This window comes from Rutilus rutilus (genome assembly GCF_951802725.1).
Source record: "Rutilus rutilus genome assembly, chromosome: 23".
NCBI lineage: Eukaryota > Metazoa > Chordata > Actinopteri > Cypriniformes > Leuciscidae > Rutilus > Rutilus rutilus.
In genome coordinates, this window is record NC_140233.1 from 26,460,803 (window position 1) to 26,532,891 (window position 72,089).

Below are 72,089 nucleotides of genomic sequence, written 5' to 3' on the forward strand. Positions count from 1 at the left end.
TTTCTCAGTGACGCCCACAACTCATAAAGATCGGGGCTTAGAGAAAATCCAGAGCTCCCCACTGGTATTTACGACATTGTGGTGGCGCTCAAGTGCGTTCAACTCGTAAATATGATCTATATGAGAACACTTAAACGCACCATTAGTCCACACTTCACAACAAAAATGCACGTCACATGACCATTCATGCACAAAGGGAATGCACGTACAAGTGTAAACCATTGCGGATTGTTCTTGCCTCTTGCATGTAGGCAGCTGCAGTATTATAAAATAGAGTTTAACTGCACAATGGCTGCTAAAGAGGACAACAAAATAAGCAAAGCTTGCAGTTCCGTCTCCATGTGATTGTTTGCACAGTCATCGAGGCTGGTCTGTTACACAGCCGTGGAGAGAGAGGGATCTGGTCTGTTATTGTCGTGCTCCAGTAGTGTAATGGTCATATAAATGGGGCTTGAGGAATCAGGGAAGGATACGCAATGATCCAGAAGACCTAATCAGGGAGCGAATGTGGACAGCCACGCCTTCGTTTTCAAAAGTCTCCGTTTTGGGCCGTCTACACTGAAACGCAACCCTGGAGTTTTCAAACTAAAACAGGGTCTGCAGTGTTTCCAAAAGTCTCAGGCCCCGTTTACACGAGAACGCTCGCGGAGTGAAAACGTAAAAATATTTTATCAGATGTACCTTTCGTTTAGATGGCGACAGCATTTTTGGGGCTTAAAAACGCAAAGTGAAACCACCCTCCAGAGTGGAAATCTTAAAAACGCTCCACCGTCGTGTTCCCGTCTAAAGGATAAAAACACGAAAGTCTAATAGACAGTGAAGGTTGTACGCAGGCGCGCGGACTTGGTGTTGTTGTGTGGCAGTGCTTCACATTGCCACCTAGCCGCCTGGAGTGCATACTACATCGAATTTCACACACTTTTGCGTCACCATATGCACGCAGATTTCCCCCCCATAACATTCGTCTAAACGCAGAATAAAAAGTGATAACACAACGGCACTTTTGTGTTTTCTCTTCAGATCATTTCTGTGTAAACATAGCCTCAGTTTTCAAGGGAAAGCTCTGGAGTAGAGTGGACGCCGGGCATAACCATAGCAAAGGTCATGCTTTGTAAAACGAAAAACACTCTAGTGTAAACAGGGCCTGAAACGCCTCACCACTGCAGAGTGGAGCCGAAGTGTCCAGTGGGTGAGATCGAGGAATCTAGGAGAAAAGTTTTCTTCTTTTTGATTCCTGACAGATTAAGACACAGGTGCTTCTCTGTGACCACCATCGCTGTCATCGAATGACCGATGGCTGCGGCGTCTGCTTGCTGGCCCGGAGCCGTTCAGCAACTGCCTCAGGTGACAATCTCTGCCCCGGTCCAAGTCCCTAAGCAGCTTGGCTTGGTTTGCCTGCAACACCGTCATGACCCGCTGCCACATACGCCTTACCTATGACCCGCGAGGTGGTAAGACCGGAGCCCTCAATGAGGATACCGCACTCTGTGAGGAAGAGCTGTCAGGCATCTCTTCCTCACGGGGCGTCTTCATGTAACAGATGTAGGCCAGTGAGAGTTGTGCATGTAAACCTCACTCCCCTGATCTCAAGAGGCGCTTTAGCCTACTTGTTAGAGTGCCGGCCTCCGATGCGGATGGGTTTGAGTACCACTTAGAGCGGGTGGAGGGGCTACAGTGGTGCCGTGACCCGGATGTGACCTCTGATCTCAAGAGGTGCTCTAGCGACAGTCTGGGGTCTTTAGCCTCCTTGTAAGAGCACCCACTTCCCATGCGGATGGGCCCGTGTTCGAGTCCCGCTTAGAGCGGGTGGTTTCACATTCACATACCCCTGCTCACATAATGCCTCCACATCTGTATGATTTGAATGTTTAAAAGGGAGAAACAGAACGGAAGGCTCACGGAGTGATCATAGCCGTGCGCGACCTCCCACTTCTCACAAGTCCGAGTCAAAGTCAACGTGAATGTGGCATGAGGCATTACATCATGCAACTCCCCACATGCGGGGCAGACAGAGGTCAGAGGTCAGTATTTTCACTATCATTGCCATGTGCTACAAACAAATGGGTTCTGAAGACAACAGACCTGATGCTGTGTAACCTGTGGTCCGTTCTTAGTATGTGGATTTCAAAATGACAGTGACAAGACAGATAATAAAAGAATAAGTACAATAAGTACAAAAAATATTTAAAAATGTGATATCACGGACTTCATGTTTAGAGAGCCTCAGACAGCGGCCACTCCCAGGCCGTTCCCATAGCGTCAACACCATGACGCAGCGTCAGAGGGAACAAGCTCCCAAAATGTGATGTGATGGTAAGATTGGTACATCTGTGTTTAGTGAATGGATCAAACACCTTGACAAAAAATAAGAACTGGAGACCAATCCAGACTAGAATGACCAAAAGAGTAAAAAAGAGAACTTTTCTAAAGATACAGGGATTTAAAAAATATTTGGTCACTTCTAAAAGTATAAAAGCCACTGTGTTGGATAACAAACGCTCATATTCAGAGCAGTGCTGGCCTGAACCCTGGCCCACGGGTCTCCAGCACTGAGTCCAGCGTGTGGAAGTGTTCCAGAGACATTCAGTGCCGTGAGTTTGGACACATCTGTTCATCTGACTCTTCTATAGGACACACATGTTAATGATAGCATTCACTGCACTATGAAACAGATACAAGCAAAAATAAGTAGGTACTAGCAGTAGATTTTAATAGTGGTATCTTCAGCACACTTCTGTGACTCGATGAATGCAGTGCCACACACACACACACACACACACACACACTGGAATGACACACTCTGATCAACAACCAAACTAAAGGAATGACTCGTCAGGTCCGCAGAAACGAAGTGCCTGCCAGACATTACAAGCACATGTTACATTCACTTCTATAAGATTACATACAAACATGAAGATGTCTATTTATTTTGTAATATTTGTTAATAAAATAAAGTGTTTGCCTTATGATTCTGTGCATTCTCTTTTATTCAAGTATAGATTTAAAGTATTCAAGTATAATTTGTTTTTTACTAGTGAAACTGAATAGTAAATAAAACATTGTGATATGATTCAATTTTTAATAAAGTAATTTTAGTTTTTTATTTTAAATTCTAAAATGCCCGTGCTCAATGAATGCACAAGTGATGACCTCTAGTGGACAAGATGGAGAAATGCCTAATGTTAAGATTTCATCAGCTTGGGTTTGTGAGGAACTGCAGGAGCTTCGGGAGTTGATGAATGAAATAGAAAAAATGTAAAATTAAAATAAATAATTGTATAATAAAATCAAATATACAGGCTTGTTTTAAAAAAAAAAAGTGTTTACCTGTCATGTGACGATTTACTGACATTTTGTGAGGTTATTTTAGTAGCCTATAGTATTTTTTTATTATTTTTAATTATATTTTATTTTTATATTTTGAGTTTTCATTTACATTTTTAGTAATTTAATGTGTTTTTACAGTTTTAGCACTTTAACCTAAACTTAATTTATTTAAGGTAGTTGACAAGGCAACATCTTTAATTTTCATTCAAAGTTTTGAATGTAATACTGATATTTTAAATTTTAGCTTTAGCTTTAGTCACCAGTAGAAACACTGATTAAAATATTAAAATGTCAGGGTGTGTGGACTGTATTAAATCTATTATATTATTGCATATACACTACTGGTCAAAAGTGTGGAATAGTTTGACTTTTTTTATGATATTGAAAGAAGTTTCTTCTGTAAATTATAAAAATTATTTAACAATCCCAACTTGCTCCTCAGTAACTTTACAGCTCAATTACAGTCATTTTCCCGATAATAATCAGAAACACTGAATCTGATGTGTGTCTTTCATAACTTGCTCAATCTGCGATTAAGAACGTCTCTGAACGCAGACGCTGGATCGTCCAGGTCGAAGCCGAGCTCAAACTCGGGCTTCTTCCCGAGGGCGAGAGCCGCGACGGTTACGGCCAGAGCCGCGGTGAGACCCCAGATCTGATGGATGTGTCCGGTGCGCGGGTCCGTGTACATGAAGCTGTGGGTCGGGCCGAAGACGCTGGGCACGGGATAGCAGGAGTGATCCGCCTCTTTAGTGAAGAACTCCAGGGGAAGAGTGAAGACCTCGCTGACCTCGTCTGCGTTGGGACGGGGTGTGAAGGAGCTCTCGATGAAAGCCACGACCGGAGTGATCAGAAGACCGGCCTGTGCAAAGGGATTGAGCCATTACAGTCCGCCACAAGTTATAATATTAATGATCATGTTAAACGTACAGAAATGAGAGCGAACCTTGTTTAGGATGGGGAAGAGTTTGCAGACGACCTGCACTGTGTGTAAAGGAAGGCCGATCTCCTCCTCAGCCTCTCTCAGAGCCGTGTGTGTTTCATCCGTGTCGCCGGACTCAGACTTTCCTCCGGGGAAACACACTTCTCCTGCGTGATGCTTGAGCTGAGGGAGCCGAGAGGACGCTTCGTCAAGAGCACTACCTCGTGTGCCAGAGAAGTGCACTTAAGGGGATACTTCACCCAAAACTGAAAACTCTGTCATCATTTACTAACCCTCGAGTTGTTCCGAGCCGGCAAGGCTGCTAAGGGGAAAAATTAGGACGGTTCTAAGGGGCCCATGCACTTTTGGGACCCACAGAGATCGATTTTATTAATGGACTGGGTGCGATAGGGGGCCCAACATCATATTCTTTCATAGGGCCCAAAATTGCTAGCGGCACCCCTGCAAACCGGTATGAGTTTCTTTCTTCTGCTGAACACAAAAGAAGAATGTTTGTTTCCAAACAGTTGATGGACCCATTGGCTTCCGTTGTATGGAAAAAATACTGTGGAAGTCAATGGGTCCATCAACTGTTTGGAAACAAACATTCTTCAAAATATCTTCTTTTGTATTCAGCAAATTTCATTATTAAATTCATACAGGTTTGGAACAACATGAGTAACTGATGACAGATTTTTTTTTTTTTTTTTTTTTTTTTTTTTTTTTTGGGTGAACTATCCCTTTTAAGAGGACCTCTTATGGAAATAATACACTATAAAAGAATATACTTAAAGGAATAGTTCACTTAAAAATGAGCGTGAGTAAACGATGACAGAATTTTCATTTTTAAGTGAACTATTAAGTGCGAACTGAATGTAATTAAACACTATCTGTTATGTTAATATTATAGTTTAAATTTACATTAAATGTAATTAACTGAACTTTAGAGTGCGACTGAAATACACGCAACTTCAAAATGACTTCTACTGTCTTTGAAATATGGTTAAAATGAACCGCTGAATGTACTGACAAGCAATTACGATAAACTATATAATTTAAGTTTCAATGTCATTTCTATTGAAACTTGCATGTCAAGTATTCAAATATATATAATTACACATTTTGAATGAAGCTTAAATTGTGTACATTTAAAATATATTAACATTAAAAGTATTATCAAGTAACAAATTAAAATCAATTACTTATTCATGTACTTTAGTTTGTTAGTCAAGACACTGAAATATTTATTTAAAACATATAATTAAAACAATGATTTAAAATGTAGGCTACTTAACTCGTAGGCTACATTTAATGTGACAATATTACAAAGTGCAGTTTTAAAAGTTATATTATCTATAAGTACAGTTTTTTTTTTTAATATACTTTTAAGATTTGAAGTAGGCTACACTACAAGCACACATCAATAGCCTACAAATAAGCGCACTTATTTTCATAAGAGTACAAGACATTCATTAATACGGTGTGAATATGTCATTGTGAGCACACAGTGCCGGTGTCTCTGAGATCATGAAGATCTTCTTACGTTGACGGATCGCACGGTCAGGAGCGCGTGCAGCTCTCCGTGTCTCAGCATCAGCGGGATCAGCACCGAAGCTTTAGGAAGAGCTGCCGGTAACCGGGAAAACGCGTCGCCACGGGCGTGTTTCTTCAGTGACGCGATCGCTTTCTCCTTGAGGTCCATCGCGGATTATGAGCACCGTCAGGACACTTTCACTTTACACTTCCGCTTATCTCAGCGTTTCCCATAATGCTCCTCTGGGCTCAGCTCTGGGTCAGTGTGTGAAAACGTTGCTGGATAACAGACAGAAATAGAACAGACAGTTAGATAGACTGTGCAAGAGTTAGACGAGTTAAACATTTACGTTGCCGTTGACACTAGTAAGGGCGGGGCTAAGCGGCTCTAAAGTCTTTTTTTATTTTATTTATTATTATTTTTTTATTGCAGACAGAACAAGTAACAAACATACTATAGCATATATTACAAAACAAAGAGTGACATTAATTGGTAGCAGGGGATCCAAAAATAATATCAAACACGTTTAAACACATTAATGACTTTTTGTTTTTTAACAATTTCAGTGAAGACATGAAACAATCAAATTCTAATTTAAACATCTTAAAAATTGGGGATGAATTTAAATATTTTAGTTTATGAATATAAAATTTTGCCAACAGTATAAATTAACAATGTATTCAAGACCTTTGTTAACTTTGTTTTCATAATACACAATAATATCCTTTAATGTAAAATAGTATTTAATCTTTGCTAAATTAAAGATAAATTCTGCCAATTCCTTCCAGAAATTTTGGATAATTTTGCATTTGAAAAACAAATGCGTCAACACCTCTTTCCCACTGTTACAAAAAGAGCATAAATATCAGAATTTGCAATTAATGATTTAACAGGGTAAATGGTATGCAAAATTTTAAAATGTATTTCTTTGGTTTTATTATTAATGCAATATTTAAAGGGGATTAACCAAGCATTCTTCCAATTAACCCTTTCATGCATGAATTATGATAACCTCAGTCAGTTTTTTTCCTATGTGTTTTTATTGCTCTTAAAAAATGAAAAACAAGAATTGATTTTTATTTTATTTTTTTACAAATTTTTCAAAGAGATCTTCAGATGTCCACTTGAGTGGACAGCATGCGGTTGGTTTAAACTGAAGATATACTGTATTAAATATAAGACAATAATCAAACAGATAAAGTATGTGAATTTAACAAACTAATCAATGCAATTATATCAAATAATGTGAAAACTATAAAATATATACAAAAAATATAAATGCAAAATATTGCAATGGCTTCATACAACTTCATACAAGTTGCACTTCGCGTATCTTTGATATCAGAACATGAGGACGTGATTCCATCAGAATTTTCTACAGTCTGTCAAGGTACAACTGTGGAAACCACTCAGATGCTCCCTCCAGTGCACCAGAGTATGGAGATTTACCCTTATTAGCTGATAATTCTGATTATGTTCAAGATGGACATGCACATTTCTATCATAGCCCTCCTCTGAGAAAACCTAGCGATACGTTTTTTCAATCTCATCTGAAATTATCAGTGTTGTAATGCATTACAAGTAACATGCATAACCCATTCAGATTACTTTTTTGATGTTACAAGTAAAGTAATGTTACAAGTAACATGCATTACCTAATCAGATTACTTTTTGATCTAACAAGTAATTAACTACAAGTAATGTGCATTACCTAATCAGATTATTTTTTGATGTAACGAGTAAAGAAACGCATTACAAGTACCATGCATTACGTAATCAGATTACTTTTTGATGTTATGAGTAAAAAAACGCATTACAATAACGCACATTACATAATCAGATTACTTTTTGATGTTATGAGAAAGGAAACGCATTACAAGTAACATGCATTATGTAATCAGATTACTTTTTGATGTTATGAGTAAAGAAACGCATTAAAAGTAACATGCATTACGTAATCAGATTACTTTTTGATGTTATTAGTAAAAAAACGCATTACAATAACATGCATTATAAAATCAGATTACTTTTTGATCTAACAAGTAATGCATTACAAGTGTCATACATTATGTAATCACATGACCTTTTTCGATGTCAATGAAAATTACAATCTAATAATACAAATACATTTATTTACAGTAGAAAAAGTCAATGCATATTAAGTTTTTAAGTTTTAAATTTCAAAAACAATATTCACATTATAATTATGAATTGTAGCTGAAATATAGCCACTGCATGCATGACGTCCACTACAGTGGACATGTGATTAATCAGAGTTTTCTCTCAATCTAAAATCAAAACTTGGAAAATTTTACTGTGATATGACTCATTAGATATTGCTTTATGCTGCAATATTTTTTTTTACCTACAAGAGTCTCCTAGGATAGAAGGAATGGGTGGATATTCTGGAGCAACTTGGCATTTCTGACTGACCCTTGGCCATCTTGGTTTGGAGGGGGAATAAATCGAAACACAAAGGCTTGCCACTTGGTTGCAATTTATAGGATGATGCACCAGGGTCCAATGAAGAGATTGATGTGCAACTTTGCCATAAAAACCCGTGCAAATTCAAGAAAATGCTTTTTTAATACCTGTCCACTGTAGTGACCACTATGCGTGAAAGGGTTAATATTATCAATAATAGACAGGGCCGTAATAAGACAGTGTGGTGCCCCTGGGCACTATACCTCACCCCGTGATGTTCTCACAAAAAAACTTTCGATCCCTGGAACATTTTGAATTGTAGCTAAACGTCTAGCGTCCTTGTCTTTCTTTAACTTTCTTTTTGCAAAACCACTCAATTGACGTCTGTCCATTTTGGATTTAGATTCATTTTCTGTAGCTGTTAAAAAAATGACACATTTGCGCATACTTGTGGACCAACTCAACTCTGACAGATTGGGGAGGGAGGAGTGATAGTGGTCATGTAATCTTTATTTATTTATAATTTATTAATTATATTTATTATATTTATGTATTATACTGATTAATTATTGTTAAATTAGTGTTCATAAACAAGTTATGTATGGTCTTTCAAGAATTTCAAGTTAATAATATAACAATTTACCAAAAATATTTTTAAGGCTTGTGAAAGAAAGTGTGTGAGTAGCAAATTTTCCAGGCTAAAATAACTTGCTGGTGGAATTTGGACAATTTAAGAGTGAGTTTAGGTAATATTAAAGTCACAAGTTAACAGAAATACTAGACCACCTATTTGATTAAAGATACTATGTGGGATACGGTTCCAGAGAGAGTTACCATTGATCAAACATCTTTTAAGCCAATTGACTTTAAAAGCTCTATTAACGTCTTCAAGTGCCTCCAGTCCCCCTTCCGCTTTCTTATTAGTAAGAACCCTTTTCTTAAGTCTTTGAGATTTGTTTTTCCAAACAAAAGAGTAAAACAAATTATTGATATCTTTACAATATAAGAGTCTTTAACATACAAAGATAAGGAGGGAAAGACAAATCGAGATAAGCCTTCTGCTTTAGATAACAGGACACGACCATAAACTGAAAGATCGCGTTGTAACCATCAGTTTAATAACGCTTTGGTCTTTTTTAATCTAGAGGAGAAGTTTAAACTTTGTCTTTCTAGGACATCCTTTCTTAACTATAATTCCTAGGTATTTAACAGAAGGTTTCACTGGAATGAAGCGGCTCTAAAGCCGTCTGTGACAGTGTAGAGGATTATTAATGTTACAGACCCTAGTCCTAGTGTTTATCCATGATGTTTTTCATGAAACATAAACGGTCAAAAAAATAAAGTACAACTTTAACTGTCTAGAACTGAGAATTACATTACAATTACAACATTGTCAGCTGCAAGTCAAACATTCAATCTAAATAAAATTGACTGAGATGTATAAACTTAAAGTCGGCATGAAACAGAGGTCGCACTACTCTTTTATTCCCTATTGTGTCGTATATCCCAGTGAAACGCTTCTGAAACAACAACAAAATAAGGCGGAGCTTGATTTTGTCCGTGGGGAATTGATTGGATTTATTTTTTTACAGCCATCCCAACTTTACCTCTACCCCTTCCAAGCTAAATTTTGAATTCCCAAGGATAGCATATGTTCTGCATCTACACGTAGGTATTTTAGAAAGAGGCCCCAGATCCTGTGGAATTGAAAGGGTTCATCTCTTAGTGCAGTGGAAAAGGCTTCATTAGGAATAAAGCCCTTAAAGGGACTGTGTGTAGGAATTTCTCCCATCTAGTGCTGAAATTGTATTTTGCATTCAAATGAATAATGCTCTCCAGCGCCTCGCTTTTTCAAATGCGCGTTGCATCTACGGTAGCCGTTATGTACCAAAAAGCTATGACAGGAAGTCTTATAATAGCACTTCGAGTTTTTCTTCGGGTGAACAGGTTTGTTATTTAAAACAAACTGAAACTTGAAACAACGAAAAAAAGAATGTTACAGTATGAATTACTGACTGTGAAAAACATTAACTATGGTAATTAGTAGTAATGTCTTCTTTACTCGTTATATTTTTTGAAGTACGTGCATTGTTAGATATCATCATCATCATCAGAGCCTTCTCTAACGTTACTTTACCCAGTAGCTGCTATTCATCAAAGAGCCTGTTTAACTTTTAACTATAAATGTTCTACTGTATATATAATAAAGTACACAACCAAGCAATGAAAAAATAAGCTTGTAATTAAGACCGTAACATTGACCTACCTGTCGAGAAGAAAGCAGGCAACTTCAGCGTCTCTTTTGAAAGCTTTCTCCTGCATTAGCTATCCCGACATAAACCCTTGTTTTTGTAATCTCCGGTCACGTTTCCTTTTACGGTCTATTTTGGACTTTTTCGACGACGAGGACTCATCCTGTGACTCATATGTATGTATGAATGAACGGTGTATAAATAACCGTGCAGTGCAGCCTTTTAAACTTGCCGGGGCCGTGACAAGCGCCTCTCTCTGCTCTGCTCCTCCGCTTCTGCTGACTTCAGTCACGTGACGCTGGCTCTGAACGAAACGCGTTGTGGAAACGCGTTGGCCTAGTACTTTTTGTCCCTCTCTGCTATTATAGTTTTTCAAGATGGCGGATCTACATGGAAGCCTCCGTCCCATGTATATAAAGATAATAAATTCTTCGTTTACGAGGATTAGTCTGATCATTGGCATAGGTATTTGTACACCATTGAGGGCATATTTATGAATAAAAATATTGATTTTAGATAATAAAATACCTAAAAAGCTACACATAGTCCCTTTAACAATATTTATCCACTGAGCCACTGATGGGGTTATGTTGGTTATCCATTCCAACAAAATACTTTTGTGGGCACAATGTAATAATATTTGCAAGAGATGATCACCCTTAAAACTATTAAAACTACTGTTTACAGGGAGTTCCTCTGTAATTCCCAGTAAACAGATCTTAGGCCCTAATTGTAAAGAACAGGAAAAGATTTTACCCACTAGAAAAAACCCCGCCCAGAATTGCTGAACCTTAGAACATCCCCAGCGGTGCATAAGGGTGAAGCGGTGAAGCAGTGCATAAGGGTGAAGCGGTGAAGCAGTGCATAAGGGTGAAGCGGTGAAGCAGTGCATAAGGGTGAAGCGGTGAAGCAGTGCATAAGGGTGAAGCGGTGAAGCAGTGCATAAGGGTGAAGCGGTGAAGCAGTGCATAAGGGTGAAGCGGTGAAGCAGTGCATAAGGGTGAAGCGGTGAAGCAGTGCATAAGGGTGAAGCGGTGAAGCAGTGCATAAGGGTGAAGCAGTGAAGCAGTGCATAAGGGTGAAGCGGTGAAGCAGTGCATAAGGGTGAAGCGGTGAAGCAGTGCATAAGGGTGAAGCGGTGAAGCAGTGCATAAGGGTGAAGCGGTGAAGCAGTGCATAAGGGTGAAGCGGTGAAGCAGTGCATAAGGGTGAAGCGGTGAAGCAGTGCATAAGGGTGAAGCGGTGAAGCAGTGCATAAGGGTGAAGCGGTGAAGCAGTGCATAAGGGTGAAGCGGTGAAGCAGTGCATAAGGGTGAAGCGGTGAAGCAGTGCATAAGGGTGAAGCGGTGAAGCAGTGCATAAGGGTGAAGCGGTGAAGCAGTGCATAAGGGTGAAGCGGTGAAGCAGTGCATAAGGGTGAAGCAGTGAAGCAGTGCATAAGGGTGAAGCGGTGAAGCAGTGCATAAGGGTGAAGCGGTGAAGCAGTGCATAAGGGTGAAGCGGTGAAGCAGTGCATAAGGGTGAAGCAGTGAAGCAGTGCATAAGGGTGAAGCGGTGAAGCAGTGCATAAGGGTGAAGCGGTGAAGCAGTGCATAAGGGTGAAGCGGTGAAGCAGTGCATAAGGGTGAAGCGGTGAAGCAGTGCATAAGGGTGAAGCGGTGAAGCAGTGCATAAGGGTGAAGCGGTGAAGCAGTGCATAAGGGTGAAGCGGTGAAGCAGTGCATAAGGGTGAAGCGGTGAAGCAGTGCATAAGGGTGAAGCGGTGAAGCAGTGCATAAGGGTGAAGCGGTGAAGCAGTGCATAAGGGTGAAGCGGTGAAGCAGTGCATAAGGGTGAAGCGGTGAAGCAGTGCATAAGGGTGAAGCAGTGAAGCAGTGCATAAGGGTGAAGCAGTGAAGCAGTGCATAAGGGTGAAGCGGTGAAGCAGTGCATAAGGGTGAAGCGGTGAAGCAGTGCATAAGGGTGAAGCAGTGAAGCAGTGCATAAGGGTGAAGCGGTGAAGCAGTGCATAAGGGTGAAGCGGTGAAGCAGTGCATAAGGGTGAAGCGGTGAAGCAGTGCATAAGGGTGAAGCGGTGAAGCAGTGCATAAGGGTGAAGCGGTGAAGCAGTGCATAAGGGTGAAGCGGTGAAGCAGTGCATAAGGGTGAAGCAGTGAAGCAGTGCATAAGGGTGAAGCGGTGAAGCAGTGCATAAGGGTGAAGCGGTGAAGCAGTGCATAAGGGTGAAGCGGTGAAGCAGTGCATAAGGGTGAAGCGGTGAAGCAGTGCATAAGGGTGAAGCAGTGAAGCAGTGCATAAGGGTGAAGCGGTGAAGCAGTGCATAAGGGTGAAGCGGTGAAGCAGTGCATAAGGGTGAAGCGGTGAAGCAGTGCATAAGGGTGAAGCAGTGAAGCAGTGCATAAGGGTGAAGCGGTGAAGCAGTGCATAAGGGTGAAGCGGTGAAGCAGTGCATAAGGGTGAAGCAGTGAAGCAGTGCATAAGGGTGAAGCAGTGAAGCAGTGCATAAGGGTGAAGCGGTGAAGCAGTGCATAAGGGTGAAGCGGTGAAGCAGTGCATAAGGGTGAAGCGGTGAAGCAGTGCATAAGGGTGAAGCGGTGAAGCAGTGCATAAGGGTGAAGCGGTGAAGCAGTGCATAAGGGTGAAGCGGTGAAGCAGTGCATAAGGGTGAAGCAGTGAAGCAGTGCATAAGGGTGAAGCGGTGAAGCAGTGCATAAGGGTGAAGCGGTGAAGCAGTGCATAAGGGTGAAGCGGTGAAGCAGTGCATAAGGGTGAAGCGGTGAAGCAGTGCATAAGGGTGAAGCGGTGAAGCAGTGCATAAGGGTTCCCTCTGCGATCTTGCATTTATTGCATAGGCGGGATAAATTGGGGTTCATTTTGTGGCTGTGAACCGGAGTAATATGTAATCTGTCCTGTATTTTAAACTGCATTTCCTAGGATGTATTGTCTGCTAAATAAGGTGTAACACATACCATTTCCCAAATCCGCTTTGTGTATTTCTACCCCAAGATCAGTTTTCCGTAGTCTCCTAACTTTATCTGAATTATCCTTGTTCGAACTTGTGAGAATATTATAAAAACGGCGAAGTACTGATCGAGAAGATGACAGTTTGTTAAAGCTACACTGTGTAACTTTTTAAGTTGATTCTTAGCAAAAACATTTTGTTCTATCAAAAGTATATGTGCTCATTCATGATATTTCATGTTTCGCTGTCTTTGGTTTAATTTATTTTTTAATTGTTCCAAATAAAGATTTCATTCATTCATTCATTCATTCATTCATATTACCACACGAGGGAAATCATTGTTGTGTCCATGAAGATGTGAAAAAATAGGCATAAATCTAGCTTACACATTTACCCAAATTATTATACGACTGTTTAACCGAAGCTAATTTGGGTGGGTTTCTCCATCCCCAATGTCACTTCTCTGTGTTTTACGGCCCTGACGAGAGCATCGGTCTCCTCGGCTGTGAACCACTCCTGGCAAATCCGCCGTTATAATAGCAATCCGTCATGGAACAAGCGCGCCTGCTCTTAAAGGGAATGTGAGATGACGCTCTGATTGGTTTATTTCACGTTACGCCCAAACCACACCTATGAGTAATGAAGCTACTACAGACCAACACATTTTAGATTTGCTTCGGGCGCAAGAGTCATTTATCCCGCCGGTATAATAGCAACAGCGCCCGAGATCCGCCCACATAGTTACTTGTGTTTCGTGCTTGATACTTGCGTTTCAGATCGTTAAAATAGGGCCCTTTATATCTGTTTCAAGTGTTTTGGATTCTGTCATTCATGTTGCGTCAGAATCATTATGTACACCTTATATACAGGTGCTGGTCATAAAATTAGAATATCGTCAAAAAGTTGATTTATTTCAGTAATTCCGTTAAAAAAGTGAAACTTGTATATTATATAAACTCATTACATGCAAAGTGAGATATCTCAAGCCTTTATTTGTTATAAGTTTGATGATTATGGCTTACAGCTTATGAAAACCACAAAATCAAAATCTCAGAAAATTAGAATATTACATGAAATCACACAGTAATTACACAGTGATACCATGGTCATTGAACCAGGTTTTGGTTATTTTGGCAGTGTGGGCCGGTGCAAATCCTGCTGGAAAATGAAGGAAGCATGAAGTGCTCTGGAAATGTCCTGGTAGACGGCTGCGTTGACTCTGGATTTAATAAAGCACAGTGGACCAAAGTCCTCTTTTCTGATGAGAGCAAATGTTGCATCTCATTTGGAAACCAAGGTCCCAGAGTCTGGAGGAAGAATGGAGAGGCACACAATCCAAGATGCTTGAAGTCCAGTGTGAAGTTTCCACAGTCTGTGTTGGTTTGGGGAGCCATGTCATCGGCTGGTGTTGGGCCACTGTGCTGTCCACTCAACGCAGCCGTCTACCAGGACATTTCCAGAGCACTTCATGCTTCCTTCAGCAGACAAGCTTTATGGAGATGCTGACTTCATTTTCCAGCAGGATTTGCACCGGCCCACACTGCCAAAAGAACCAAAACCTGGTTCAATGACCATGGTATCACAGTGTAATTACTGTGTGATTTCATGTAATATTCAAATTTTCTGAGATTTAGATTTTGTGGTTTTCACAAGCTGTAAGCCATAATCATCAAAATTATAACAAATAAAGGCTTGAGATATCTCACTTTGCATGTAATGAGTCTATATAATATACAAGTTTCACTGTTTTAACGGAATTACTGAAATAAATCAACTTTTTGATGATATTCTAATTTTATGACCAGCACCTGTAATATGGTAATCTTTACTGATATGTTTTAACATTGAAATAACAATTCATAACTGTATATTAATTATAAAGCAGCAATATTGTCAAATAGATTGAGTAATAACAATAATCATTTTATTGTATTGAAGTAATACTTATTGTATGTAAATGGTTGAGATTTTACATAGTTACAGTACAGTTAAATCATTTTTAAATTAAAGTACAGTAGGTATTGGGAATCAAAATTGTTTTGTAAAAACATTTGTTTCTAGTCTCTTGAAGGCCTTTCAGAGATGTTTTCCAGAGCACCTGTGGCCTAGCTGGGATTTTCCCACCTGTGAAGGGCTGAGCCACACGTCAGACTCAAAGTTAATCATCATCAGAAACTTCAGTGCACTGAAGCTGAATAGATCTCCGGTTTCATTTAGCTTATTGCCAGTCATATTTCAAATCTGAAATGTTACAGAATGGCATTTATTTTCTTTGGCTTCTGTTATTGTTTGGGTTGAGTAACAGTGGAGAGTTGAAAGACCCTCATCCAGAGCTTTCAGATCAGGAGCTTTTCTGGGGAGCGGATCAGTATGACTTTGCCATCATGCTGCGCGCCGGAGACCTCCAGTGCTTCTGGCACTTTGCTCACTATGGAGAGCGCTTCTACTTACACTTCATGGTAAGACATTGTTTTGCATTTAAATATTAGTGTGCACTTGAATCCTTCGAATGTTACAGCTCAGTGTGTGTGTGTTCAGGTCCAGCTGGTGACTGGTGTGGCCATTGACAGACATCTGTCTGTTATTGTAAATGCGCCGAGCGGCTTAATAGTCGGCAAAGCTGATGATGCAAGTGGTCAGATTAGCTTCAGTGTTGAGGAGACTGGTGAGTCTCATCTTCATATGTGTTTTAGTTCATCTGCTGCCTGTGTTATGAACAGAGAAATAATTTATTTTTCCAAAGTGGATTTCATATGGACCATGCAGGGAATTCCAGACACAAAATAATTAATAATTTAAAATTCATGTTGTTCCAAATGTGTATGTTGTTTTTTCCCCCCCATAAAATATTATACTAAATTAATTAACATTTGTACCATAATAAAAGTCACGCTTTTGAACATTAAAAATATAAAAGTTGAATAAATCAATCAATAAATCAATAATTATGTGTATCCGTGCAGGTTTTTATCAGATGTGCTTCAGCAATTTCCACAATCGCTTTGGGAGCATGCAGGTTTTCCTGAACTTTGGTGTGTATTACGAGGGACAAGGGAACATTGAGAAACAAAAGGAAGAAGAGAAGAAAAAGAAAGAAGAGGATATGAAACAAATAAACAGTACATTGTCCTTCATTGGGGTACAAACACATCCTTACTGTAATGTGATTTGCTTATATATATATATATATACACAGTGTTTTTCAATTTCTTGTTTTTCATTTCTATTTTAAAAACAATGTGAAATATGAAATAGATTTTGTTATTTTTTGACAGAAAAAAAATAGATTTCTTGTATTTCACATATATATTTTCCAAACCCAACTGAATAAAGCTTTGCACTGCATACAGGAGAGCAGCGTCAGACTGCAGAAGTTTGTCTTCCACATGTGGCGTCACTACAACTACGAGCGAATGAGACGAGGAGCTGATTTCTACCTGCTTCAGTCCAACTCCACTTATGTGAACAGCTGGTCTGCTGTCCAGAGTCTCGTCATCATCACTGCTGGATTCCTGCAGCTCCGCTTTCTCAAGAGGCTCTTCAACAGCAAACCAGCAGAGGGCGACAAACCCCGCTGTTAACAAACACTAAACCTGCCACTGTTCATCTCCAAACCAGCAGAGGGCGACAAACCCCGCTGTTAACAAACACTAAACCTGCCACTGTTCATCTCCAAACCAGCAGAGGGCGACAAACCCCGCTGTTAACAAACACTAAACCTGCCACTGTTCATCTCCAAACCAGCAGAGGGCGACAAACCCCACAGTTAAAAAACTCTAAACCTGCTACTGTTCATCTCCAAACCAGCAGAGGGCGACAAACCCCACAGTTAAAAAACTCTAAACCTGAAACTCTCCATTTATAACCTGCTTTTGAGGAATTATTTCAGTAATACAAGGGTGTTTCTTAAACATCAGAATTTTTTAATGAACAATTGGTTTATTTCCCCCTTTTTTGTTACAACAAGGTCCGATTTGCTTCTTTTTATATTATTTTTATGCAGATTGAATTATTTTACCCTTGTCCAAGAAAGAGACTTTAGAATATTAAAGTATATAATATTTCCATCACACCGAACAATTATAAGAAGACAACAGTGTCAGTGAAGATGCTCGAGATGAAATATGGGACATCTGATGAGTGAAGAAAATAAAGAAAAGTCAAAGTAAATATCAGAATATGAATGCACCATTTACAACTAAGCCGTGTGTAAAAGTATGAATATATATATTTTGTGTGTTTAGGATGCATTAAATATATACAGGAATTAGCCTTTGGCAAGACTAAGGAGTTGGCATTTTATTACAAAAAAATTATAAAAATGTAATTTTCATGACAGAATGCTATTAAACACAACAAAACATTTGAGATGTGATGGAAATGACACTGTGGTGATGACACTGATTTTGCTTCATCAGCAAAATGACATTATTGTTAATGTTGTATGAAAAGGAGATGAATGTCAGTAATGCTGTAGTCTTCTACAGAAACATTAGACTTTATTTGATGGTTTGTAACCCCAGTATATCTCCAGAAACTAGAGAAGTAGTGTATTCCAGTAACATGAAGCTCCTGTGAGGACGCTGAACATCTGCTGATGGAGCTGCTCTATTCTGAGAGGAACACAATCACCCTGATGATGCAGATATGAGTTTCACTGTCCGACACTTTATCCTCTGAAGTGAGTCAGAAGAGTTGGACTAATGGAGAGATGAGGTTTGTTCATATTCATCAAATTAGGGTGAGTGTAGTCTGAAACAATGACAAATTATGCAAATTAGACATAAATATGAACAATCCTTCAGTTAAATTGTTACAGATATTAAACAATTCCCATCCTAAACATAAATTAATAATAAACAATCATGTGAAATTCAATGGCACTTCCACACATATTATTGCATCTTTTGAGGGAATATTATGGTGCATACAGCAAAGTATGACACGCACACAGACATAGCTTGACTTGACTGCTCTAATGGCACTTTTTCCACTGCATGGTACAGTTCAGCTCGGCGCGGCACGGTTCGGCTCGCTTCGCTTTTCTACTGCGTGGTACGACTCGGCTCGGGACGGTTCACTTTAACTCGGTTTGCTTTTCCACTGCAGTTAGTACTGCTTCGAAGTGGGTGGGATTATAGACTGATCGTTATAGTTGCGCCGCTTCTACTGCCATGACATCAGTGTCAACGTGATTTTTATTTTATTTGTCCCTACACCGTTTGTAGGTCCGGTGGTAGCCGTGTGGTTAGCCGTTTTCATTCCGTGTCGCCCCATCCAGCTCTCGAGGAATGTCTGCACTTCGTCCACTGACCACGATTCAGCCATTTGTTTTTTTTTTAATGTTTTTTTTCTTTTTTTGAAGTTTTTTTTTCTTCAAGCAAGTCAAGCAAGTAGTTTAAAAAACAGGTGCTACAGCGGTGGCTGTTGTCTACTGGCTATTTAAATCTAGTGGGTTTGGTGTCTTGTGTCGCAAATAGAATGACACTGGAAGTGACGATTCTGTCTGACCAATCAGTGATCTGCAGTGTTTTCACGTCACATTTTAGTATCGGTACGGTACGCTTGATACCTCAACAGAGGTGGTACCATTTAAAGTGAGCCGTACCGTACCATGCAGTGGAAAAGCGCCACAAAGTGAGCCGAACCCAGCCGTACCATACCGTACCATGCAGTGGAAAAGCGTCCTAAGTATAATTGGAGAAACACTGAGGGGGGCGCCGCTCCCTTACAGGATATCACTGGCCTGCTGGTTTTCATTTTCTGTCGGAACAACAGGTGATGACGGTCCCTTAGCAGATGGGTAATTTGCTATCTTAGTAGGATCAGAAGTGAATACTACTGAAGCTGGTGTACTGTCACTAATTTAGTCAGTAACGTCAGTGACTTTGGGAAAATCTTTGAATGTATTGGCTCCACTAAGCAACTGATCAGTGTGTCCTCCAGGAAAGATTTCCAGCAGTTTTTTACTTTATACGACACTGGATACGTCTGGGCCTCCACAGCAGCCAGAACCATAGTTCTGCCATAGTTCTGGGCCAGCACTGGTGAGCCTGTCGAAAAGGTTCTGTCTTTGGCTTGCAGGTTCTGTCGCTGTACCTGATTATTTTGTTGTCGTAAAACAGTTCCTTGCTTCTAGCTTCTAGCACAACAAGAAGTTGTTGCATGAAGTTGTTGCATGAAGGCGTTGATGAACTGTGCTCTGCCCAAGCGAAGCTTTCAAAGCATGATTCATGGTCTGAACAAACCTTTCTGCTAACCCATTTGTTGCAGGATGGGAAGGCGCTGACGTGATATGTTGAACCCCGTTTGCTAGTAGAAATGTGGACATCTCATGAGATGTAAATTGGGGGCCATTGTCTGAGACAAACTGTACGGGTGGTCTAAATCTACTAAAGATTTCTCCCAGTTTCTCAATTGTCTTTTCAGCTGAGGTTGATTTCATGATAGCCACCTCAGGCCACTTACTGTGTGCATCCACAACAACCAACAGCATTTTATCCTCGACTGGGCCTGAAAATCAACAAGAGCGCGATGGCTTCTCAGGATATTCCCATGGGTGCAGTGTGCCAGTTGTGGCATAATGTAGATGTCCTTGCTTTTTGACTTAATTTGGCCATCTACTCCTGGCCACCAGATGTAACTCCTGGCAATCTCTTTCATGCGGATCATTCCAGCTGTTTCAGCACTGATATGCAGTGCCGGTGGAATAATCACTCTCCTTCCCCACAGCAAACAGCATGACTGCAGTGAAAGTTCATGATGCTGAGAGATATACGGTTTGAGCTCCAGGTCATAGAGTTTGCCTGTCATTGCCTGTCATGACGGTATCCATGACCTTAGACAGGACAGGGTCATTGCGCGTGCCCTTGCATACTTGCGCTGCTGTTACTGGGGTCCTTTCCACTTGACTGAAGTAGAAAATGTCAGCTACCGGTTTTACCCTGTCAGTCAGCGGCAATCTGGACAGACCGTCCACATTCCTGTGCAATTCCGACTTTCGGTACTTGATGTCATAGGTGTGAGCAGATAGTAACAAAGCCCACCTTTGCATCCAACTGGCAGTAAGAGAGGGAATGCCATGGTGTGGACCAAATATTGCAGTGAGTGGGAGATGATCTACGTGAACTTTCTTCTTAAAAAAATGTACTGAGAAAGCTTGCGCACTCCAAACACAATGCTCAACGCTTCTCGCTCAGTCTGAGCATAGTTTTCTTCAGCTTTACTCAGACTCCTGGAAGCAAATGCGATCGGACTCTCTTAAACTGATAAACTTTTTTTGACTAACTTTAGGCAGGATTCACATGAGTCTAGTGCTGCAGCTGTGGTGATTTACAACTCAATACTGTGTGTGTGTGTGTGTGTGTGTGTGTGTGTGTGTGTGTGTGTGATCTTTCAATCTGCTGTGTTTGCTGCAACATTCAATAAAGCTTCTCAACAAGTTCACTTTGTGTCTGACAACATCATTCAACTAACAGATGAAGATGCAGGTGCTTTTCAGAAGGTTGATGTAGCAGTAAATGTCAAATAAAGCTCTTGGGGTTTGAACATGGTCTCTGGAGACAGAGCTGCTCTATTCTGAGAGGATCACAATCACTCCACCCTGACAATGCAAATGGGGTTTTCAGTCTCACTCTCTGATTGGTTACATGATCTGGACTGGAACACTTTCACTTCTGCTTTAGTGAAGCAGCGCAGACAAACTGATCATTTATAGGAGATTAAAAACTTTAGAATATAAAAATAATAAACAAACGAATAAAATAAAAAAATCAAGAATCAGCCGTTCTGACACTAATTGTTACATAATCATTACATTTATAGACAATGGTGTAAATATATATATAAAAATGTTATGAAAATATATGATATATAATATATATAATAATATATAATATATGAAATATATATGAAAAACTAATACATGATCACAAATGAAGAATCAGTGTGTTGTTAATAAATGTTAATATCATAGTGTATTTGTTCATTGTTCATACATGTTTATATTAAAGTGTATTTGTTAATTGTATAATAAAAACCCTTGGTTGAATGTGTGTTTCACTGCCAGTTTCTGCCCAGCCGACTCTCAGCCAGATCTGTCTTACAGTGCCTGGGCCAGACCTGGGCCATATCAGTCAATAAGAGTCACTTTACAGGGTGTGGGCCACATCTGGGCCAGAGGAAGCTCTGTGTGTCCATGTTCAGTGTGTTGGGCCAGTTTTGGGCCGGGGACCAATAGGAAAATAGCAACAGCGCCAAGACCCGCCCACAAAGTTACTTGCGCTTTGCGCTTTGACACTTGCGTTTCAGATCGTTAAAATAGGGCCCAAAGACTACTACTAAACCTGCTCGCTGCCGGTGATAAACTCAAAGACTACTACTACTACCTGCTCACTGCCGGTGATAAACTCAAAGACTACTACTAAACCTGCTCACTGCCGGTGATAAACACAAAGACTACTACTACTAAACCTGCTCACTGCCGGTGATAAACACAAAGACTACTACTAAACCTGCTCGCTGCCGGTGATAAACTCAAAGACTACTACTACTAAACCTGCTCACTGCCGGTGATAAACTCAAAGACTACTACTACTACCTGCTCACTGCCGGTGATAAACTCAGACTACTACTATACCTGCTCACTGCCGGTGATAAACTCAAAGACTACTACTACTATACCTGCTCACTGCCGGTGATAAACTCAAAGACTACTACTACTACCTGCTCACTGCCGGTGATAAACTCAGACTACTACTAAACCTGCTCGCTGCCGGTGATAAACTCAAAGACTACTACTACTATACCTGCTCACTGCCGGTGATAAACACAAAGACTACTACTAAACCTGCTCGCTGCCGGTGATAAACTCAAAGACTACTACTACTAAACCTGCTCGCTGCCGGTGATAAACACAAAGACTACTACTAAACCTGCTCACTGCCGGTGATAAACTCAAAGACTACTACTACTAAACCTGCTCGCTGCCGGTGATAAACTCAAAGACTACTACTACTACCTGCTCACTGCCGGTGATAAACTCAAAGACTACTACTAAACCTGCTCACTGCCGGTGATAAACTCAAAGACTACTACTACTACCTGCTCACTGCCGGTGATAAACACAAAGACTACTACTAAACCTGCTCGCTGCCGGTGATAAACTCAAAGACTACTACTACTAAACCTGCTCGCTGCCGGTGATAAACACAAAGACTACTACTAAACCTGCTCACTGCCGGTGATAAACTCAAAGACTACTACTAAACCTGCTCGGTGCCGGTGATAAACTCAAAGACTACTACTACTACCTGCTCACTGCCGGTGATAAACTCAAAGACTACTACTAAACCTGCTCACTGCCGGTGATAAACTCAAAGACTACTACTACTACCTGCTCACTGCCGGTGATAAACACAAAGACTACTACTAAACCTGCTCGCTGCCGGTGATAAACTCAAAGACTACTACTACTAAACCTGCTCGCTGCCGGTGATAAACACAAAGACTACTACTAAACCTGCTCACTGCCGGTGATAAACTCAAAGACTACTACTACTAAACCTGCTCGCTGCCGGTGATAAACACAAAGACTACTACTACTACCTGCTCACTGCCGGTGATAAACTCAAAGACTACTACTAAACCTGCTCACTGCCGGTGATAAACTCAAAGACTACTACTAAATCTGCTCACTGCCGGTGATAAACTCAAAGACTACTACTACTAAACCTGCTCGCTGCCGGTGATAAACTCAAAGACTACTACTACTACCTGCTCACTGCCGGTGATAAACTCAAAGACTACTACTAAACCTGCTCACTGCCGGTGATAAACTCAAAGACTACTACTACTACCTGCTCACTGCCGGTGATAAACTCAAAGACTACTACTAAACCTGCTCGCTGCCGGTGATAAACTCAAAGACTACTACTACTACCTGCTCACTGCCGGTGATAAACTCAAAGACTACTACTACTAAACCTGCTCGCTGCCGGTGATAAACACAAAGACTACTACTACTACCTGCTCACTGCCGGTGATAAACTCAAAGACTACTACTACTACCTGCTCACTGCCGGTGATAAACTCAAAGACTACTACTAAACCTGCTCGCTGCCGGTGATAAACTCAAAGACTACTACTACTACCACCTGCTCACTGCCGGTGATAAACTCAAAGACTACTACTAAACCTGCTCGCTGCCGGTGATAAACTCAAAGACTACTACTACTATACCTGCTCACTGCCGGTGATAAACTCAAAGACTACTACTACTACCTGCTCACTGCCGGTGATAAACACAAAGACTACTACTACTACCTGCTCACTGCCGGTGATAAACTCAAAGACTACTACTACTACCTGCTCACTGCCGGTGATAAACTCAAAGACTACTACTACTAAACCTGCTCGCTGCCGGTGATAAACACAAAGACTACTACTACTACCTGCTCACTGCCGGTGATAAACTCAAAGACTACTACTACTACCTGCTCACTGCCGGTGATAAACTCAAAGACTACTACTAAACCTGCTCGCTGCCGGTGATAAACTCAAAGACTACTACTAAACCTGCTCACTGCCGGTGATAAACTCAAAGACTACTACTACTACCTGCTCACTGCCGGTGATAAACACAAAGACTACTACTACTACCTGCTCACTGCCGGTGATAAACACAAAGACTACTACTAAACCTGCTCACTGCCGGTGATAAACTCAAAGACTACTACTACTACCTGCTCACTGCCGGTGATAAACACAAAGACTACTACTAAACCTGCTCGCTGCCGGTGATAAACTCAAAGACTACTACTACTACCTGCTCACTGCCGGTGATAAACTCAAAGACTACTACTAAACCTGCTCGCTGCCGGTGATAAACACAAAGACTACTACTACTACCTGCTCACTGCCGGTGATAAACTCAAAGACTACTACTACTAAACCTGCTCGCTGCCGGTGATAAACACAAAGACTACTACTACTACCTGCTCACTGCCGGTGATAAACTCAAAGACTACTACTACTACCTGCTCACTGCCGGTGATAAACTCAAAGACTACTACTACCTGCTCACTGCCGGTGATAAACTCAAAGACTACTACTAAACCTGCTCGCTGCCGGTGATAAACACAAAGACTACTACTACTACCTGCTCACTGCCGGTGATAAACTCAAAGACTACTACTATACCTGCTCACTGCCGGTGATAAACTCAAAGACTACTACTACTAAACCTGCTCACTGCCGGTGATAAACTCAAAGACTACTACTATACCTGCTCACTGCCGGTGATAAACTCAAAGACTACTACTACTAAACCTGCTCGCTGCCGGTGATAAACTCAAAGACTACTACTATACCTGCTCACTGCCGGTGATAAACTCAAAGACTACTACTACTAAACCTGCTCGCTGCCGGTGATAAACACAAAGACTACTACTATACCTGCTCACTGCCGGTGATAAACTCAAAGACTACTACTACTAAACCTGCTCACTGCCGGTGATAAACTCAAAGACTACTACTAAACCTGCTCACTGCCGGTGATAAACTCAAAGACTACTACTACTACCTGCTCACTGCCGGTGATAAACACAAAGACTACTACTAAACCTGCTCGCTGCCGGTGATAAACTCAAAGACTACTACTACTAAACCTGCTCGCTGCCGGTGATAAACACAAAGACTACTACTAAACCTGCTCACTGCCGGTGATAAACACAAAGACTACTACTACTACCTGCTCACTGTCGGTGATAAACACAAAGACTACTACTAAACCTGCTCACTGCCGGTGATAAACTCAAAGACTACTACTACTACCTGCTCACTGCCGGTGATAAACTCAAAGACTACTACTACTACCTGCTCACTGCCGGTGATAAACTCAAAGACTACTACTAAACCTGCTCGCTGCCGGTGATAAACTCAAAGACTACTACTACTACCTGCTCACTGCCGGTGATAAACTCAAAGACTACTACTAAACCTGCTCACTGCCGGTGATAAACTCAAAGACTACTACTACTACCTGCTCACTGCCGGTGATAAACACAAAGACTACTACTAAACCTGCTCACTGCCGGTGATAAACTCAAAGACTACTACTACTAAACCTGCTCACTGCCGGTGATAAACTCAAAGACTACTACTACTACCTGCTCACTGCCGGTGATAAACTCAAAGACTACTACTACTACCTGCTCACTGCCGGTGATAAACTCAAAGACTACTACTAAACCTGCTCGCTGCCGGTGATAAACTCAAAGACTACTACTAAACCTGCTCGCTGCCGGTGATAAACTCAAAGACTACTACTAAACCTGCTCACTGCCGGTGATAAACACAAAGACTACTACTACTACCTGCTCGCTGCCGGTGATAAACTCAAAGACTACTACTACTACCTGCTCGCTGCCGGTGATAAACTCAAAGACTACTACTACTAAACCTGCTCACTGCCGGTGATAAACTCAAAGACTACTACTATACCTGCTCACTGCCGGTGATAAACTCAGACTACTACTATACCTGCTCACTGCCGGTGATAAACTCAAAGACTACTACAACCTGCTCGCTGCCGGTGATAAACTCAAAGACTACTACTACTACCTGCTCACTGCCGGTGATAAACTCAAAGACTACTACTACTAAACCTGCTCGCTGCCGGTGATAAACACAAAGACTACTACTAAACCTGCTCACTGCCGGTGATAAACACAAAGACTACTACTAAACCTGCTCACTGCCGGTGATAAACTCAAAGACTACTACTACTAAACCTGCTCACTGCCGGTGATAAACTCAAAGACTACTACTAAACCTGCTCACTGCCGGTGATAAACTCAAAGACTACTACTACCTGCTCGCTGCCGGTGATAAACTCAAAGACTACTACTACTACCTGCTCACTGCCGGTGATAAACTCAAAGACTACTACTATACCTGCTCACTGCCGGTGATAAACTCAAAGACTACTACTACTACCTGCTCACTGCCGGTGATAAACTCAAAGACTACTACTACTACCTGCTCGCTGCCGGTGATAAACTCAAAGACTACTACTACTACCTGCTCGCTGCCGGTGATAAACTCAAAGACTACTACTACTACCTGCTCGCTGCCGGTGATAAACTCAAAGACTACTACTACTACCTGCTCACTGCCGGTGATAAACTCAAAGACTACTACTACTAAACCTGCTCACTGCCGGTGATAAACTCAAAGACTACTACTACTATACCTGCTCACTGCCGGTGATAAACTCAGACTACTACTATACCTGCTCACTGCCGGTGATAAACTCAAAGACTACTACTACCTGCTCGCTGCCGGTGATAAACTCAAAGACTACTACTACTACCTGCTCACTGCCGGTGATAAACTCAAAGACTACTACTACTATACCTGCTCACTGCCGGTGATAAACTCAAAGACTACTACTACTACCTGCTCACTGCCGGTGATAAACTCAAAGACTACTACTACTACCTGCTCACTGCCGGTGATAAACTCAAAGACTACTACTACTACCTGCTCACTGCCGGTGATAAACTCAAAGACTACTACTACTACCTGCTCACTGCCGGTGATAAACTCAAAGACTACTACTACTACCTGCTCACTGCCGGTGATAAACTCAAAGACTACTACTACTAAACCTGCTCGCTGCCGGTGATAAACACAAAGACTACTACTACTACCTGCTCACTGCCGGTGATAAACTCAAAGACTACTACTACTACCTGCTCACTGCCGGTGATAAACTCAAAGACTACTACTACTACCTGCTCGCTGCCGGTGATAAACACAAAGACTACTACTACTACCTGCTCACTGCCGGTGATAAACTCAAAGACTACTACTACCTGCTCGCTGCCGGTGATAAACTCAAAGACTACTACTACTACCTGCTCGCTGCCGGTGATAAACTCAAAGACTACTACTACTACCTGCTCACTGCCGGTGATAAACTCAAAGACTACTACTATACCTGCTCGTTGATGGGACAAAGAGGAACTGCATTCATGGATGCTACACAACTGTCGACAAGTAGTTTTCTGCAATATTGTTCAAATCTACCTGTCATATTTGTTCATGTCTAGGCAAATTTGATGATTTTTTACATTTTATTGACTTTTTTTTTTCCTTCTGTGCAACACCTCGTGAATGTGATAATTTGACCTTTACACATCTGGCATATTTTTTAAAGGAGCCATTTTGCCCATTAGTTAATAAACTTTGGATTTATACATCTGTCTGAATACTCTTGATATATAATAGTGTAATTTTTTTTTGCACTGAACAGAATACTTTATTAATAACACTTATAGTGTAATGCAGTGGAATTAATATAGTGTAATCCAATGGAATTAAATCAACACCAGGGGTGTTAAAACCCCATAGTGTAAAACTTAACAACTGTAAGTGTAACACTTTGTGTCAAACAACACTTGAGTATTTTTTTTTCTACACTGAAAGGTGCTATATTAACACTTTAAATTCAACACTACAAACTTTTTACACTAGATTGGGACCGTATATGATCCAGAGTAATGTTAAAATTAACACTTTAAGTGTTAATTTGACAGTGCGTTTTTTACTGTGTACTTTACTGTTCCACATAATGAATAAAGTCTGTGAAAGGTTTGATATTGTGTAGTTTGTGATCCTCCATCAGCAGCTGCAGTTTCTCTCAGCTGTATCAGTGCAGTCACTGTGACGTCTGACTGACAGAGGTTTTTGTACGACTCTTCATCACTGTGTGAACACTTCTTTACTGTTGATGGTGTGTCTACTCAGACAGTAATAATCTCCTGTATCTTCAGTCTGGACTCCACTGATGGTCAGAGTAAAATCACTGCCATAGTAAGATCCACTGCCACTGAATCTAGATGGAGTTCCAGTATAAAGGCTGTTTATGTAATAAATCAGGAGTTTAGGAGCTTCTCCAGGTTTCTGCTGATACCAGGACACACAGTCACGACAGCCAGAAATCGGCTGACTGGTTTTACAGCTGATCGTAACAGTTTCTTCTTGTTTGACGGGTTTTATTGCTGGATTCTGAGTCACTCTCACTTGTCCCCAGATCTCTGAAATTAGACAGTTTAGTCATTAATATGATTGTAAATGAGATGTGATTGTTTATTTTGCAAGATTTTTATACAAAATATTTACCCTGAATGCACAGACAGAGAGTCCAGATGAAGATGTTGATTGTGTTCATTGCTGTAGTTTAGTCTTGTGTGATGATGAAGATTGTGTTCTGCTCTCAGTCATGAAGTGTTAAACTCACAGCACTATAAACACTCTCAGAGCACTGAAGCATGTGCTGACAATGCAAAGAAGTGGGCAGGATTTACAACATTGTGCTGATAACAAACTAATATACACTAGAGTCACAGAATCATGACTTTATTTAGTATTTTGGTAACACTTTACGGTAAGGGTACATGAATTATCATGAATTCATGTATAAATTCATGCATGAAATATGCATTCATTCATGCATTAATATCTCATGAATCATCAGGAACTTACACGAGTTCAACGTTTTTCATTCATGACTTCATGGATGAACAACACCTTAATTAAAACATTAACTAAGATGAGTACATCCTCATGAATTATGATTTATTACACATGATCATGATGTTTTCTTTGTTCACAAAAATTGTGGATACAGCTATGGTTATGGTACATGAATCATCATGAATTCATGCATAAAAAAGTATTAATTCATGCATGCAAGACTACTCTTCGAATTATTAAAGGAATGTACAAAAATCCACATTATCTAATGCATGCATACAGGCTAGAACAGTATATCAATTAATGTGAGAACTTTTTTTCTGAAGTTTATCCATCATGTTCATGTCTTCTTCATAGCCTGCAGGTAAATGGACAGACCCTAAAATTGGCCAATCACAGCACATATTATACGAATTCTGTTGGCATTCAAATACAGTAGTCATCATTAACTAAGCATTATTTATCAATGACTTCATCATGTGTGTGGCCCCTCAACTAAAGTGGTGACTTGGTGCTTTGAAACACTGATGAACAATGTAGCCTTCAGACTCTGGACTCTGGAGGAACTAGATTTAACCATCTTCTACGCTGTCCACCTGAATAAATCAAAATTATGAAATTAAAATGCCATCCAATTTCATTAAAACTGTATATGATGTAATTGTAAGTGCAACTTTGCTAATATAGTGCCTTCTATGAGTGTTTACAAAAGTACTTTACAAAAAATAACAGATTACAATAAACTAACAATAAAAAAACAAATAAATAAAATAAAGTAAGATTGTCATACAATCTTAACTCTGTAAATGATCTTTTCATTATGTTTAAAACAGAAAAACAAAATACTGTTAGTGCCAATCTATTGAAATTCACAAAACTGCACTGTGTGATAATGTAAAATTAGTTCCCGTTGTGTTATTTTACAGATCATACCAGTTGCTTTGTAGAGAAGCCAGCCTCCAGATGCTGAGTTCATTTATGGGTATGCATCACTGAACAAGCTAGAGACCTAAAATCCACATATTTAACTCAAGATTAGAACATAATTCTTACAAAGGTTTTTAGTTGTTGATAACTAAGGAAGGCATAGCTGTTTAATAAAGGAATGGTGTGTAAATATACATCGCCTCTGAATGTGTCAAGTCATCAAGCATAGTAAGATTCAGTTTTCAAAAGCTGCACCTCATCAGCTGGTGAAGAGGCCATGTCTGGATTTTGTTTAAAAGAAACACTGAAAACACAAAGGGTTTCCATAGTTTGTTGAGCTTTGCTGGTCTACTACAGCTGGGTAGCCGTCTCTTTGAACCACGTGTAGTGGGACGGACGGCTGCGTCTAATTAACCTAATGCGTTTGGCGTGAGTTCAATCATAACGATGCGGGACCATATAAAAAGGGTTTCGAGTCACTGTTTACCTGTGGCTGTCGTCTGCGTGGTGCGGCATTGCCCGGGCACTGCCCCGCCTGGTTCCTCATCCGTCCTCGCTATGAGGTATGTGTTTGGCTGACTAGTTAAACAGAGATGCGTGATGTCATGTAAACAATTGTTCCGTTTTAGCTTCGAGGATAAATCGCGGCTGTGGGCTGTTGGCAGCTGCTACTCTCCTCTGGCGTTCCTCTTGCGCGGCTCCGCGTCTGGTGATGCGTTGAGCTTGAGAATAATGCTGCGTTCCAGGCAGGTTTTTGAGCACGTAAATCATGACTTCAAACCACGACTCACGACTTGGTAGCGTTCCAGGCCAGTCACGCCTAGGGTTGCCAACTTTCTGAAATGGAAATAAGGAACGGGGGGGGGGGGGGGGGGGGGAACGAGAGGGCGCTCTAGTTGGCGTAGTTATTCAGAAGCGACACCATATGAAGAAAATTCAATGGATTCTGTGATGTGGAATGATCGCGGGAGCTTGGTGAACTTGTTTACTGGTAACTTGCTTGTTGGACTCGCTGGCTTATGTTAATTTAGCCTATTCAGCCTCCCAGGTATGTTCTTTATGCTATTGTGTAGCTGAATAACTGTTAATGTGTTGCGTTAACATACCGGACACCTTCTCAGCCTGTTGTTCTGTGTGCTACTGTGTAGTTGAATAACTTGCCTTTCCAGATTAAATGTCTGTTCTTGTTCTTGGATTTTGTGAAATAAATTTCTAAATAAATGCGACTTATACTCCAGTGCGACTTATATATGTTTTTTTCCTCTTCATGATGCATTTTTTGACTGATGCGACTTATACTCCGGAGCGACTTATAGTCCGGAAAATACGGTATATGTTTTATGTTTATATTTTAGGAGGAATAGACTGTCAGTGACACCTGCGGGGCAACGCTGCTTGACGCTGCTGCTTTATACACTCGGATTCCTGTCGTGTGTACGTCCGGATTCTTCCCAGCAATAACATTTCCCATCAACACGTGCGCTCGATTTATGGGTCTTGTGTGACGCCTGCTCTCCAGCGCTCCTCCCTGTGATCGCTGGGTTGTTTCTCCAACTAGTCTTTCAAATTGTGCGACTTGTTGTTTATATATATTTTTCTGTGTATTTATTTATGAATGTTTTGGTTTATATCTGTTTTGCTTTTGAAAGTATTGTGTATTGTTTTCTGGTTTGTTGATTTAAGTGTCTATTATTTGTGTTTTCTTTTGTAGTTAGTGTCTCTGTTGTATATTGAGACCGGTGCAGTAATTTCTGCTCTCATTACAGGAGCCGAGGCTTCAAGGCAGGCCGCTAGTAGGCCCTCACGTGCTGTGGTGGAGGTTTAGTCACCGAGTGCTGTCATGCTTGACCGTATTGAGTGTGTGTGTGATACCTGTGCACAGGGTGGTAAGAGTGATTATAGGAGCCTTGTGCTCACTAAAGTAGTTTACCTGCCATTGTTAAGTCTCGGCTTCCTCCTTGAGTGTTGAGAGTGTTGCATGATGACCCAGTCTTTTAATGTGGTCTTAAGATTGTTGCTGACTACAATAAAAAAAAATATTTTTGTATCCACGTCTCTGGCCCTTCCTCGATAACAACGTTCCTGTGTCCTTTTGGTGGGTTATTAAATGTATGAGTATTAATATTTCCCTGTTAAACAGGGTGGCGTAGTCGTGCATATGTAGAGGAAGTCAATCGAGCACCTCCCCTTGAGCGGCCTTCCCGCTACACACGCTTATAAAACATCCAGGGAAAGACCTTCAATAGTTTGAAAATAAAAATTAGTATTAGTATTAGTATCCTTACATGCGCTTCGTGAGGCACACTAGCACACACACGCAAGGTCTCTCGCTCCCTCTCTCTACACTTTCTTCCCCCGGTAGACGTAGAATCCACAGCTAGATCAATGAGAAACCCTATGATTACAACGACCATCATTTGAAGTGTCACACAGTTCTGAAATTATCATACATTATAGGATTTTTTCCATTATTGATCGTACATCGTACAGAGGTCAAAATTATCGTACATCTGGCAACACTGCCTACCCCGCCCCCTTGTTCTCCTTGTTTGTCATTATTGTTTAATCAGTGTCACCTGCTGTCCTTATCATTTTCTCTCCTATTTAAGCCCCTTGTGTTTGCTGTCCTGTGCTGGTTCGTTTTGTATTGTCATGTGAGTAGTCTTGTTGTGTGATTTTCTAGCGGTGGCCAGATCGAGGCTTCGTGAAGCAATGAAACAGTTGAACCAAATGTGCCATATTGTGTCAAGGCTTCGAATCAATCCGACACCCGTCTCAACGGTGACACCTAGTGGTCACTTGCAGGTGTTGATCTGAAACAACCTTGACGAGCCATTAAAAAAATGTGTTTTTTTATTATTGTATTTTTCTAATATGTGAAGCTTGTAACCTATAGGCTCCTCACTGTGCATAATGTTATTTTGGTCCTGCAAAATGAATATTAATAAAAGAAATCAAGCCACAATGTCTCACTTTTTTAGAGATTTTTATTCAACAATATTAATTTCTCTGCTGTGGAAGGACTTAGCCTACTTCTTTTTTTACAGATACTTTCTCCAGCCTTTGAAAAAATCCTCTCTTTCCAGTAAGTTAGTGGATCATGAGTTCTGGGCAAATACGGGTTGATGTATTTTTTCACTTCCACTGTGGCATCAGCTGTAGCATTGTGTGTCTCATATGTAGACCTAGAATATGTATATTCACACAATATTATATTATATTATATTCACATTGAAGCTATTTTTTAACATGATTGGCAGTTGTGATTGGGACGTTAGGTTGTAGGGCATAGGGCTATGGACTTTCTTAACAGTGTCCCAAAAGTTTGTAATTATATTTCAATTATAATTATATTTCAAACAATACATACCTTGCTGAGATGGCCCAGCAGTGTCAGTAGCAGGCCTGGGTACAGGGGGAATGCTCCTCTGCACCTGCACAATGGCAGGATGAGTGCTCCTCAAATGGCACATCATGGAGGATGTATTGTTGCAATCCATTTTATCTATCTATCTATCTATCTATCTATCTATCTATCTATCTATCTATCTATCTATCTATCTATCTATCTATCTATCTATCTATCTATCTATCTATCTATCTATCTATCTATCTATCTATCTATCTATGTGTCTATGTGTCTATGTGTCTATAACCTATCTATATATGTGTCTATCTATTAATCTAGCTGTCTATATATTTCTATCTATGTATCTATTAATGTGTCACTATATGTACTGTATACTCTGTCTGTCTCTAGCCTATCAGTCAATGTGTTGTGTAAATTTAAATGTAAGCCTAAATAGCCTATAACTTATCAAATCGCACTATGTCACTACAGTAATAACTGTACAAAAGAGCAAACAATCAAACTACATAACATCATGACATGGCATCAGTGCATTGCAAACTTGTGAATGACAATAATAACCCGCAACGAACTGTTGCACACTACATGAATAAAACTTTTATTGATGTTATTGGTTACTTCAGTAACACAAACTTAATTCAAGCTGCCTTGAGGGACAAGCGGAGGAGGAAGATGATGCCGATCCGTGTCTCTCCTGAGAGCTCATCTTTACAGACTGAGACGATCGAAAGTCAAATATTATTTACGTATTTAGTAATACAAAACACGACGTATTGCATACAAATCACCGCGAGAGCTTTCCAATATGCGGACCACTGAGTGACATCTGTACTTCCAGGTCAGAGAGCACCTGTCCATCAAAAGCTCACTATCCAATCAGAGTAGATCCCTGTTAAGCCCACCCCCACGAGAGGTCTGTGCCAAATCAGCAAACGAAAAACTGCGAAGCGTAAGCGAAATGTGCGGCAATGCATTCAGAATCCATGATTTGCGAAAACGAATCTTTGAAAAGCATATTTGAAGAGCCTGTTAAATTTGTGCGACTGAGTTCATTTTTTTTTGTGTTTTTCTTCTTTTGTAATGGCATATTTTTGATAGTTTCTGAAAAAGTTACATTCAGTTTTAAAAAGTTATGTTCAGTTGTAAAGTTACGAATATAATTCCATACTAATGCAGACCCTTGCAAAGCATGCTGGGAACTCCAGGTCCACGGCCCAGGGCTGCGTTTAGCATCATAAGCCTGAAGTAGATCGTAGAGCACACGGGGAAAGATGTTGGCAGTTTATGTTAATGTCTAATGTTCAGTTCTGTTGGACATTTCGAGTTGTTTCTGTTATTGAATGTTGTGTTTGTGCTGAAGAGTAGCGCTTGTGCTCAGACTGTGGACTCTCAGTGTTTTATACTCACTGACATCTGACTTTATATAGTGATTCATTATATACAGTGTGCATAATGATGAACAACACTGTTAATCCAACTAAACTCAGTTAATTTCAATAAACTCGGTTAAGTTATATAGATAATATTGTAGTGGCAAGTTTTACAAGCAACACTCACATTTTCTCCACATTTTAGTTTTGTAAGAGATATGAGATTGTGTTACTTATTCTCTATATGTAGACATGTTTACTTACATCATAATAAATAAATAAAGTGTGTGAAAGGTTTGATATTGTGTAGTTTGTGATCCTCCATCAGCAGCTGCAGTTTCTCTCAGCTGTATCAGTGCAGTCACTGTGACGTCTGACTGACAGAGGTTTTTGTACGACTCTTTATCACTGTGTGAACACATAGCTACTACTGATAACGTGGAAACTCTGACAGTAATAATCTCCTGCATCTTCAGTCTGGACTCCACTGATGGTCAGAGTAAAATCACTGCCAGATCCACTGCCACTGAATCTAGATGGAGTTCCAGTATAACGGTTTGTTGCTCCATATATGAGGAGTTTAGGAGCTTCTCCAGGTTTCTGCTGATACCAGTATAAGTCATGATAACTGCCAACATGCACATCACTGCTGGTTTTACAGTTTATTCTGACTTCTTCTCCTGGTTGAACTGCTGGTATTGATGGACTCTGAGTTACAGTGATCTGTCCTCTACACTCTGAAAGAAAACAGGGGAAAAAAATGAAAATGTATATTTCACATTTTAAGAGAATTAATAATCATTATAAAAACTGTATTACACAAACCTTGAATAAACAGTGCAATGGTCCAGATGAAGATGTTGATTGTGTTCATTCGCCTTATTCACCTCGAACGTTCCACCGAGCCTGAGGGGTACACTGACCACTTCCGGGAGTTCTCACAACGCGATTTATCTCAGTGCAATGGCGCCTCACGGCTGTGTTCCCCAATGTGAAAAAAATATATTGCATTACAATAAGTGTGTTGGGATTGTCAAAACATTTTTAGTAACTAAACTGAATTTTATTAGGTTTAGTGACAACATGTTACAATGTTTACATGGTAGCCTACAATTTCTGGTAAGCTACGCTTTTTTATTATTTCAATTCAATTCAATTAGTGTGATTTGATTTAATATTGACTCATTTGGATAAATATTAGGTATTCAAGATAGGCATTACATTTTCTAAAGAAAAAAACAACTCCCCTAATGCTGTAAACATACAGAGAGACATATCAGCTGGCAGTATTATTTAAGGTTAAAATAACTCAAATTAAATATAATGCGTTTTTTTATTATAATAACAACTTTATTTAATGATATAAGTACAAATATAATAAATATGTAATATAGTAGGCCTACACATATTTAGCAAAATACTCTCTATAGCTCTTTTTTTCTAGCCAACTAACGTGCTATAGCCTCGACAATGGATAATACACATCAGAAGGCATCCTGGTCGTAATTTTAAGGTTAGTTTTATTATATGTCTGGAGCTGCTGAATCTTCCATAGAAGATCGTATGCGTCGGAGTCAAACTTCCGGGTTTGTGTACCCCTCAACGGCGTTCGAGTTTTCAAAATGGCCGCCAGGTGAATAAGGCGAATTGCTGTAGTTTAGTCTTGTGTGATGATGAAGATTGTGTTCTGCTCTCAGTCATGAAGTGTTAAACTCACAGCACTATAAACACTCTCAGAGCACTGAAGCATGTGCTGACAATGCAAAGAAGTGGGCAGGATTTACAACAGCTTGTGCTGAGAACAAACTCATAAACTCTACATAGAAGATTTTACTTTCAGAATAATGTTGTTGAACCATTTAGTGATTAATTGCACATATTAATTAATTGTGAAATATTTGTGTTTATGTTTGTCAGGCTGATAAGACACTAGGTTTTGTCTGGAGAATCATGAATGTAGATCATTTTAAACATATGTCATACGCAGCAGTTTCTCTGAGTTCAGTTCTGTGCTACACCTTTACAAGCATGTTAACAATGAGAAATCAACAACTAAATAAATAAGTTTTACTATATTTAGAGTAATAATAACAAAGTCCATTATGGTCTTTGGAATCAATGTTGACACGATGAATATGAAAACATGCTTGACTGTGTAGAACATGCAAAATACCTTTTATATTTTCATTGTTGACACTTTCTATTGACTTTGGCTCTAATATTCAATAAACTCATTATTTGAAGAGATTTTCACTGAAGATTGAAGTCTGAAGCTGCAGGTTTTTCTGTGAATCATGATGATTGATCTGCATATGAAGAACAGAAGCATCATTATGAGAAACTCCACAACATCATCCATGATCAAAGAGGTCAAAGGTCACCTCAGAGGTCACAGCTCATCAAATATATTTCTTTAAACAGTGTTATATCAGAAAGCATTTAGTCAAATCTGAATGAGTGAGTGTTGAGAAGAGCTGAGGATCTTCTAATATCAGTGTGTTGAAGTGTTGTTTCTCTCTCTCTGCTGGAGTGTGTGTTCACTCGAGTGGAATAGAGGTTTTTGTACGAGCGTTTCATTAGATTGTATCACTGTGGTGGACTTTCGGTGGAGGAACTAAACTGGTGATCGGTAAGTCTGTCTATTTAATCACCTAATAAAAAAATACAATTTAGGTTTCAGAAAGTGTTTTACAGTGGAAACAAGAACAACATTTATTATTAATAATGATTATTAGATATTATGGTGACCCTTTACTTGAAGTCTTTATGTATAATGCATTATAAAGGTATCAATAGCGTATATTATAATGTCATATATGTTTTCATAAATAACTGTAACCAAAAGTTAAAATGTTTTATAATATTTGCTATTCTCAACTCTCAACTCAACTTTATTTATATAGCACCACTAAAAACAACGATTGTTGACCAAGGTGCTGTACATTATTGCACAAAACATTGGCATTAACATCATTTACTACAAAAGAAAACATGACAAAACATAGAACATACCAGACACCGCACAAATCAGCTACAATTATAAGCCAGAGAAAAATAGTAGGTTTTGAGTTTAGCTTTAAACTCATATAGTGTAGTGGCAGTTCTAATAAAAACAAGTTTTGGTGCAGCAACGGCAAAGGCTCGATCTCCTCTCGTTTCTATTGGTTGTTTGTCATGAGTTTTGGTGTGTTATAATTGTTTGAAGGTGTAACAATGAATATATAATATTATAATGTGTTAAAACTGCAGTTATAATTAGTGTTTAGTAAGTCTGTCTATTTAATTCTTATAATATTCCTAAACATACAATTTAAAACAAGTTGAAACAAGAACAACATTTATTAATGATAATTTTTATTACATATTGTTGTGAAACTTTACTTAAAGCCTTTAATGCATTATAAAGTGTTTCATAATGTATGTTACAATGCCTTATATCTTATTATTAATAACTTTAACCAAGTCTAAAATGCATTATAATATTTGCTATTTCATTATTTCATCTCAAAAGGGTTGTTCTTCATAAAGGTGGATCAATGAATAGATAATATGTGTTATAACTGCTGTTACACTTATTTATGAGATCATACATGCATTTTAATGTATATAGCAGAGCATAATTAATGCATTAAAATACTTTTATAATGCGATATGTATGAAAGCTTTAAATAAAGTGTTACTGATATTGTTTTATAATGATTTATAAAGCAGTGTGTGTGTGTGTGTGTGTGTGTGTGTGTGTGTGTGTGTGTGTGTGTGTGTGTGTGTGTGTGTGAATGTGTTGTGTTTGTCTCCTGCAGCTGGTCCCACAGTGAAGCCCTCAGTGTCTCTGCTGCCGCCCTCTTCTCTGCAGATCTCTGGAGACTCAGCCGCACTGCTCTGCCTGCTCAGCTCTTACTCTCCACAGGGGGCGCTGGTGAGCTGGACACTGGACGGGTCAGAGGTCACCGAGGGGGTTCTGACCAGCGCAGAGAGCCAGCAGGACGGCCGCTACAGCCGCAGTAGCGTCCTGACCCTCAGCAAAGCACGCTGGGAAGCGGGAGAGCTGTACGTCTGCAGAGTAACACATGATGGAGCTCCTCATGAGGTCTCGTTCCACAAGAGCTCTGAGTGCTGATGTTTCTCTCCTGAAGATGAGCCGTATCTGAGTGTCCTGTGTCAGGCAGGATTCACATGAGTCTAGTGCTGCAGCTGGAGTGATTTACAACTCAATACTGAAACTGAGTGTGTGTGTGTGTGTGTGTGTGTGTGTGTGTGTGTGTGTGTGTGTGTGTGTGTGTGTGTGATCTTTCAATCTGCTGTGTTTGCTGCAACATTCAATAAAGCTTCTCAACAAGTTCACTTTGTGTCTGACAACATCATTCAACTAACAGATGAAGATGCAGGTGCTTTTCAGAAGGTTGATGTAGCAGTAAATGTCAAATAAAGCTCTTGGGGTTTGAACATGGTCTCTGGAGACAGAGCTGCTCTATTCTGAGAGGATCACAATCACTCCACCCTGACAATGCAAATGGGCTTTTCAGTCTCACTCTCTGATTGGTTACATGATCTGGACTGGAACACTTTCACTTCTGCTTTAGTGAAGCAGCGCAGACAAACTGATAATTTATAGGAGATTAAAAAGTTTATTATATAAAAATATCATAAAAAAGATCAAGATCAAGAATCAGCCGTTCTGACACTAATTGTTACATAATCATTACATTTATAGACAATGGTGTAAATATATATGAAAATGTTATGAAAATCATAAATAATACATGATCACAAATCAAGAATCAGTGTGTTGTTAATAAATGTTAATATCATAGTGTATTTGTTCATTGTTCATACATGTTTATATTAAAGTGTATTTGTTAATTGTATAATAAAAACTCTTGGTTGAGTTTGTGTTTCACTGCCAGTTTCTGCCCAGCCGACTCTCAGCCAGATCTGTCTTACAGTGCCTGGGCCAGACCTGGGCCATATCAGTCAATAAGAGTCACTTTACAGGGTGTGGGCCACATCTGGGCCAGAGGAAGCTCTGTGTGTCCATGTTCAGTGTGTTGGGCCAGTTTTGGGCCGGGGACCCAGCCAGAAGTGGAGGTGGGCCAGGCAAAGTTTGCTCTCTGGCCTGCTGTTATCAACTCAAGAGTGAACCAAAATCATATTACTCTAGTGATGGAGAAACAAAGCTTTTAGAAACCATTGAACCGATTGATTTGCATAATGATTCACTGTATTGAAGCTCTGGAAACGCCACACGCTGGTCAGAACAGCGGAAACTCAGCATAAAAACACCTTTTACACACCAAATGCAAATGTTTTTGAATGTAAAGTCTAATCTAGTCAATGCAATTACCAAATCATCTAATACCAGTAAATATGAAATGTCTTTATAATATGTGTTAGTTTATTAAATTGAAGGGCTTGTTTTGTTTGTTTTATGGAGAGCTTGGTAATCAGACCAATTAGACACTTTTAACTACAACTCCTTTTTTATTATAAAAATGTGTCAATAAACATTAATATTTAAAAACTGACCTGAGATCAGGTAAAATGAAATAGACAGTGGTTCATGGGTTCACAGAGATCATCGCCCCCTAGTGACGAACCAGTGACATTTGGAAACAGTAACGACATGAAGCCAGTGCTGCCAGATTTGGGCAGTTTTGAGTTTGATTGTTCTGGTAAAAATTGGTTTGGCGGTTTTCAAACACCTACATTTTATAGACTAATTGGTTAATAAACAAAACTCAAGTGTGCATGTAGTCCATAAAATCAGTCATCATGATGTGTAAATACACCGGCCCACCGCAGATCTGATTCAGCCAATCAGAGATCAGCAATCAGACGTGATCATTCATGACTGACGGGTTTTTAGTGAGATCATTTGTAGCTGTATATTCGAGTGATCAGTATGTCAAAGTGGCATAAATATACAGTTGTATCTACAGTAAAGAGTGTGAGAGTGACCCAACTCTCTAAACGTGGATTACACCTGGTGGGACTCGAAGGCTCTTTATGAATATAACTGTAACTCTGAGAGCACAGTTGAATGACTTCATTGAAATGGAGTATGGGACTATGACTCCTGTCCATCATCATGTGCACACTGGCCTGATCAGGACATCTGCAACTTCTAAACCGTCCAGACTGCGCTCTACTCGTCCCGACCGCTGCTGGAAGAGGTTTCAATCATTCATCAGTTTTGGCTGTGCTAATTTCTGCTATGATCTACAATGTGCACTTCAAGAAAGATGTACTCGTTCTGTTTAAAGTTATGGCTCGTTTCCACTGAGTGATACGGTACGGTACTGTAAGGCCCGCTATATTGGTCCAAAGCCGGTTCGCCAATACACGGGGAAGGTTATCACGTGTTCTGTCCTCACTCATACAAAGTATTGGTTGGTTAAATTTGTAATACATTGATCATATGTATTTACTCGTTAATTCATCTGACTCCATAAATGAAAGGTTTTAATAATATTTGTGCCTCACTAATAGTGAGCAAATGTTTGACTATTCCTTTTAACCATTAAATGAACCATGTCAAAATCAGTTGGAATAATCACATGTAATAATTTATTATGTCAGGTAAATGTATCATGCCAATTTCATAATCAATTCAAAGATAATCGATACAAAACATCAAATTCTCCGGAATAAAGAAAAGATGCAAACCCAACATTAAGAAATAGACATGATGCTGAGAGATCTCAGTCTCTCAGCCTCACGGGCAAATCTGAGTTACAGAAAAGGCCTCGATCTCCCTGCTGCAATTCCTTAAATAGACAAACCTTTTACCTGGAAACATGTAACAATAGAAATTTGCATGCAGTGGTTGCACCTTCATGGGGATGTGGGACCATTTGCTTGAGAGACCACCTTCCTTTGTAAGTCAGTTATCCATAAACTCTTAAAAACCTTATTACCTTTTGTTTTACTTATTCTGAAACGAGACATTTGTACCAGTCGCACTGTGACATTTTAAATGATACCAAACATGAAAATACTCTGTGATAATCATTCACATTAAACTATACATTTTCTTGGGTGATTTCAGGTGATCATCTGAGCATAAGAGAGAGGGGGTGAGGGGAGAGGGAAAGAGATGTAGATTAGGATGACTCGGAGGTGAGACTTTCGTCTCGATGGTGCATGAGAGCCAGTTCAAATGCTGATCTCCAGAGAGGTCCTTTTGTCCTCTCAGGGTCTGGTCACCCCCGAAACAGACTGTCTGGAATTTCCTAATTTATCAATTCTTACAGTGTAATGCTCCTGTTGTTAGTGTGTTTATTAGTTCAGTGTGTTATGAATGACATGTATGTTTTCTGAATGAGAATTGTTGCCAGTGTTATGGAGGAATGAGCTTATTGTGAGACATACCATACCATACCATACCATACCAACTTTATTTGTTAAGCACTTTACAACAACCAAAGTTGACCAAAGTGCTGTACAGAAAAAATAAACAAACACATGTACAATTAATAACCACACAGTAAAAACATTCAAAGTAACAAATTAAATCAAGTAAATGAAGTCGACCTCTTACTAGGTGTCAAAAGCCAAAGAGAAAAGATGGGTTTTAAGAAGGGTTTTAAAAACAGATAAAGAAGAGGCCTGCTTGACATGCAAAGGCAGATCATTCCACAGTTTAGGGGCAGACACAGCAAAGGCACGGTCCCCTCTGAGCTTACGCTTAGTTTTAGGCACAGTCAGGAGCAGCTGATCATCTGACCTGAGAGCGCGGACGGGTTTATAAGAGTGTAGAAGCTCAGAGAGGTATGGTGGGGCAAGACCATTTAGTGATTTAAAAGCAAATAACAGAATTTTAAAATAGATCCTAAATTGAATAGGCAGCTAGTGTACTGAAGCTAAAATAGGGAAAATGTACTCATGTTTACGTGTGCCCGTTAAAAGACGTGCTGCTGCATTTTGTATCATCTGGAGACGGGTGATGGAGGACCCACTAACCCCCACATACAGTGAATTACAGTAGTCCAGCCGTGTAGTTACAAAGGCGTGGATTACAGTTTCAAAATGTTGTCTTGACAGAATTGGCTTTATTTTGGCCAGCTGCCTCAAATGAAAGAAGCTTGATTTGACAACAGCTTTGATCTGACTGTCAAATTTAAGCTCAGGATCCACTTTAACTCCTAGGTTTGTAATGCTAGATGTAATATAGGGTGCCAAGGAGCCCAGATCTACAGGCGGGGTCCCAGTGGTGCCTCCAAAAACCATCACTTCTGTTTTTTTATCATTAAAATTTAAAAAGTTCAGAGCCATCCAGGCCGTTATGTCGTCGAGACAATTGAGTAGTTGTCCAAGAGAGTTATCATTTTTCTTTTTAAGAGGTACATAAATCTGACTGTCATCTGCATAACAGTGGAATGAAATGCCGTATTTTCTAAGTATGGAACCAAGTGGAAGCAAATACAGAGAGAAAAGTAGAGGGCCGAGGACTGAGCCCTGTGGGACCCCACACAAGAGAGGAGCAGAGGAGGATACAGAGTCACCTACGCTAACACAAAAAGTTCGATCCGCTAAGTATGACCTAAACCAATCCAGTGCTATGCCACTGATGCACACCCACTGCCTTAAACGTGAAATCAATATTTCATGATCCACTGTGTCAAATGAAGCAGTTAGATCTAAAAGCACAAGGATAACACAGTCACCAGAGTCAGTCGCTAAAAAGATATCATTAAAAACTCTTAAAAGAGCGGTTTCGGTGCTATGCAAGGTTTTAAAGCCGGACTGGAAAACCTCTAGTATATTATGTTCTTCCAAAAAGGCCAATAATTGACTGTGCACAATCTTCTCCAGGATTTTTGAAAGGAAAGGCAATTTGGAAATAGGCCTGAAATTAGCAAGAACTGACGGATCTAGAACAGGTTTTTTAATCAGAGGTTGAACTACTGCATGTTTTAAAATTTCAGGGACCACACCCGAGGTCAGACTACTATTTATAACTGCAAAAACAGATGGTCCTACAGTGGGGAAAACCTCCTTAAATAGTCGAGGGGAGACAGCATCATTTGGAGAACCCGAGGGCTTCAAGTGACCAACAACCTCCTCTAAAAAAGAAAAAGTCACTGGCTCAAAATGATCAAAGACAGCCGAGCAGGGGACAGAAATTGAAGGGTCTGAAGCTGGAGGTGCAATTTGAGACCTGATAGAAGTGACCTTATCAATAAAAAAGCAAAGGAAATTTTCACACATAGCAGGGGATGCCTCCATACAAGCATTCTGCGGGGCATTTAAAAGTGCGTCAATGGTGTTAAACAAACACGAGGCTTGTGACAATTTGCCAGAATAATATCTGAGAAATGTTTTCTTTTAGCATCTTTCACAGTTTCCTGGTAATGACGCCAACAATCCCTTAACATTTGAAGAGACACCTGCAGTTTGTCTTTCTTCCACTTGCGCTCAGCTTTACGGCAATCACGTCTGGCAGCATGAGTCATGTCATTTAGCCAGGGCTCAGATTTAGTTTTAGGCTGCCTGGATTTTAATGGAGCCACAGTGTCTAAAACAGTTTGGCAGGTGGAGTTAAACCATGAACTAAGCTCTTCTGTGTGCAATACAGACTCAGGAGTGATGTAGTTCTGACTGAACGCAACCGAGAACTGAGCAGCAGTGGAAGGGTTAATCACGCGACAGCGCCGTGCAGCAGCGCGAGGTTTAACTGTATGACAGGCAAGAGCAGTCTCAAATAATACGGGCATATGGTCAGAAAACACTGCGTCACATATCTCTAGATTAAGAACAGGGAAACCGTATGATAAAACAAGATCAAGTGTGTGTCCATGTTCTTGTGTGGGTCCAGACACAGATTGCACAAGATTAAAAGAATCAATGAGGTTTAGAAAACCCTTTGCCATTGGCTTATCAGGACAACACACATGAACATTAAAATCTCCAACAATAAGAACACGATCATATTTAGGCATGATTTCAGACAGAATATCAGAAAAATTATTTAAAAAGTCCTTATTGTATTTGGGGGGCCGATAGACCACAGCACACAACACTGTGTGAGAGCGACCAATCTCAAATAAACTCATCTCAAAGCTGCTGAAAGTGGATGACAGCAATATCTGCTTACATTTATAATGACTCTTATATACAGTCGCTATTCCTCCTCCTCGGCCAGATTTTCGCGGGGAGTTAAGGTAGCAGCAATCATGGTGCAAAAGTTCAGTGAAAGCGCTGGACTCACCATCACTCAGCCATGTCTCAGTTACACAGAGGAAATCCAATCCTCGGGACGTGAAGAAATCCTTTAAGACAAAAGTCTTATTTGCAAGAGATCTAGCATTTACCAACCCAAACCTGGCAGGAACCGGCGGATCCGCGGCGCTGGATGTTCGTGAAACCCGACACAGAGACCGCAAGTTGCTGTGATTCACTCCGCGCCAGCGGAGACGAGGAGAGCAGGGGCCACGGGGCTGGAACACCTCTTCCGGGCCGACGACAGGTATCAGCCAGGCGCTGACAGGGTCCAGCGAGCGTCGAGGAATAACGAGGCTAGGCACGACTCCAAACTCAGTCCAAAAAGGCGTAGAACAACATGCAAGACGGGCCTTCAACCTCACCAGTCGGCCGCTGCGTTTTCCCCGGCGGCGGGTGCGCTTTCGTCTGCGCTCACGCCGAGAAGGTGGAGCTGGGGCGTGCCAAAGGTGAGCCGGGAGCCTCGCCAGGAGCGGGGGCAAAGTTCCACGTCCACCATCATCCAATTTTACTATATTTTCAGCAGAAAATCGCAGATCCAGCAGTGTTTGGCGATCATACACCAGTAGAGAGTCGACATCCCGGGCAAAAAGCAAAACAAACAGCAAAAACACACACAGCAATGACAGTGACAGAGACAGACGGCAAGCCACACACAATGGCGCCATCTTCCATCAATGATCCAAAAATCACATCACAATCACACATATATGAAGTGTTTTGTTGGTCTGAGTGAGATTAACTCTTTGGTCAAGATTCATGTCGGTAAGAAAACGAGTTAGAGGTGCTCTTTCAATATAAGCCTATAAAAGTTCTCAGAAGTTTGATTAAGTACATAATATGCAGTAATATTATTGTTGAGACTGTTATAAATGTCCTAGGAAGTGTTTCATGAATGGATGGACATGATTTGATTGTTTTATTAATGAGTACAACGGTTGAGTATATGTGTGTGCGTCAACAGAATGTGATTTTAACTGATTAATTCACTGGCCTTTAATCTGTACAGGTGATAAAATCAAGGAGAAAACATTTCTCATTGCTGTATTCTCTCTTTAATCCAAATCAGTACCATCTACATGATAATAACCAACCTGATGGAACTGCATAATATTCTGAATGTTCTGATCCAATCTGACCTCTGACCTGTAATGCTGCCTGAACTAAATTAATAACGTTTTTACAACAAAAGTTAATCACCACTTCCTTCAGCTGGACTATGATGATATTTTCTTCTAGATCTGCTGTACAGCAGAAACAAACTTTGTTGCATTATTTTCTTGTTATCACTGTAAAGCTGCTTTGAAACAATATGTATTGTAAAAATAAAGATGACTTGACTTTGTGATCCTCCATCAGCAGCTGCAGTTTCTCTCAGCTGTATCAGTGCAGTCACTGTGACGTCTGACTGACAGAGGTTTTTGTACGACTCTTTCTCACTGTGTGAACACATAGCTACTACTGATAACGTGGAAACTCTGACAGTAATAATCTCCTGTATCTTCAGTCTGGACTCCACTGATGGTCAGAGTAAAATCACTGCCAGATCCACTGCCACTGAATCTAGATGGAGTTCCAGTGTAACGGTTTGTTGCATCATATATGAGGAGTTTAGGAGCTTCTCCAGGTTTCTGTGAGTACCAGTGCAAGTAATCATTATTATACACATTACTGCTGGTTTTACAGTTTATTCTGACTTCTTCTCCTGGTTGAACTGCTGGTATTGATGGACTCTGAGTTACAGTGATCTGTCCTCTACACTCTGGAAGAAAACACAAACAAAAATTAAAATGATATATATGATGGTATACAGTATATGATAAATATATACATTTCACATTTTAAGAGAACTAATAATCATTATAAAAACTGTATTACACAAACCTTGAATAAACAGTGCAATGGTCCAGATGAAGATGTTGATTGTGTTCATTGCTGTAGTTTAGTCTTGTGTGATGATGAAGATTGTGTTCTGCTCTCAGTCATGAAGTGTTAAACTCACAGCACTATAAACACTCTCAGAGCACTGAAGCATGTGCTGACAATGCAAAGTGACTCTCTCTATTTAAATCATTATCCTGAAGACTGTAGATCAGTCAAACACATTATCAAACAACTTCCTCATGTTGAGAAATGCTAAGCTATTATACACACATTTCTGAAGAGTCTATTGACAGAATCATACATTGATTCAGTCATTATTAATATTTACATTGCACTTATTTAACAACTGACGGAGAAACTATTGATTTGAAGACATTCATTTATATTAATCCTCTACTGCAAACATTTTGATGGCACATGCTAAAAATTATTCCACATCATTTCTTGGCTCATTTGGGAACATTTTATTGATTTATTGATCATTTATTGACCATTTTCCCTCCCCCGACCCCAACATATTTTTTTCTGCAACAATGGTACAGAATCATGGAGAAAATCATCATGATATAATCAGAGAGCAGTAAAAAAAATCACAAATCTTTTTCAGAAATGTCAAGAAATCATTAAGTAAAAAGGGAAAAACACTTGAAACACACTGATATATTTGATTTGATACAGGCATAGGTTTGTATCATGACTGATATATTTGATTTGATACAGGCATAGGTTTGTATCATGACTGATATGGGCCATTCTACAGAATTGGTGCAAAGTCAGAGTTGGAAACATCTTGAAATTTTTTTGTTTTTTCCCACAAATTTTGCATGTATGCAAATTGTATAATATCCAAGGTACGCTTTTCTAGTAATTGTGCAGTTAATTCTCATATTGTATTTTCAGAAAATGCTGGAATATTTTCCTTCTCCCCAAATTTGTCACTACCGAAACACAATATTAAATAATTTATTAAGAAGGCTTATAATGACCTATTAAGATTTTGTTTACATCTACCTTATAAATATATATTTTTTCTATTTTTAAAAAATATTTTTACTGGTGAAATCAATAAAGATTATAATTTTAATAATATTTTAAGTGTGATTTATGAGATTTGTTGTATTTTGAACCCAATCTTTCTTTGTAGAAGGCATAAAGTTTATCGTACTGATTTCAAAGTTAAGGATTCATTAGTTTGAATATGCATTGAACCAAACACTATCATAACATCTTAGTTGATAATTCAATATACTTTATTTTTGACAAAACATCCCATGTTACGGTAGTGACTGCACATTTTTGGTAGTGACAGTAATGTTTTGGTAGTGACCACAATAATTAGTTTGCCATGGCTGAATCAGACTGTCCACATTTTATGTTAATATAAATAAATAACTATGATGCACATATGCAGTCAGTACATATAGCAGACACACATCTGACAGTAAATATCTTATAAGAACACCTAGAGCTATTCTATACTTTGGGTCTTGAGGTGCAAGTGAGAAGAGGTATGCTCCTAGATTTTTCTTCCCAAAAAAACAACAACTTACAATGTAGACTCAGAACCACTTTGTTTTATTTGCACATTTTCAACATTTTGTTTATGAGTCATTCAGATAAATCTCCAGAACCACTTAACTGTGTGTGTGTGTGTGTGTGTGTGTGTGTGTGTGTGTACATAAAACATTAATTTCAGAATAATTTTCCTCATTCAGATAAATCTCCAGAACCACTGAACTGTGTGTGTGTGTGTGTGTGTGTGTGTGTGTGTGTGTGTGTGTGTGTGTGTGTGTGTACTGGTGTCTGATCACCCTCACTGGAAGTGCTAGGTGGTGTGGAAGCCCTGCAAAATGTCTCCACCTCTTTTTGTCTTTTCACCATCATCCTGTGTCTTTTCCTCCATGCTTTTCTGACATCTCTTTGCTCCCTGTCAGATAATTCACTGATACTCTTCAACTTTCCTTCTTCCCTTCGTTTCTTATTTCTTTCTCTTTCTTTCCTTAAGTATTCATCGTACTTCACTGGGTCTTCCCTCAACCTTTGTTTGTATTCTCTCTGTCTCTCTGTTGTAGTTTTTATATTTTTTTTAGGCATGTTGGTGTTTTATGTCATTCTCCCTGTCAAGTTAATCATATAAATTAACATTACTGACAACAACCTTACACCTAAGCTAGTATCATGGACTGCAACCTTAAGTAATTGTAACCTCATTACATTACAGAATTTTAACAGAATCTTGCATACTAAAACACTACTAAAACATACTACAGTAGTAATTATTTGCATAACTGTACTAAAATGTAGTTTATTCCTCCAAATAAAGGATTATGTGTTCCCTTTTGTCACTACCAAAACAATGTCACAACCGAAACTTCAAGAAAATGTTTCGGTTGTGACTGTTTTGGTAGTGACAATTTTAGATACTTTTGAGCCTAGCTCGAAGATGCTAATCAGCACATGGTTAGCAATCACTGGTCAGAACAGTTGAACACATATAACAACTAAATTTTATGGAATAACATCCAAAAAAAAATTCTCAATAGCAGAAAAAATGAGTTTGGTAGTGACATTCCTTAAAGTTACACACCGATTTTTAGACTTTAGAACACATTTACCTCAAAATGATGGGATCAATCTACTCACCATATAGCACATGAGAGAGAGGGACACAGGAATATTTCCTGATCAAAAATGTAGGAGTGTGGTTAAAATCAGTCTCAGCCAATGGACTACAACATTCACTGTTTTGGTAGTGACATGAAAATGCGGGACATGTTTTTTTTGATAAAGTTTCATGATTTAAAAATAAAAAATAAAATAAATATTTTTTTTAACTTCATTTTTTTTTAAAAAACAAAAATATTTTTTTTAAAACAAGAATGGAAAAATTTGCAAAAATTTTTTCAATATCATTTTCACAAGTTGAAATTTAGGGGTTAGGGTTTGGGACAGCCACCTCCTAATTGAAAGTAGCCCATCAATTATGATTTTATATATATAAAGCTTACTGATATCTTAAATATTATTGCTGGTTTCAATAGATAATTGAAGGATCTTAGTAAACATCTAAGATTTTAATAATTAAATGCTTTTCAAATGTGTTTTTTGGATGAGGGACAGCAGTTTGCACCAATTCTGTAGAATGGCCCATATATTTGATACAGGCATAGGTTTGTATCATGACTGATATATTTGATTTGATACAGGCATAGGTTTGTATCATGTCATATCATGTACTTGATGTAATGAGATTTGACTCCGAGTGAAGCAGTTCTTCTCTGCTGTGAAACAGAGGTGTACGTTACACTTTTTGCACATCACTTTGGGTGTTCCTGTGCACCCAGAACCCTGAATCTTCCCTTCTTGTCACACATTATTTGCCGTTGTGAGGTATTGTCCAAGACATCCTTGAAAAGTACTCCTTATCGCACAACATTGCCCTGAGACAACAAAAAGAAAAACTGAATTTCTGAACATGCAAAATAAAAAAAACTTCATAAATCCTCTACACCTTCATACACACACATATTTATGTACAGTTCATGTCATTTTATATAAGACTATTAAAGCAAATAATCTTGCCTTCTTCTCACACCTTGTGCTCCAGTGAGCATGTGTCAGAAAAGGACTGTGCTTGATAGCGACTCCCAAACCTTATTGGCCTGTTCTTTGATACTCTTTTAACCCTTCTAATTGGTTGCAATAATTTAAAGAAACATGTACTGAACATGATGTACTGAGGGCTTAAGAACACTTTATTTAAAATATATATTTTATGAAACATGTTGATGTCACAGGTCGGGGTGGGCCAAGCCAGACTGCACCCACCCCTGGAAACCGGGTACCACCTCGAGGAACGTGTCAAGGACCAGACAGACAAGGGAATAAAGGAATAACAGTTTTCTTTATTAAGTTAACCTGTTAAGCTGCAACGCCACTTTTGAAAAATCCCCAGAAATGACATACCCAAACTTAAACAGATACAGTTCATGAACCCTTTGTACTAAAAGCACAAGTATGATCTCATTTGAAAGCTGACACCTGGCAGTTTATTGTAAATGTAGAATTAATTATTGTCATAATGAAAAAAATTGTTATAAATAGCTTCAAAGTTTTGTAAAGTTATTAGAAATTAATTTTTATGAAACATCCTCATGAAAATAAAATTGAAGTTGGCACTGGAGCAATCTAGAAATGCACTACAGCTAAGGCCACATGTCTAAACATTTTATATTTAAAATCTGAAGATAATAAGTCCAAAACTCTGTATTTAGTTAAATGTTTTTCAAGACCATGTCAATGACTTTATTTTGATTTGCTACTTTAAAATGCTACTGATGTTTATTGCCATCTTCTAAACATCAATTCAGTATATTGTCTCTATTGTTTTGTGGTGCAAACGAGCCCCATTCAGTCTCAGTCTCCCCCTGCACACATTCACACCTCTCCAGCCTGGTTATGGCTCGAAATATGCATTTCTTTTGTCTGCATTATAGTTACTAACAACTGGCTATTCACAAGCTATTCATAGGGTTTCAATCCCTAATTTCTTTTATCAAAGTTCTCACTTAACATTTAAAAACTGGATCAAATGCCCTGCTTGAATTTCAGGAAGCATATTTAGAAAAAAAACATAAAAGGATAACTGCTATATGTGGCAGGTGCACCTAGGGCTAGCTAGCATGTTAGCTTAGCACACCATCAATACACGACAATTTATGAGATTAAAACCATGTTTGTGCTCCTAACTTAATTTATAACGCAAGTCGAGTGTTTTAAATAATCTTCTGTGATATAATTTCGCTTCAGATAAAAAAATCAGACAGAAAATATATATATATATATATATATATATATATTTTATTCTGCACAATGATAAAGTCTATATCGATTAGAATTACATTATAAATATAATCTATTATTATGGAAATACCTGACATTACTCGAAGAACACAGGTAAACCAAATATCATTTCAATCATGTTTATTGTCTTCAAAACATGTTACAGCGATCTTTGATAGCTTTGAATGTGTTCGTCTGTTCGAGACTTCCTGGAATGTCACATGATCATGCCTCTTCTTCATGTTCTATATATGGACTATTATTGTGCATGCAGCGCCCTCAGGCTGTTGGTAGGCTATGGATTGAAAACACAATACATCACAGTATCCAGCACTCATAATGATTACATTGACGCATTTGGGCATACCCTTGTGAAAAAGAAGTGTGCTTAATTGTATTGAAAGCGTACTTTTTGTGTGCTTAAAATAATCAAAGTATACTTTTTGAAAAGTGCACTTGCAGATAATATAATAAAATTAAAATTAAAGACCACTTAAGTGTACTTAAAGGGAATACACTTTAATGACAATATTTATTAACACACTTAAGTGCACTTTTTACAAATGCACTTTGTAATAATATCTAATTAAGTTTAACTTAAAGTAAGTACACTTTCATCACAATATTTATAAACACACTTAAGTGCATTTTAAAAAATGCCCTTTGTAATAATGTCTAATTAAGCTTAACTTAAAGAAAGTACACTTTCATCACAATATTTATAAACACACTTAAGTACAATTTTTACAAATGCACTTTGTAATAATATCTAATTAAGTCTAATTTAAAGTAAGTACACTTTCATCACAATATTTCTTAACACATTTAAATACACTTTTTAAAAATGCACTTTGTAATAATGTCTAATTAAGTTTTACTTAAAGAAAGTACACTTTTATCATAATATTTATAAACACACTTAAGTGCACTTTTTACAAATGCACTTTGTAATAATATCTAATTAAGTTTAACTTAAAGTAAGTACACTTTCATCACAATATTTATAAACACACTTAAGTGCACTTTTTACAAATGCACTTTGTAATAATATCTAATTAAGTTTAATTTAAAGTAAGTACACTTTCATCACAATATTTATAAACACACTTAAGTACAATTTTTACAAATGCACTTTGTAATAATATCTAATTAAGTCTAATTTAAAGTAAGTACACTTTCATCACAATATTTCTTAACACACTTAAATACACTTTTTAAAAATGCACTTTGTAATAATGTCTAATTAAGCTTAACCTAAAGAAAGTACACTTTCATCATAATTTTTATAAACACACTTAAGTGCACTTTTTACAAATGCACTTTTTAATAATGTCTAATTAAATGTTACTTAAAGAAAGAACACTTTCATGACAATATTTATAAACACTTAAGTGCATGTTTTAAAAAATGCACTTTGTAATGTCTGCTAAGTTTTACTTAAACATACATTTTAAATAATTATGATTTATAGTGTTTTATTTAATGTATTAAAGTTAAAGTTATAAGTTATTAAAGGGAATTTATTTTGATGTATTGACTAATATATAAAATAACAGTTTTAATGGAAAACATGGAAAATAATTGATTTTAATTCCAACTCAAGTGTGTTGTCCAAAATTAATTTGTTAATGTATTTTAAATGTGTTTTGTCTATAATATATACTGTGTGCATTATGCAGTTGAAATGTATTTTTCCAATACATCTGCTTATACAGTATAATCCAGTACAACTTATTGTTGACATTTTTATCACCAGCCCTTGCTCTATGAATTCAACTAGTGTCAGCTTTCTACATAATATTTGAAAATAAAATGTAATATATGAGAGGAGTCTAATAGTAATGTGTTGTAGCTACTTTACATCTGTGAACATAATACTTTCAATATCATTATGTTGTTCTAAGTCAATTAAACACACATTTAAAATTGTATTAATTGCGAGCAAAAGTTAAACAAATGTAAACAAAATGAATTTGCATTTCAATTCAGTTAAAATACATTTAATTTTAATCACACTAGACTACATTGAAAAAAAAGATTTACTTTTAGTTAGGTTAATGAGTAAAGTTTTGTGAACTTACAGAGTTTAACAACACAATGAGTTAGAACAACTTAAACAGAAAAGCTGAAATAACATTTAACGATGCATGATATATGAATATGTTGTTTAATGCGCATGCGCGAGAAATACTACGTCATTATGACGCTCTACTTCACTAGAGTTTGAAAAATGCGCTATGTTTTGCGATCCGTTTGCGATGCGTGATGATACTTAAGCTAGCCAAACAAGAGAACAAAAGGAGCACCACGTTTGGATGTTTGTTTGCAGATGAGACGTTATGCTGCAAATAATCAGTCAAGTAAGTATATATTGATGCTTTCTTTAGTTAATTTTTTTTCACCGTAACATGTCAGTTGCTGAGTGCATTTTAATCACAGATATTATAAACTCAATAGACTCGGGAGGTGAATTAATCATGTTTATATATGATTGCATTCTAATAATGTCTTACATTGTAATGTGAGGAAGGCGTGTGTGGTCGTGTTCGAGGAATTTGGTTGCTGATTAAAAAAAAAAACTAAACCGACTTTTTAAATTATTTTAAACAAGCTACTAAACATTTGCTGAATGCTGATCCAATATTGTAACACTCAAAGACGTTTATATAGCCTACATTTAATACAAATAATCAATCTTATAACCACCATAAATATTTAATATATTACCCACCTCTAGAAAAAATGCTTGTAATGTGTTCAATTTCATTTTGTATTTAAAGAGTTGTTCAATTACTATTTGTTTTGGAATATGTAATATTTTTGTGTTTATCTGGATTTAAACATTCATTTTGCAGGATCAGTTCATATTTGTTATTGGAGATACAGTGCAAGCGGTGTGGAATCACAGACCTGTATTGATGAGGTGATGTTACAAGATTTATCATGACAGCACATCCTGATCAAGCTAAAACACTACTTTCAAGTCACTAACTAACGTTATCCCTATAGCTTTTAAATGCTTTGAATCTTTTGCATGTGCAAGTAATAAATTCCCACCTGTGCATTTACACCTGCCCTATAATCATCATATATTTTATAGGTAACAAACCAAAGGAAGAAGGCTTGCAGCATTGCTGTGTCAACCGTGGTAAATACAAGAACAGGAACATCCTTCATGAAGATAGCTATGTGGGGCAAGCTTAAAATGTAAGAATACCTTTCTTAATTTGCATTGGTCCTGGGTTTGCATGGGTCATATATCTATATTTGTGTAATTGGTAAAGTTATGCTTAATTCCCTGTAAAGTAGCAATAAAAAGGTTCTATTTTTAATCACTTTAAGCCCAGTGTCAGTAAAGATGGCGTAGTCAGTGGAATCCTGCTGTTTGTGGGAAATAGAAGGAACCTTGCCCAGCTTTCTACTACGATGTGGCCCTGGTGACTGAGGTAATCAATCACATCACACAATTTATCAACAGTTAACAGTCAAAAGTTTACATACACCTTGCAGAATAAACTGCTTCATCAGGGTAGTACTAAATAAAGATAAAACGTATACATTTTTGTGATCCCTATTACTGATAAAATTGTTAACATTTTGCAGATACTGCAAGGTGTATATCAACTTTGAAGCGCAACTGTATATCTATCTCTTTCATTCAATTGAGCCAAATATAATAATGGACTGGATCTGTATTATAAACAAATTTTCTGTTTTTTTGTTTTTTTCCTCAAGGCATTTTTTCTGACTTTCCTGCATCTTTGAAACATTTCCATTCACATATACTCTGGAGAGCATCTGGGACATTGACATAAACAGCACTTTCCAACAACTTAAAAAATTGGATTGAAATTTGAATTTCTTTCTTCTGCTGAACATCCCTTTAAGAGCTAAATAACAAGGTTCGGTAACTTTTAATTAGGTCTCATTTGTTAATATTAGTTTATTTTTTAGCCAACATGATCTAACCAAGACTAATATTATCTTACTTAGACTAATAAATGCTTAAAGTATTATTCATTCTTAGTTCATGTTAACTGAAGTAGGTAACTAATATATTTTTGTAAAGCATTACCCAAAGGTCTCTTTCCAAAACTGTTTGTGTTTATGCATAGTGTTTCTTGGGGTTTTCTTGTGCATCAACAGAAAGGTTTTTATGTACTTCTTTTAGAGATTATTTTGTCAGTAAATTTAGAGGGTTTTACATTTAGTTTTGTTGATTGTAACATTGCATTTAATTCACACTTAAGTGTATTGTTAACTGACATTAAAGTATATTTTAAATCACATTAATTGCGTGTCATTACATAAAGTACCAATTAAGTTGTTCCAAAAAAAATCACTCTTAATGGCAACTTATTACATTTTATTTCAACTTAATATATGATATATTTTAAATTAATTACACTTAATGTGCATTAAGTGCGCCGAAAAGATGGCATTTAATTCACACTTAAGTGTATATATTTAAAGTATATTATTTATGTAATAAGTACACTTTATAAAAGTACACTTAAGTGCACTTTTTTTTCACAAGGGTAAATTCAATAAATATTATTCCTGTCTATAGAAATCTGATGAAAACCTATGAAAATATATCAATATTTCTCCAAATCTGCACATTTTTGAGCTAAAGCCCTGAGGGACGTTGTTTTGTGTATCGCTGTCATGACGACAGCACGGGAGTTTTTTTATGAATGAAAGCGGCTGACGCGCATAATTCATATTAAAGGTATCGACTCATTTTTTCATTTCATAACTCCTGACACAAATTAAGACATAACTGTCACTATAAGTTTTTCAGAATACAATAGTGGTCAAATGCTGAAACTTGAGTCTTATATCTTTTTAATGATGTATAGTTTGTCAATGTATAACATTAAATCTGATAGTAATTTTTAACTAAAAAAAAAAAAAAAAAACGCTTCAGTGCGCCGACGCACTGGTGAAGCTTAACAGGTTAAGAGCAGTAATTTGAAGAATCCTAATTAAAATCTTCTTTCTTGTCACCAGAGAGAATTCAATGGCCCCCTGAACCGTAGAGGGGAGAACGATCGTGGCGGCCCTGCAGCTCGTTGGAGAGGGATCAGGAGGAAACTCACACCGTCTAGGTAGGTCACTGGGTAAGTACTCTTTACAGGACTCAAGAGGAAGTCGTGGTTATACGGACCCCATTCGGACTGGAACCAGTGAGTACTCATGGGCGGGAGTGGAACAAGTCCCGGATGCTGCCCCAGAGGCAAGTACCCATGGAGCGGTTGCCTTAGACTCGGATGAAGCCCAGGGAGACAGGTGGCGAGCGGACCGGGCCAGGAGGGGAAACAGGTAAGTATATCCCGGTAAGTGTCCTTTATGCCAAACCAGTTAGAACGGGGGCCTTTAGCCGAGACGTGAGGGAACCTTGGACAACAGGAAGACACTTCGATCGAGGCACGTGCCGCAGCTATTCCTTTTCCTTCTCAACAGGGGCAGCGGCTTGCAACGTAGGCATGGAGGGCCAGAATATAGGCAGAAGAACACTTTGAGCGAGACGCTCCCCTTCGGCTGTGTACTGCAACAATACAACAGAGTTCAACGGTTCAGCGGTATACAAGCGCTCAACAGTGATACCTTCTCTCTTTCTGAGCAGGGCGGAGGCCTTCAATGGGGCATGTGGAGACCACCAGGCGGGGAGGACACTTTGAGCGAGACACTCCACTTCGGCTGTGCGCTGTAACCAGGTAGCAGGGTTTAACTATTCAACAGCACAATAAACATTCAGTTGAAATACCTTCTCTCTTTCTGAACAGGGCAGAAGCTTTCGATGGGGCGTATGAAGACCACCAGGCGGGGAGGACACTTTGAGGGAGACACTCCACCTCGGCTGTGCGCTATAACCAGGTAGCAGGGTTTAACTATTCAACAGCATATGAAACATTCAGCTGCAATACCTTCTCTCGTTCTGAACAGGGCAGCGGCTTTCAATAGGAGCGTGTGGAGACCACCAGGCAGGAAGGATGCTTTAAGCGAGTCACTCCACTTCAGCTGTACACTGTAACAATGCAACAGGATTTAACCATTCAACAGTAGATGAAACATTCAGCTGCAATACCTTCTCTCATTCTGAACAGGGCAGCGACTTGCGTTAGGAGCGTGTGGAGACCACCTGGCAGGGAGGATGCTTTAAGCGAGACACTCCACTTCAGCTGTACACTGTAACAATGTAGCAGGGTTTAACAGTTAAACAGCATATAAAACATTCAGCATTAACAGAGCCGGGCTCTCTCAAAATGGTAAGTTGGGCGCTTGATATATCAAAACCTTCCTTGGAGACGGCGAGTGAAAGACTGTAAGGAGAGAGAGTGCACAGCAGACTACTATTACATCTCCACACGATGAACTTCACTCCATAACACAAACCGTGTGAATCGTCACTTCAGGCACTGCATTCCACTCGCACACCGTGCATTCGGGCCAGCACTCACCCACCGGTCTTTCTCCCACCAGATCAACTCTCGTCTCTCGCAAGGGCTCAACTTCTCTCCAGAGACAGCAGAAAACGGGTGCAGCGATCGTCACATTCAGCGAGGAGCGGACAAAAGTTGGAGACAGATCAACAATTCACTCGGTGTACTAGTTCACTCGTGCCACACACTTTCCAAACTCTCAACACCACTTCAGTGTTAGTGCATATAAACAACGAATCCGATACTCATCACTTTACGTCTTCCCCACTGCTGACGATATTCCTTGGGTTTTCGTTGATAAATACTTCACTCTCTTCTTTCCACTTCTCAGCTTCAATCTTCGCCCGCTTCACAGCCCAGCCTCAAATACAAAACAGCCCGCCAACAAACACAGTATCTCACGGGAGGAGAACCACACGACAGTCTGCTTCCTCTCTATTTTTAAAGCCCCATCTGAATACGTGTCCCTCTCACAACACTCTCTGTAATTACTCCACACCTGCTGTCAATCGGGCAATTGGCCTTGCTGCCATGGCAACAGATTCGCAGTGCAATAGAGACGGGTGTCCACTGGAGGTCTCCACAACAACACTGCATTCACAAGGACTTTAGTCTTTTCTCTAATTTTTGTCACACCGTGACATTGAACTCTAAAACTGGTAGAAATTTAAAGCCATAAATCTAAACAAGTTGGTTTCCAAATTTGAGGTTGATATCTCAAAAAATCTGCTTTCAGGGCGCAGTCCTGGATTTGTGATTTGCAGTAGAGTTTTTCTCTCTCTAATATTACAAGCACACACATACACACACACACACATTTTATTACACACATACTCTGACATCCATACCAACACACCCACACAATTATCGCTGCATAATTTATCCAATTGGCTCAATAATATGCCGAAGCAGAAAACAGGAATAAAGTGAGTATTTGCTTTATAGGCCAAACCTGAAAAAATGCCACCATCTGGTAAAATATTTTAAAAATAAAACTTTTAAAGCCTTGCCAACAGAATGAAAGCCTGTTAACAAAGATTGCATAATTTTATAGTTAAATGGCCCTGGGATTAGAAATTGCAGTTTTAATGGGTTTCAATGTGGACATTTTTGTCCAAAAGTTCCTGAGAGGATGTATTTTGTGTTTCAAGTGCAAAATAGATTTTTTAAAAGGAAATCGGGTTGAAATAGTAAAATTCCAATACAAATACACACCTGTGCCAACACTGATACAATCAAAGGTTTTGAGTCAGTATACTATAGGAAATAATTATTAAAAACCAAAATATTTGTTGTCATAATTATTACAGAGTTATTACAGCAGTTTTTGATTCTTGATTTCGGATCACTTGTTGCAGAGCTTTTGTAGTGGAGCAGAGCCTCAAAAAAACATTGTTCCTTCTAGACGGGATTCTGATTAGAGGCGTTCAGTCTTAATCCCGCAGATTAGATAGTACCTTCGCACCAATGGCTCCTCAGCCAAGCACTCGCACCAAATGTCTGGTGTGTGTGCTTGGCTGAAAACGCACCTCTCGTACTGAGCAGGATTACTATTGCAACGACACCGACATCAGTAGGGTAAAACTACACACTGTATACATAAGCTCCTTCAGTATTATCAGCAGCTATCGCGTTTCTCAAGAGCTAATTAAATGGCGAAATTCGGCAGGCAAACCACATAATCTCACAAGGAATCAATTTAGCGAGAGGATTTTGTTCCCCACAAGGATTACACCTCAGATTAATTTAAGTTCGTGAACTTGAACACGAGATTCGCCGCATTGATCATAAGTTTCCTGATTTGGAAGTGACCTCAGTCTACATTGCTGCTCGCATCGCTGCATTATTGACACAGGACTCGGTGTGATTCACTCTCCATTTATCTCTGAAAGTCTTCACAAAGCTAAGCTCCTTTTTAATACTCATTGCTAAAAGCTGTCAGGGTATTGGTAACATGCTAATGCTATACATGTGGCTTGGGCTAATCTAACTTAGTCGTTTTCATTAAAATGCTCTTGCTAGGCTTATGCGATCACATTGGCTATGTGTGTTACTATCTGCTGTCATTGGCAACTGATCGCGTTGCACACGCTGTGCTTTAGCACTATGCAGCACAGATTCAAGCAGCTTGTGGTGATATGAATGAACAATTCATGATGCAAATGGAACCATTTCTGCTGTGGCACAGCTCTAAAAAAGACATAAACAGTCAATACTCAGTTGAGTCACGTTAGCGTTATCGGACACACTTGGTCTATATATTTTCTGGAAATACGGTGCTCTTAAAGTGTAAATTGCAGTTACATTTTTCACGAAGATAATGCAATGTGCTTATTAAACATAAAGATAAGAACCGCCCACCATTGTTTTGTATGTTTTTTATACCAAAATGCTGAATATAATATGAAAAGTTGGTACTTTTTACAGTGGTTTTAAGCACTCCCTCTCCCTTCCACTAGGCTGGGCGTGACGTCACAAGAGGGACTCCAAGCCTAGAGTTAACGTTACCGTTAGACTAACGGCAAGTAGGCTAGTGGTTTTTGTTCATCTTTCGCTGACTGAGCTCGGTCCGTCCAAAACGGCTTTTCTCGGCTTAATCCAGTTAAAGGCGCGTATCTCGTGACAGCTCTGTGCCGTTGCGGAGTTGCGTTTTAGCACTGACAATATCGCGTTCTGTCAGCAGATGCCGGCAAAGCGCCATTGTGCCTGTGCAGTGTGTGCATCTCTACAGCTCTGATTAGGACTACTGACACCATGTAAGTAAATAAAGTCTTCAGTCGTTGTCCCTCCTTGCTATTCTACATGACGGCAAGATTTTGAAAAGACTTTGGCTTGTTCCCTAATGTTATCAGTCTCCCAGTCGTTCTCCATAGTCAAGCCACAAACAGTGGGAATCTAGCAGAGTATGGGTTGCTACTCCCTCTTATGACGTCATCACCCAGTTACGGTAAAAAACATATAGCTTTGAAGAAACTCCAATAAATGTTATTTTAACACATTTTAAGACAGAAATATTTACATATATACATATTGAGCACTTTAATTTAGACATTAATTGGTTGTGGTGGTTAACCTGCAATTAACACTTTAAAGCTATAGTGTTTTGTATACCGTGCTTGCATAATGCATTGTTTTTTTAAGGGTTTGCATTTTTTTATAGGCTCAAATTCAACGTAATTGTATATATATATATATTTTTAAAACCTGTTATTGAAAGTACATACATTTTTTTATGTCTAAACGGCCCATAAAACTCGTAAATCGGCGGGCCATTATTATTGTTGTGCTTAATTGTCTGTGCTGGGGTCTCTATGCTGGTGTAATGCATTTGTCCAAAAAATCAGGATTTTTTTTTCTGCACAGAGAAATTGCGTGTAAAAAGAAACAGGCCCTTCAGTGATACAGTGTAAAACACTTAATACCTTAATTGACTCTCTTAATGCAGGCCCTTGCAAAGCATGCTGGGAACTCCAGGTCCACGGCCCAGGGCTGCGTTTAGCATCATAAGCCTGAAGTAGATCGTAGAGCACACGGGGAAAGATGTTGGCAGTTTATGTTAATGTTTAATGTTCACTTATATCTCCTGACAGTTATGCTTCAGTAATACCTTGTTTTTCAGGTTGGTTGAATTCAGTTATAATCAATTGTCACGGCCGGCTCGCAAGCCGTGACAAAGAAGGAGATGACACGTTAAAGTGGTATGCAAAAAGGAATAACATTTATTAAAGTAAAAGTAATAAAGTAAGAGAATAGACCAAAAACGGGAACAAGACAACAACTAAGACGACAACAAAATGGCACGAGGGGAGAGCACCCCATCACGACTGAAGGGAGCTGCTTTAGTTTGCCGGCATCAGCTCTAGCACAGGTATAAACCATCAGTCATCATGACGTCACTCACTCCAACTCCAACCTACAAAACAAATGACAAAGGATAACCAAACCCACACAATATGACCCATACTGGGGTCGTAACACAGTGATCTTACATCATTTATGTAATTTCAACAAAACCAGTTATTGTAGATTTTACCACACCCAGGGTCCGAAATGAACTCTTTGGCTCACCTGCCACGGGGACTGGTAGATGAAAAAATCCACCAGCCAAGTATATTTTTTACCAGCCAAAATTATAAACAGCCTTTTTTTGTCACATATACATTCATTTCAGTACATTTAACTGAGATAATAAGGTATTATGTTGAAAACAAACATAAAACATTGTCCAGAGCAAAATTTGAAATGTATAATAAAAAAAAAATCTATATATAGATCAAAATGTAATCAACTTTATTTGTAAAGCACTTATAGAAACTGTAGTTGACCAAAAGTGCTGTACAGAGAGCAAACATGCCAAACAAGTAGACACACAATGAAAACAAATGAAACATGTCAGATACAATGAATAAGAGTACATAGAAGTCAAAACAGAGCAACAAATGGTAAGACATGGAAGATGTGAGCATGGAACTAGTGCTCATAACACTACATTTGAAGGTTTTGTAAAATTATCAGATGCTTAATATAATGAACTCAAACCTCATCCGACTCCTCACTCTCTACCGCAATTACCCCTTTTGCATGGTCCATGAACTCTGGCCTTCTACTCCTGACAGAGTCTTGGTGCCACAGCATCACAGCTTTGCTTGGATAATACTCCCTGATCTCTGGAGAGGACAGCTGGACCATAAGGAGATCTGACAGTGTATCAGACTTTAGGTTGGAGCGCCAGTCGGTTTTCACCTGTTTCATGGTACTAAAACCTCTTTCACATTCAGCTGTGGAGGCAGGGAAGGACAGGACTAGGTCAACCAATGCCAGCAAATCAGGGCAGGAATGCTGATGGCTCCTGTTGATATGGAACCAGGATATCTTCTCCAGGGACTGGGGCTCTTGGTATATCAGCACCTTCAGGACTGTCCACTGGTCAGGGATTCTTTCAACATGGATGCCAGAGGCCTCCAGGACAGGCTTGAAGTGCTCCACCAAGGTTTCCAGTTCAGTGTCACCAAAATCTAGAATAATGTTATACAACATTACAACAAGCATCATGCAGTTTTACTTCTCAAACTATAAGAATATGATCATCAACCTGAACCTAACCTGACTGCCCTGTAATACAAAACATAAAGAAACCTGCTGCTGACTCTGGCCAGTTGGTGAAGCTGACCAGCTTGGCTGCACACAGGACCCCTAACACTGGCATCCTGGAACCTGTCAGTCATACTCTCCACTAGACTGTCAAGCGTTTTGTCCTGTGAGACGACGAGGCCGAGGGTCTTGCTGTCACCTCTGGTCAGCAAAATTCCCTCATAGCTGTTGGCCATTGTGGCCTTCATCATGGGCCCTTTTCTGATGATAAAAGGCTCATACTCTTTCACATTCTCCCTCTCTTATTGATGCAATCATTTCTCTTAATTCTCTTTAATTATTTCTTATTGCAGCTTAAATGAACATACTTGGTTTTGTACTTCTTAAGTACTGCCTGTGTTGAGCATAAGGAGCTGTGGGCTTCTGCTATGGTGATTGTGGACCTCTGCAGACAGGCAGACAGATGCTCAGGTGGGTTTAGTGTGTCATGCAGGAAGCCACAGAAGCGGACAACAACAGCCTCCCTCACAGTACTATAGTATTTCCTGGCCTTGGCTTGCTGGACAACTCTGACATTTTGGGCATCAGCAGATTGAGTCTAAAATGCATAAAGAACAAAGACATACAAATAGACAATTACTTGCTGTTAAAAAAGAATAATGACATGTTTTATTAGTGTATAAAGCATTGACCAATTGTAATATTACTTCTTGTTATTTACTTGACATTACATATTGATGATGACTTTTGGAGTACATAATATACAGTAGCAATCTAGACCAATACCTGTTCCAGGTGCTGGACAACCCCTGGTAACCTCACAGGAAGTGATCCAGTGCACGCAATAGGTGTCCTACCCATCGGGTCCCGCCAATTGACCTATGGCTAATTGACCACGCCCCCTCCACTCACTCGGACAAACGGTCAACATTCGGTAACAGGCGCTATTGCCAGCTGTCACAGTAGGAGACATTTCACAGGAGGCAATTGATGATTTTTGGAGACAGAAATATTATATATCATCTCGAAGTCACCAAAAGGGCCTTAACTGTGCATTGGAGGGTTATATTAATAATTTTATTGTTGAGAAGGTCAATGAAAAGCTTCACCTCCAGACAAAGATTTACAGGTCACAGTGTAAACGTTATAGTTTGGTGCTATTTCGCTTCAAACGCTCGCTTTATACGCGCGTCCTATTCGCTTTGGACGCGCGAATGGATAAAAAATGTTCAGGCGTCGAACTAGACGCGATACGCGTGAATTTGACGCTCTATTCGCGTTTGGTGTGAACGCAGCATAATGAACAGGCTGCGATGTCAAGATTGCAATGCTGGAATGTGTGTGTGTGTGTGTGTGTGTGTGTGTGTCTCAGAGAGAGAGGTGCGGACGCTATCGAACAATGGAAACATAAAAACATACTCAATCATTTTGTCCAGCAAGAAGCTAGGCTAACGTTAGCCTGTTACGTTAGAGATGTTAAAGATAACGTTCAAATACGTTGTTGACTTACCTTAGAACAGATGTTAGACATCCTTGTTTAATTTATCCACGTTTAGTTGGTGTTGTGGTCTAAGTAACAGCATAACTTAATCCAGAGCAGACACTTATCTCGGTTGACGTGGCTTGGGAAAAGGTAAAAAATACACATCGCAGCTCAGCCTCTCAGCATACCTAGTGTCGGAGTTGCATGTACCCCATGCACACCGTTTGACCATTTTAAACTTAAAATGACAAGAAAAAACATATAAAAACGAATGAAAACTGACTAACTGCAATTGCATTTCAATGGACGTGGAAGCAGAGAATGTCCGAGTGTATTGGGTTAGCTATGCGCACTGTGATTGGCTCATCGCGTTTGGGGGCGTGGCTTAGCCATAGGTCAATTCTGGTGGGCAACAGTGGTGTGTGCCCAAGAGCCTGGAAGCTGTTTACGAGGTTTGCCCTGTTCAGTGAACTGGTGTGGTAGAATGTGTAGAGCCCACAGAGGAGGTCTTCTATTATCTCAAACATCACGTTGGAACGGATGGCATCAGAAAAGGCCAGTTCTCATTTCTCATTTATGTATGTTGACCCCACAGCAAATCCTTTTTGTTCATCCAAACATCCAAAAATCAAGCATCCAAATTAATTAAATAATAATTACAATCATGTTATGCAACATAGCTGTAGTTGATTGTGAAAACAGCCTCCTAACCTTAGTTTATTTCAGGGTCAACACTATAAGTCTGATAAGTAAATTGTGTCACATTGCTTTATAATTTAAACAGTATCTGGAGACAAACATTAACCTAATGTTACAGAGCTATAGGAAAGAATGGAGCTCTCAATGTCAGCATCAGCAGGCCTATTATTTTACTGTATATTTACACAATTATTTTGAGGTAAACCAAAGCTTAACAAAATATGAGAAATAACCAATACTGGCCCACATCTGCTAAATAGTCTTTAAAAACTACCTACAAAAACACTAGTCCAGCTACAGGAGGGAAAACATTTTCAAGTCAGAAAGTGGCCTGGCCTTCTTGCCAATGGCATGTACAGTCCTAAACAGTAGCTTCATCTTCTTGCTGGTCTGCTCTGACATTGCCATTAGCGCTGTCACAGAAGTTTTCAAGAGTAGAGGCTCCGACTGAGCCAGGGACACAGACACGCAGGCAATGTGACACTTGCTGTGTTCATGGTCACAAATGTTCTCAAGTTTCATCGTTTTATTTCCGATGACAAATGAGTTGTTTCTGTTTTTATCTTTAGCATTCTGGCGACACACAGAACAACTCAGCACGACAGCGTCAGAATCATATTGTAGCCAGCCTCTTGAAACTCTGTTATCTCCAAACCTCCATTTCTCACGAAACTTTCTTTATGTAATTCGTCCCCCTTTTCATCTGTGGGTTTTTTGTTTCAAAGGTTGGCTCACTCCTGGTAAATGTCGCCACATATCAGCTAATAAGCGGCAGCTAGCTGCAGACTGGAAGTTAGCTGCAGTACTAGCTAGCAACAGACCGTCTCTAGCGCTCCAAGTCTCACGGCACTGTTTACCTTCCGGCCCCAGAGACAGTGCTGCGAGACTTGGAGCGCTAGAGACGTTCTGTTGCTAGCTAACCTCGTCCCCAGATTAGTGACTGGCAAACACAACAACTCCGAGCCATCATGCCAGATATTTTATAACATTAAAAATTGTAATAAACATTTTATTACATTACTATTTTGGTTTGAACATTCACCCGCCAGTGTGGCGGATAGCCTTTTGAGATTTACTCGCCAAACTGAAAATCTACCCGCATTTGGCACTTGGCGGGTGTTAACCCTCTAGGCGCCACAGTCGAGTTTACTCGACAAGATGCGGCACTGAATAAAACGGCCGATTTTGTCAAACAGGGTGTCAAATTCCGTTCGACCTCCCCTCCACTAGTTGGCAGACATGTCATACTTCATCCCCGACTCAAAAAAACGTCATGCTTCTATACAAAATATTCGAGCTAGAGCGCATTGAATCAGTGCGAACAAAAGCGGAGCTAGTGTGCGAGTGAGCCATTTTATCAGAGCAATATTGTCAACGTCAGCGAGTATGTGCACTAGATTATTATTCATATTATTATTATTATTATTCATATTATAATTATTATTATTATCTAATGGCATCAAAGCTTACCCGAAATGAAGTTTTGGGTCTTCTATTCGCGGACCCTGATTCTGAAGGGGAATATCTGCCTTCAGAAGATGACGGTGATTCTGAAAGTGAAAGTGCCGTACACCAAGAACAAACGGTGAATCATTTGCCCAATATAGATAATCCTTTGCCCAATGTCAGTGGTGGGAACAATGTTTCCCGTGGTCGGAGTGTTCATCGCGAAGCTAGCAGGCGTGTTAGTGTTGTGGGGAACGAGGCGGGAGATTTTTACCGCGCTGACCGCGTACCTCTCCGCAATCGCGGCGACAGTATTGTGGTGGAGACTTTGTCTAATCCCACTGGTTATGTTAGACGAGGTCGAAGTATTCGTAGGACAGTTAGGGGGCAACGTAGAGGCAGGGTGGGGAGTCAAAATGACCATGACAGTAGTCCGAGCTGTGTACACTCGGCGCGCGCGCGAGGCAGATCTGGCCGCGCTCGCGCTGCTCGTAGCAGAAGCAGAGGCGGTGTGACACGGGGCAGAGGGGCTATTATGCATAGTCTGTCGCAAGCTGATGGGAATGCCGGCTTTGAGTACTTTGCTAATGAGGATGAGTACCAAAGTTGGATCACTCCCTTTGATCAGCCCATTGGATATCTGGGGGAAAGAGAACTCTCCAATGCCAATTCACCCCTAGATTTTCTATCACTCTTTCTCTCTGATGATTTCTGGAATTTACTTGTAAATGAGACAAATCGCTACGCCCATCAGTTTTTAGCCTCCCATCAACTCCAGCCACAGTCCAGATTTCATCAATGGTCTGATGTAACTCTCAGTGAAATGAAAGCCTTCTTTTCTCTGCATTTGAGTATGGGTCTGGTAGAGAAGTCAGAGTTAGAGGATTATTGGGCCGCATATTGGCCAACAGCAAAAACCTGGATTTGGCAAGGTGATGTGCAGGAATAGATTTGAGATGATTTTGTCTTTCCTTCACTTCACCAATAATGAGGAGTGTGTTGACAGGGGTCAGCCAGGGTATGACAGGCTATTCAAAATCCGCCCAATCATCGATTTGGTCATCCCCCGGTTTTCAGCAGTGTATGGTCCATCTAAGCAGCTGTCATTGGATGAAATGACCATTGCATTCAAAGGGAAATAAACCCTAAAAATGTACAACCCAAACAAACCAGACACATATGGCTACAAAGTATTTGTTCTGAGTGAAGCCAAGTCAGGCTATGTGCTACAGTGGTCCATGTACACTGGACAAAGTAGGCCTAATGCAAGCGATTTCGGTGCTACACACCTTATTGTCCGTGAGCTGATGGCCCCCTACACAGGGAAAGGGCATGAGGTGTACATGGACAGCTATTACACCTCGCCAGCCATAGCTGATGAGCTGGCAAGCAATGATTCGGGTTTGTGTGGGACTGTCAGCAGTAAGAGGAAGGGGATGCCAAAGGGCCTCACCCGTGAACAGTTACCGTTGAGCAAGGGAGATGACCCAGTCTTCATGAGGAAGGGGAAAATGCTAGCTTGTGCATGGCATGATACTGTCACGACCGCTCAGGGAATGAAGAGCACAGGATCCAAAAGTGCAGCACAAGTATTTATTAGGGGTAATCCAAGAATCAAATCCAAAAAGGCAGGCAATGGTCAAATCCAGCCAGGCAGTCAAGAAAAACAATAAACAGACTTATACACAGGAAAGACACGGGCAACAGACGCGGTGTGACGAATAACACTGATCCACAAAGAACACAAGACAAACAGGGCATTAAATACATGCATGATGAGGGGAAAACGAGAGACAGCTGGTGATTACAATTACTAACACCTGGGTGTGATACACAGACAGGAATTGTGGGAGATGAAGTTCATGTGCATGACACCGTGGGGAAAAGGAGGACATCTAGTGGATACACGTGGAACACAACCAGACACTGTGACATTACCCCCCTTCAACGGAGTGGCTCCCAGACACTACAAGACAGGACAAGGAACAAAACAAAAGCTCAGGAGGGAGGTGGCCCGGTGGAGGACCAGGGGGAGGGATGGGGGGCCAGGTCCGTGCGGGGAAACAGACACCAGGGGCAACAGACTCCATGAGGACCAGGGAAACATGGACCGTAGAACGGGGAAACAAATAGTTCATCAGGCGGTCGAGGCAAGGGGAACAGTTCATCAGGCGGTCGAGGCAAGGGGAACAGTTCATCAGGCGGTCGAGGCAAGGGGAACAGTTCATCAGGCGGTCGAGGCAAGGGGAACAGTTCATCAGGCGGTCGGGGCAACGCGAACAGTTCATCTGGCGGCCAGGGCGGAGACTTTCCCTCGGGCGGCCAGGGCGGAGACTCTCCCTCGGGCGGCCAGGGCGGAGACTCTCCCTCGGGCGGCCAGGGCGGAGACTCTCCCTCGGGCGGCCAGGGCGGAGACTTTCCCTCGGGCGGCCAGGGCGGAGACTTTCCCTCGGGCGGCCAGGGCGGAGACTTTCCCTCGGGCGGCCAGGGCGGAGACTTTCCCTCGGGCGGCCAGGGCGGAGACTTTCCCTCGGGCGGCCAGGGCACGGAAACAGACACCGGCTCAGGAACTGGAACAAACACCACCGGCTCAGGCACTGGAACTGTCACCACTGGCTCAGGCACTGGAACTGGCACCACCGGAACTGGCACTGGAACTGGCACCACCGGAACAGGCACTGGAACTGGCACCACCGGAACAGGCACTGGGACTGGCACCACCGGAACAGGCACTGGGACTGGCACCACTGGCTCAGGCACTGGAACTGGCACCACCGGAACAGGCACTGGAACTGGCACCACCGGAACAGGCACTGGAACTGGCACCACCGGCTCAGGCACTGGAACTGGCACCACCGGCTCAGGCACTGGAACTGTCACCACTGGCTCAGGCACTGGAACTGGCACCACCGGCCCAGGAACAGACACCACCGGCCCAAGTGTGTGCGTAGCCCACACACACCACATGGCTGTGGCCACAATGGCCAGTGTCGCGGTCACTGAGGGCTCAGGAACAGACGCCACCGGCTCAGGCTCAGGAACAGACACCACCGGCTCAGGCTCAGGAACAGACACAGGCTCGACGGCGGCCATCTTGTCAGGGGACACAGGCTCGGCAGGTGTGACGTGAACAGGCTCGGCGGCGGCCTTCTTGTCCGAAGACACAGGCTCGGCAGGCGTGACGTGAACAGGCTCGGCGGCGGCCATCTTGTCCGAAGACACAGGCTCGGCAGGCGTGACGTGAACAGGCTCGGCGACGGCCATCTTGTCCGAAGACACAGGCTCGGCAGGCGTGGGTGGAGCCGGCAGGACGAGCAGCTCGGGGACGACCTCCGGGACAACGGCAGGCTGCTTGGGGACGGCTTCCGGGACGATGGTGGGCTGCTCGGGGACGGCCTCCGGGTCATTGGGGAGGCCGGAGATCTTCCTCCTCCTCCGCCATCTTCGATGATGAGGTGCAGGTTCAGGTCTGGACGGAATTAATGGCGTATGGAGCTCTGGGCTAGGCAGCGGCGATGCATTCTCTGGGCTGGGCAGCGGCGATGCATTCTCTGGGCTGGGCAGCGGCGATGCATTCTCTGGGCTGGGCAGCGGCGATGCATTCTCTGGGCTGGGCAGCGGCGATGCATTCTCTGGGCTGGGCAGCGGCGATGCATTCTCTGGGCTGGGCAGCGGCGATGCATTCTCTGGGCTGGGCAGCGGCGATGCATTCTCTGGGCTGGGCAGCGGCGATGCATTCTCTGGGCTGGGCAGCGGCGATGCATTCTCTGGGCTGGGCAGCGGCGATGCATTCTCTGGGCTGGGCAGCGGCGATGCATTCTCTGGGCTGGGCAGCGGCGATGCATTCTCTGGGCTGGGCAGCGGCGATGCATTCTCTGGGCTGGGCAGCGGCGATGCATTCTCTGGGCTGGGCAGCGGCGATGCATTCTCTGGGCTGGGCAGCGGCGATGCATTCTCTGGGCTGGGCAGCGGCGATGCATTCTCTGGGCTGGGCAGCGGCGATGCATTCTCTGGGCTGGGCAGCGATGAAGCTTTCTCTGGGCTGGGCTGCGATGAAGCTTTCTCTGAGCTGGGCAGCAGCGATGCGGGTGAAGCTGGTGTATCCCATTGACTTCGGATTTCGAGGTATAAAACAAATCTCCAAAAGTCTAAGTCCTCTAACCCGTTCATCTCCCACCTGGGCAACGGCTCATCCAGGCACCGGTTCAAAAGGTCCTTTAGGGTGGCATCATTATATCCCAAGCCTCTAGACAGTGTCCAAAACACTTGGGACAAACCATTTACCGATTGGCCCTGTTGGTGTAGAGCCATGATGTTCTGAACTCGTCCCCTTCTCTCCTTCTCTGTGGTGGGGGGACGAATACGAATCCCCGTGCTGCTGGATCCTTCCATGGGTGGATCAATCTGTCACGACCGCTCAGGGAATGAAGAGCACAGGATCCAAAAGTGCAGCACAAGTATTTATTAGGGGTAATCCAAGAATCAAATCCAAAAAGGCAGGCAATGGTCAAATCCAGCCAGGCAGTCAAGAAAAACAATAAACAGACTTATACACAGGAAAGACACGGGCAACAGACGCGGTGTGACGAATAACACTGATCCACAAAGAACACAAGACAAACAGGGCATTAAATACATGCATGATGAGGGGAAAACGAGAGACAGCTGGTGATTACAATTACTAACACCTGGGTGTGATACACAGACAGGAATTGTGGGAGATGAAGTTCATGTGCATGACACCGTGGGGAAAAGGAGGACATCTAGTGGATACACGTGGAACACAACCAGACACTGTGACAGATACAAAGCGCCTCACAATGCTCTCTACACTGCATTCCAACACATGTGTCAGAAAGCGCATCAGGACCAAACACACTGATAGTGGCTACAGGGAGATAAATAGGCCTGTTTGTGTTGATGACTACAATTCGTTCATGGGGGGTGTTGACACAGCAGACCAGAGAATGAAGACCTACCTCTTTCCCCATAGGTCAAGGAAATGGTACAACAGGATTTTCAATGCCATTCTCAGTGTAAGCATGGTGAATGCCCACATCATTTACTGCCGCTGCACTGCTGCTCCTCACAAGACCCTGAAAGTCTTCGTGCAGGATGTCATCACTGCTTTACTGGAAGGCTTCTCCAGGAAAGAGAGCAACAAAGGCCGAAAGTCATCCTCACTGGGAGACTTGCCACAGAGACTCACTGAGCGCCACTTTATCTGCCAGGCTGATGGTTACCCAGATTGTGTAGTTTGTTCTGATCGGACCCGCCCTAAAGGCCGCCGTCAAACAAAATACATGTGCAGGCAGTGTGGGGTGGGTCTTTGTGTTGTGCCTTGCAATGAGA

General features: G+C 40.4%; 3 protein-coding genes and 1 long non-coding RNA gene across 4 annotated transcripts; 2 read left to right on the forward strand and 2 right to left on the reverse strand.

The window, feature by feature from the left end:
• Window positions 1–2,693: 2,693 nt before the first annotated feature.
• On the reverse strand, window positions 2,694–6,128 carry nudt7 (nudix (nucleoside diphosphate linked moiety X)-type motif 7). Its single transcript, XM_084397310.1, has 3 exons — window positions 5,793–6,128; window positions 4,274–4,432; window positions 2,694–4,189 (listed from the first exon to the last, which is right to left on the reverse strand). Exons 1-3 carry the CDS (start codon window positions 5,949–5,951, stop codon window positions 3,839–3,841), a joined length of 669 nt encoding a protein of 222 aa, XP_084253436.1. The 5' UTR covers window positions 5,952–6,128; the 3' UTR covers window positions 2,694–3,838.
• Window positions 6,129–15,617: 9,489 nt separating this feature from the next.
• tmed6 (transmembrane p24 trafficking protein 6) lies at window positions 15,618–17,784 on the forward strand. The gene is made up of 4 exons (XM_084397926.1): window positions 15,618–15,880; window positions 15,960–16,086; window positions 16,385–16,560; window positions 16,772–17,784. The coding sequence occupies exons 1-4, from the start codon at window positions 15,668–15,670 to the stop codon at window positions 17,000–17,002; spliced, it is 747 nt and encodes a 248-aa protein (XP_084254052.1). The 5' UTR covers window positions 15,618–15,667; the 3' UTR covers window positions 17,003–17,784.
• A 36,935-nt stretch (window positions 17,785–54,719) lies between these two features.
• Window positions 54,720–55,394, forward strand: LOC311283423. Its single transcript, XR_014626060.1, has 3 exons — window positions 54,720–54,779; window positions 54,915–55,018; window positions 55,308–55,394. It is a non-coding gene; the product is annotated as an uncharacterized lncRNA (long non-coding RNA).
• A 6,761-nt stretch (window positions 55,395–62,155) lies between these two features.
• LOC311283335 (uncharacterized protein) lies at window positions 62,156–65,813 on the reverse strand (the record flags this gene model as incomplete). Its single annotated transcript, XM_084397686.1, has 5 exons — window positions 62,156–63,370; window positions 63,478–63,707; window positions 63,896–63,919; window positions 64,995–65,110; window positions 65,636–65,813. 5 exons carry the CDS (start codon window positions 65,811–65,813, stop codon window positions 63,106–63,108), a joined length of 813 nt encoding a protein of 270 aa, XP_084253812.1. The 3' UTR covers window positions 62,156–63,105.
• Window positions 65,814–72,089: the final 6,276 nt, after the last annotated feature.

What these genes read in the sequence shown, in the direction of transcription:
- nudt7 (XM_084397310.1), bottom strand. Translation starts at nt 5,951, where the DNA reads ATGGACCTCAAGGAGAAAGCGATCGCGTCACTGAAGAAACACGCCCGT. An exon ending in TGACCGTGCGATCCGTCAAC is followed by an intron (nt 4,433 to 5,792) that starts GTAAGAAGATCT and finishes CGGCTCCCTCAG; the next exon opens with CTCAAGCATCACGCAGGAGA. An exon ending in TCTTCCCCATCCTAAACAAG is followed by an intron (nt 4,190 to 4,273) that starts GTTCGCTCTCAT and finishes CCCTTTGCACAG; the next exon opens with GCCGGTCTTCTGATCACTCC.
- tmed6 (XM_084397926.1), top strand. Translation starts at nt 15,668, where the DNA reads ATGTTACAGAATGGCATTTATTTTCTTTGGCTTCTGTTATTGTTTGGG. An exon ending in GCTTCTACTTACACTTCATG is followed by an intron (nt 15,881 to 15,959) that starts GTAAGACATTGT and finishes GTGTGTGTTCAG; the next exon opens with GTCCAGCTGGTGACTGGTGT. An exon ending in GTACATTGTCCTTCATTGGG is followed by an intron (nt 16,561 to 16,771) that starts GTACAAACACAT and finishes CACTGCATACAG; the next exon opens with GAGAGCAGCGTCAGACTGCA.